Source organism: Arachis stenosperma, chromosome 5 (genome assembly GCF_014773155.1).
Source record: "Arachis stenosperma cultivar V10309 chromosome 5, arast.V10309.gnm1.PFL2, whole genome shotgun sequence".
NCBI classification, from domain to species: Eukaryota; Viridiplantae; Streptophyta; class Magnoliopsida; order Fabales; family Fabaceae; genus Arachis; species Arachis stenosperma.
The window spans coordinates 22679383-22751033 of record NC_080381.1 but is presented as its reverse complement, the minus strand read 5'-3'; the positions used below and the strand labels follow the sequence as shown (position 1 = coordinate 22751033).

General features: G+C 36.5%; 7 protein-coding genes and 1 non-coding gene across 8 annotated transcripts in view; 5 read left to right on the top strand and 3 right to left on the bottom strand.

Annotated features, from left to right (window-relative positions):
- LOC130980573 (protein FAR-RED IMPAIRED RESPONSE 1-like) overlaps positions 1-930 on the bottom strand; it is a 1081-nt gene extending 151 nt beyond the window's left edge. Inside the window, exons 1-3 of the mRNA XM_057904234.1 lie at positions 887-930; positions 376-703; positions 60-235 (exon numbers count right to left, since the gene is read on the bottom strand). Of these exons, the coding sequence (XP_057760217.1) occupies positions 60-235; positions 376-703; positions 887-930 (548 nt within the window). The remainder of the gene's footprint in view (positions 1-59; positions 236-375; positions 704-886) is intronic.
- A 24304-nt stretch (positions 931-25234) lies between these two features.
- Positions 25235-30961, top strand: LOC130982894 (tyrosyl-DNA phosphodiesterase 1). The gene is made up of 15 exons (XM_057907030.1): positions 25235-25594; positions 25668-25880; positions 26000-26212; positions 26387-26447; positions 26902-26978; positions 27072-27329; positions 27824-27913; positions 28045-28179; positions 28323-28472; positions 29029-29132; positions 29888-29941; positions 30072-30162; positions 30238-30318; positions 30389-30524; positions 30598-30961. Exons 1-15 carry the CDS (start codon positions 25382-25384, stop codon positions 30666-30668), a joined length of 1947 nt encoding a protein of 648 aa, XP_057763013.1. The 5' UTR covers positions 25235-25381; the 3' UTR covers positions 30669-30961.
- A 787-nt stretch (positions 30962-31748) lies between these two features.
- On the top strand, positions 31749-33140 carry LOC130980572 (protein MAIN-LIKE 1-like). The gene is made up of 2 exons (XM_057904233.1): positions 31749-31820; positions 32349-33140. Exons 1-2 carry the CDS (start codon positions 31749-31751, stop codon positions 33138-33140), a joined length of 864 nt encoding a protein of 287 aa, XP_057760216.1.
- LOC130980571 (uncharacterized) lies at positions 33141-34982 on the bottom strand. The gene has a single exon (XM_057904232.1). It carries the CDS (start codon positions 34980-34982, stop codon positions 33141-33143), a length of 1842 nt encoding a protein of 613 aa, XP_057760215.1.
- Positions 34983-36754: 1772 nt separating this feature from the next.
- On the top strand, positions 36755-38848 carry LOC130981791 (polyubiquitin). The gene is made up of 2 exons (XM_057905495.1): positions 36755-36971; positions 37515-38848. Exon 2 carries the CDS (start codon positions 37515-37517, stop codon positions 38658-38660), a length of 1146 nt encoding a protein of 381 aa, XP_057761478.1. The 5' UTR covers positions 36755-36971; the 3' UTR covers positions 38661-38848.
- A 469-nt stretch (positions 38849-39317) lies between these two features.
- LOC130981792 (probable xyloglucan endotransglucosylase/hydrolase protein 8) lies at positions 39318-40713 on the bottom strand. The gene is made up of 4 exons (XM_057905496.1): positions 40465-40713; positions 40285-40385; positions 40006-40208; positions 39318-39926 (listed from the first exon to the last, which is right to left on the bottom strand). Exons 1-4 carry the CDS (start codon positions 40646-40648, stop codon positions 39524-39526), a joined length of 891 nt encoding a protein of 296 aa, XP_057761479.1. The 5' UTR covers positions 40649-40713; the 3' UTR covers positions 39318-39523.
- A 3580-nt stretch (positions 40714-44293) lies between these two features.
- TRNAL-UAG (transfer RNA leucine (anticodon UAG)) lies at positions 44294-44373 on the top strand. Its single transcript has one exon. It is a non-coding gene; the product is annotated as a tRNA-Leu (tRNA).
- Positions 44374-45889: 1516 nt separating this feature from the next.
- LOC130981707 (thiamine thiazole synthase 2, chloroplastic-like) lies at positions 45890-47312 on the top strand. The gene is made up of 2 exons (XM_057905356.1): positions 45890-46855; positions 46968-47312. The coding sequence occupies exons 1-2, from the start codon at positions 45965-45967 to the stop codon at positions 47130-47132; spliced, it is 1056 nt and encodes a 351-aa protein (XP_057761339.1). The 5' UTR covers positions 45890-45964; the 3' UTR covers positions 47133-47312.
- Positions 47313-71651: the final 24339 nt, after the last annotated feature.

Sequence of the window (71651 nt, the reverse complement as noted above, 5' to 3'; positions counted from 1 at the left end):
AAACCCGATCATGACCATACGAAAAAAAATTAAAAACAACCGACATAACTATGTCATACCTGTTTGTACTGTATGTGCTATCAAAAGACACCACGTCTCCGTAATATTCATACGCTGTCTTGCACCTTGCATCCACCCATACTGCACTCCTAAACTTACACTCCTCATCCAAATTCACCACGTAAAGAAGTTTGGGTTGATGTCCTTCATTCACATGAAGTAGTTCATCATCTCCCTAACATTTGCATTCAAGTTGCTGGTTCAGAGTCTTGATGTTATATAGTTTCTTAAGTCCTTTTTTGAGAAGCCCAGGTTCAACGGCCCCCCAACCTCATTAGCCTATGCTAGGAATGTCTTGTTTGGTCGAATCACAACCTCATCATTATCCTCAATCACGCACTTTGCATGCACGGTCATCTCCCTATACTCATGGTAGTGTACTGCCTTTTTCGCTGAACATGGGTGTGAGTGCCTCAACTCAACCTTGAAGAAAATCCACTCTTGTTTTTCTCTATCAAACTTCACATATATCCTTACCTTGCACCCGACGGCTGAAATCGTGTTCTTCTGTGTTGGTGCTTTGACATGAGACCCGCGAAACCCGTCCCGATTATAGTGGATAGCTTGGTTAATGGCTTCCTTTGTGATCTTGTCACATGTTTCCGTCCTTATCTTAGTTGCAAATCCTATTTTCTTTACGTAGCTAACATAGAATTCATGACCCAGTTGCAATTGCGCAAACTACATTCTAACTCTTGGTATTTCATCTTTTTGAAGGCAACCGTAATCCGGTAACTACGTTTTCGGATTAAAAAAAATCAATGTCATTAATGGTCAAATCAAACATGTGGTTCATGACTACACAAAATTAAACTAGAGTCCAAACCTCGTAACCAAGATCCATATCTTCACTTCCAACTTCAGTAACATCCGACAGTTACATGGCCTATAATCACAAAATAAATGCAAAAATCCAAATAAAAAAAATAGATAAACCCTTAGTAAATGTTATGTACAAAACCCTCACTAAACAACACAAACAACGCGAGACAAATAGAAATCAACTCCATCATCCTACCCATTTTAGCTTGGAAGCAAATGCATGAATATCACCTAATGACAGTAATTGAATTAATTATTCCATTTTACCTATTATATAAGTATTTTATCTACTACAATTCTCTTTCATAATGACACTGTACATCACATAAATCAACATGCAGTAGATACAACTACCATGCACTTAGTTCAGTCCTCGATTTCAGAGCCCATGATCACTAGAGTTGATTCTTTTATTCATTCACTATCTATCATGTATAATCATATATATATGCCAAATCTAAACATGCAGGAAGCAAATTAAGTATCCCATGAATTGATAACTCTTGTCTATTTAATTTTCATTTTCAGAAATATTCTTAATAATAATACCATTAATTTTATTTTATATTCAATATACTACACTAATAAGGTTTCACCGGAGCTATGGGCATCATGCACAGGAACATGGGTGGTTACTTATTGAGTAGCAAGTTCTCCAATGTAGCCAACTCTTATGCTTATACATGCAAGTTAAATTTGATTATATCAATAAATATATTCATATAAGATAGTCCAAAAAAAGAACTAGTTTCATCCAACGTCAAATCTATGTGCCATGATTAATTAACACATGCAAATTCTTCATACATATAAGTATACCATGAATTTAAAACCAGCACAAATGTGGTTAAATCAGGAATGTTTATGTTACATCTAGGTAAGCAGTTAACATAAAATAAAACACTACATGCACTAAATATAAACATCTAAATCATATGAAAATAACCATCCACTATCAATATTTCAACGTACGTTGCTCACCTTATTAGATTGCTCACCCTCGACGACAAAATGGTTGGGGATGTTTTCATGTGAATTTGATTAATTGTTATTACCGACAGAAGATGGAACACGACACAGCGGTTCAACGAAACTGCACACCATTTACGAACTTCCGGAGGGTAATGGATGTATCAAAGGAAACACACTTGTGACCCCTTTATCTTGCCCCGTCGGTCTCGGGAGGAAGGCACATGCCGGCTGCGACAGAGTCGCTGCACGTCAGGGTTGTTGTAGTGCCGCGAGTACGACTCACACGATCGGAAGGTGCTACTGGGCGGTCACCTGTGCGGATGTCGGCGTCAGTTGAAACTCTCTCGATTGGCAGCTGGTGTCTGTTTTGGAGTGGCAGCAGTGATCTAGGGAGAGAGAGGGCGTACGGGAGGAAACCACGGAAGGAAAAAGGGATGCCGTTTTTGCGTGGGATTAGGTAACTGACGGAAAATTTTATTTCTTTTAATTCAAATTAAAAACTATTGAAAATTAATTATTTGATTTTAATTAGTTTTTAATTTCAATTTATTCTTTATTGAACAGATTGTACAATACATATATTGACTCCTCATACTTTTTCTATTAGTAATTATTTAATTAAATTGTAGTTGTCAGTACATCTAGATTCATTATCCCAGACAAGGTGAGATTTTTAAGTCACATGTTTAGAATATACACAGAAAAATTCTGTGGAGTCCATGATTTTGTGAGTTTATGGCCTTCCACATCAATCTGTGGGAAACTAAAGTCCAGTCTAAAAAAACACATGATTTCTTTGACGGATATTCTCTCAAGTTTAAGGAAGGAAAAACAACAATCACATTTGAACTAATTGATCCCATCAAAATTGGAGTTAAGCCTCAGAGTGGTCCCTGAAGTTACACTCGTGCTTCATAGTAGTCCCTAAACTTAATAATTACTCAAATTGGTCCCTGATGTTACACTCTGGGACCCAGTGTCATCCTTCCGGCACATTTCCTTCAGCTGGCGTGATCAGAAAGCTGATGTGGCTAAATTGGTGACTGGTGCACAAAAATCACACTCACACTATGTAATTTTATACAGCTAACCAGCAAGTGCACTAGGTCGTCCAAGTAATACCTTACGTGAGTAAGGGGCGAATCCCACGGAAATTGTTGGCTTGAAGCAAGCTATGGTTATCTTATTATTCTTAGTCAGGATACCAATTATAGTTATCCATTGACTTGCAAATAAACAAGAGAGCATGGATTAAATAATACTTATTATGCAGTAATGGAGAATATGTTGGAGTTTTGGAGATGCTTTATTCTCTGAATCTCTGCTTTCCCATTGTCTTCTTCTTCATGCACGCAAGGTTCCTCCAATGGCAAGCTGTATGTAGGGCGTCACCGTTGTCAATGGCTACTTCCCATCCTCTCAATGAAAATGGTCCAAATGCTCTGTCACAACACGGCTAATCATCTGTTGGTTCTCGATCATGTCGGAATAGAATCCAGTGATTCTTTTGCGTCTGTCACTACGCCCAACACTCGCGAGTTTGAAGCTCGTCACCGTCATTCAATCCCTGAATCCTACTCGGAATACCACAGACAAGGTTTAGACTTTTCGGATTCTCAAGAATGCTGCCAATGGATTCTAGCTTATACCACGAAGATTCTGATTAAGGAATCTAAGAGATACTCATTCAATCTAATGTAGAACGGAGGTGGTTATCAGGCACACGTTCATGGATTGAGAATAGTGATGAGTGTCACGGATCATCACCTTCTTCATATTGGAGTGCGAATGAACATCTTAGATAGAAACAAGCGTGTTTGAATAGAAAACATAAATAATTGCATTAATTCATCGAGACGCTGCAGAGCTCCTCAACCCCAACAATGGAGTTTAGAGACTCATGCCGTCAAAGAGTACAAAGTTCAGATCTAAAATGTCATGAGATATAAAATAAATATCTAAAAGTTGTTTAAATACTAAACTAGTAACCTAGGTTTACAGAAAATGAGTAAACTAAGATAGATGGTACAGAAATCCACTTCTGGGGCCCACTTGGTGTGTGCTGGGGCTGAGACTTGAGTTTCTCACGTGTCTGGGCTGTTTCTGGAGTTAAACATCAGGTTGTAACCTGTTTCTGGCGTTTAACTCCAACTTGCAACCTGTTTCTGGCGTCCAACGCCAGAATGCAACATGGAACTGGTGTTAAACGCCAGTTTACGTCGTTTATCTTCGCGCAAAGTATGAACTATTATATATTGCTGGAAATCCCTGGATGTCTACTTTCCAACCCAATTGAGAGTGCGCTAATTTGACTCTTGTAGCTCCAAAAAATCCATTCCGAGTGAAGGGAGGTCAGAATCCAACAACATTAGCAATCCTTTTTCAGCCTGAATCAGATTTTAACTCAGCTCCCTCGATTTCAGCCAGAAAATACTTAAAATCACAGAAAAACACACAAACTCATAGTAAAGTCTAGAAATATGAATTTTGCCTAAAAACTAATAAAAGTATACTAAAAACTAGCTAAAACATACTAAAATCTATATGAAATTACCCCCAAAAAGCGTATAAAATATCCGCTCATCACAATACCAAACTTAAACTGTTGTTTGTCCCCAAGCAACTAGATAAATAAAATAGGATAAAAATAAATCAAGAAGCAATAATGTCTCAGAGTTTTATGTGAAGCTCAGATTCTAATTAGATGAGCGGGACTAGTAGCTTTTTGTTTCCGAACAGTTTTGGCATCTCACTTTATCCTTTAAAATTTAGAATGATTGGCATCCATAGGAATTCAAAATTCAGATAGTATTATTGATTCTCCTAGATTAGTATGTTGATTCTTGAACACAGCTACTTTATGAGTCTTGGTCGTGGCCCTAAGCATTTTGTTTTCCAGTATTACCACCGGATACATAAATGCCACAGACACATAACTGGGTGAACCTTTTCAGATTGTGACTTAGCTTTGCTAAAGTCCCCAATTAGAGGTGTCTAGAGTTCTTAAGCACACTCTTTTGCCTTGGATCAAGACTTTAACCACTCAGTCTCAAGTTTTTCACTTGGACCTACATGCCACAAGCACATGGTTAGGGACAGCTTGATTTAGCCGCTTAGGCCTGGATTTATTTCCTTGGGCCCTCCTATCCATTGATGCTCAAAGCCTTGGATCCTTTTCACCCTTGCCTTTTAGTTTAAAGGGCTATTGGCTTTTTCTACCTCTTTTGCTTCTCTCTTCTCTTTTTTTTCACTGCTTTTTCTTGCTTCAAGAATCAATTTCATGATTTTTCATATCAGCAATAATATTTCTCTTGTTCATCATTCTTTTAGGAGCCAACAATTTTAACATTCATAAAATTCAATATCAAAAATATGCACTGTTCAAGCCTTCATTAAGAAGACAAAAAGTATTGCCACCATATATAAATAATTAGAATTTTCCTTATTAAGAACTCGAAAAAATATTGCCTCTTTATTCTAAAAACCTACTATTTTATTCATGTTTGATGATGATGAGAAAAATAAATTATAACTTAATTGGGGATAAAATCAAAATAGAAATACTAATTACTACTACTCTTATATAACTTCTAAGGTAACTTCCTAATAAGAACAATTATCACAGAGTTAAAGCTAAGATTAGGACTCAACAACCTTTATTTTAGGAAATAGATGTTTCTCTAGTCTGTGTGGTACTTGGTCCTTCAAGAGATAGCTTTTGACGCTTCAGTTCCTTCAAGTCACGCCTTTGCTCTTCTTGTTCCCCAAGCAGTTTGCAAAGCATGCTATTTTGATTTTTTTGTTCTTCTTTTAGTTGGTCCATAGCTTCTTGCAACTTGGTAACAGATGCTTCAAGACGCTCCTAGTATTCAATTTGAGGGATTTTCGGGAGGAATTCATGTGCTTTCCTCTTGATGGGGTCGTCCTACACTTGTTGTCCTTCCATTGACTTTTTGGTGATTGGTCGCTCAACTGAGATATACTCAGTTACTCCCAACTTCACTCCAGCATCTTTACATAGCATAGAGATTAAGCTTGGATAAGCCAATTTGGCATCTTTGGAGTTCTTGTTTGCAATTGTGTAAAGTTCACAAGAAATCAGCTGATAAACTTCCACTTCTTTTCCCAATATAATGCAATGGATCATTACTGCTCTTTTGATGATGACTTCAGAGCGGTTGCTAGTGGGCAGTATAGAACGCCCAATAAAGTCCAGCCAGCCTCTGGTGACTGGTTTGAGATCTTCTCTCTTGAGTTGATTTGGGACACCCTTTGTGCTGGTTGTCCACTTGGTTCCAGGGAGGCATACCGCATATGTCCTCTAGAATTTCGTTCAAGCCCTTATTTGTTCCCATCATTCTCCTATTAAAGGAGTCTGGGTCATCTTTCAGCTGAGGTAGCTTAAAGATCTCCCTGATTTTGTCAAGGTGAAGGTGAACAATCTTTCCTCTTACCAGAGTTCGATAGTCATAGAAGGCGGCTCCAGCTAATCTCTGCCTGTCTGTTTGCCACAGATTAGAGTAGAATTCCTGAACCATGTTCCTTCCCACCTTTGTTTCAGGATTAGCTAGGATTTTCCAGCTCCTGTTTCGAATTTGCTCTTGGATCTCCGGATATTCATCTTCTTTCAGATCGAATTTGACTTTCGGGATCACTGACCTTAGACCCATTATTTTATAGTAATGGTATGAATGTTCTTTGGTTAAGAACTTCCCTTGATTTCAAAGTGGTTTTAGAATATTCTCTTTCTTGCCTCTTGGAGTGGTTTGTTTTCCCTTAGGAGCCATGATCTTAGTGGGTATGGCTTAGTGATCACGGATAAACACACCAAACTTAGAGGTTTGCTTGTCCTCAAGCAAAAGAAAGGAAAGGAGAGGGATAGAAGGAGAGCCAAGTTCGAATTGTGGAGGAGAAGAGGGAGGCCGAACATGATTTAAGGGGAAGGGTGGGTGGGTTTTCGAAAATTTTGAAAAAGATAAGATAGAAGATATGATTTGTAAAAGATAAGTATGATGGGAAAAAGATGTAATTTTAAATTTGAAAAGTTATGAAAGATATTTGAAAAAGATAAATCTGAATTTTGAAAAGAAGATATGATGAGTTTAAAAAGATTTGAGAAGGATATAAAAAGATTTGAAAAGAATTCAAAAAGATAATTGAGTTTTGAAAAAGATTTGAAAAGATGTTGAAGAGGAATTAAGAAAAGTGTTTAGGATTAAAAAATTTTTGGAATTGAAGGTTGGAAGATGAGAGTTTGTAACATGTTTATGCAAGAAATCATGAATTGAAACATAAAAAATGGAAAAAATTTGAGTTGAAAACTAATTCACCTCCTCCCCACAATCCTGGCGTTAAACGCCAAAACGCTGCATGTTTTGAGCGTTTAACGCCCATTTGTAGCTTCTCCTGGGCGTTTAACGCCAGCTGTTGCTTCTGGCTGGCGTTAAACGCCAGAAACTCCTTTGTCACTGGGCATTTTTCTGAACGCCCAAGACGCTGTAAATCTGGCGTTAAACGCCCAGAAGATGCTTCTTTCTGGTGTTTAACACCCAGATGGCTATCTCTACTGGCGTTAAACGTCTAGTAGCTGCTCCTTTTGGGCGTTTAATGCCCAAAACAGCTCTTACGGGCTTTTTTGAACCAGTGAGCTTCTTTTTGCTGTTTTTATCCTCTGAATCCTTCTGTAACTCTGTGATCTCATGCAATTGCTATTTTACCTTGAAGATAATTGACATGAACCTGTAAAAATCAATTAATTAACAATTAAGCTTTGTTAATGGCTGGGTTGCCTCCCAGCAAGCGCTTCTTTATTGTCTTTAGCTGGACTATTACTGAGCTTTACTCAAGTCTCAGTTTTGAGCATCCTTGCTCAAAATTGCTCTCAAGATAATGTTTGACTCTTTGTCCATTAACAATGAACTTTTTGTTAGAATCATTATCATGAAGCTCTACGTAACCATATAGTGACACACCTGTAATCACATATGGTCCTTTCCACTGGGATTTCAATTTCCCGGGGAATAATCTGAGCCTAGAATTAAACAGCAGAACTTTCTGCCCTGGCTCAAAGACTCTAGATGACAGTTTCTTGTCATGCCATCTTTTTGCTTTCTCTTTGTAAATTTTTACATTTTCGAAAGCATTGAGTCTGAATTCCTCTAGCTCATTTAGCTGGAGCAATCATTTTTCTCCAGCTAACTTGGCATCAAGGTTTAGAAATCTGGTTGCCCAGTAGGCCTTATGTTCCAGTTCCACTGGCAAGTGATAGGCTTTTCCATACACAAGTTGGTATGGAGAGGTCCCTATAGGAGTCTTGAATGCTGTTCTGTATGCCCACAGAGCATCATCCAAACTTCTTGTCCAATCCTTTCTACGGTTAATCACAGTCCGTTCCAGGATTCTTTTAAATTCTCTATTAGAGACTTCAGCTTGCCCATTTATCTGTGGATGATATGGAGTGGCCATCCTGTGGCTAACTCCATATCGAACCAAAGTAGAGTAAAGCTGTTTATTGCAGAAATGAGTGCCTCTATCACTGATTAGTACTCTAGGGATACCAAATCTGCTGAAGATATGTTTTTGGAGGAATTTCAGTACTGTCTTAGTATCATTAGTGGGTGTTACAATAGCTTCCACCCATTTGGATACATAATCCACTGCCACCAGAATATAAGTGTTTGAGTATGATGGTGGGAAAGGCCCTATGAAGTCAATACCCCATACATCAAACAACTCAATCTCCAAGATCCCTTGTTGAGGCATGGCATAACTGTGAGGCAGATTGCCAGATCTTTGGCAACTGTCACAATTAAGTACAAACATTCGGGAGTCTTTGTAGAGAGTAGGCCAGTAGAAGCCACATTGGAGGACTCTTGTGGCTGTTTGCTCACTTCCAAAATGTCCTCCATACTGTGATCCATGGTAGTGCCAGAGGATCTTCTGTGCTTCTTCTTTAGGCACACATCTATAGATTACTCCGTCTGCACATCTCTTGAAGAGATATGGTTCATCCCAAAGATAGTACTTTGCATCCGTGATCAATTTCTTTGATTGCTGCCTACTATACTCTTTGGGTATGAATCTCACTGCCTTGTAGTTTGCAATGTCTGCAAACCATGGCACTTCCTGGATGGCAAAGAGTTGCTCATCTGGAAAGTTTTCAGAGATCTCAGTAAGAGGGAGGGACGCCCCTTCTACTGGTTCTATTCGGGACAGGTGATCTGCTACTTGGTTCTTTGTCCATTTTCTGTCTCTTATTTCTATATCAAACTCTTGCAGAAGCAACACCCATCTGATGAGTCTGGATTTTGAATCCTGCTTTGTGCGTAGATATTTAAGAGCAGCATGGTCAGTGTATACAATCACTTTTAATCCTACTAAATAAGATCTGAACTTGTCAATGGCGTAAACCACTGCAAGTAACTCTTTTTCTATGGTCGTGTAGTTCTTCTGTGTGTCATTTAAAACACGACTGGCATAGTAAATGACGTGCAGAAGCTTGTCATGCCTTTGTCCCAACACCGCACCAATGGCATGGTCACTGGCATCACACATTAGTTCAAATGGTAATGTCCAGTCTGGTACAGAGATGACTAGTGCTGTGACCAGCTTAGCTTTCAGAGTTTCAAACGCCTGCAGACACTCCTTATCAAAGATAAATGGTGTGTCAGCAGCTAGTAGATTACTCAGGGGTTTGGCGATTTTTGAAAAATCTTTTATAAACCTCCTATAGAATCCTACATGCCCCAGAAAGCTTCTGATTGCCTTAACATTGGCAGGTGGTGGTAATTTTTCAATTACCTCTACCTTAGCTTGATCCATCTCTAATCCTTTGTTCGAAATTTTGTGCCCAAGGATAATTCCTTCAGTAACCATAAAGTGACATTTTTCCCAGTTTAAAACCAGGTTAGTCTCTTGGCACCTATTTAGAACAAATGCTAGATGGTCAAGACAAGAGCTGAATGAGTCTCCAAATACTGAAAAGTCAACCATGAAAACTTCCAGAAAATTTTCCACCATACCAGAGAAAATAGAGAGCATGCACCTTTGAAAGGTTGCAGGTGCATTGCACAGACCAAATGGCATCCTTCTGTATGCAAATACTCCTGATGGACATGTGAATGTTGTTTTCTCTTTATCTTGGAGGTCTACTGCAATTTGATTATAACCTGAATATCCATCCAGAAAGCAGTAGTATTCATGACCTGCTAGTCTTTCTAGCATCTGGTCTATGAATGGTAAAGAAAAATGATCCTTTCTGGTAGCTGTATTGAGCCTTCTATAATCAATACACATACGCCACCCTGTAACTGTTCTTGTAGGAACCAGTTCATTTTTTTCATTATGAACCACTGTCATGCCACCTTTCTTAGGGACGACTTGGACAGGGCTTACCTAGGGGCTATCAGAAATAGGATAAATAATCCCAGCCTGTAGTAATTTAGTGACCTCCTTTTGCACCACCTCCTTCATGGTTGGATTCAGCCGCCTCTGTGGTTGAACCACTGGCTTAGCGTCACCCTTCAATAGGATCTTGTGCATGCATCTGGCTGGGCTAATGCCCTTAAGATCACTGATGGACCACCCAAGAGCCGTTTTGTGTGTCCTTAGCACTTGAATTAGTGCTTCCTCTTCCTGTGGCTTTAAGGTAGAGCTTATGATTACAGGAAAGGTATCACCTTCTCCCAGAAATGCATATTTCAGGGATGGTGGTAATGGTTTGAGCTCGGGTTTGGGAGGTTTCTCCTCTTCCTGAGGGATTTTCAGAGGTTCTATTATTCTCTCTGGTTCCTCCAAATCAGGCTGAGCATCTTTAAAGATATCCTCTAGCTTTGATTCGAGACTCTCAGTCATATTGATCTCTTTTATCAGAGAGTCAATAATATCAATGCTCATGCAGTCATTTGGGGTGTCTGAATGCTGCATAGCTTTGACAACATTCAACTTAAACTCGTCCTCATTGACTCTCAGGGTTACTTTCCCTTTTTGGACGTCAATGAGGGTTCGTCTAGTTGCTAGAAAAGGTCTTCCTAGAATGAGAGTTGCACTCCTGTGCTCCTCTATTTCCAGCACCACAAAGTCAGTGAAAAAGGCAAATGGCCCAACCTTGACAATCATGTCTTCAATCACGCCTGATGGGTATTTAATGGAGCCATAAGCAAGTTGGAGACATATCGGGGTTGGTTTGACTTCTTCATTCAAACCAAGTTTTCTGATAGTAGATGCAGGTATTAGGTTGATACTTGCCCCAAGATCACATAGAGCTTGCTTGGTACAAGTACCCTCTAATGTGCATGGTATCATAAAGCTTCTGGGATCTTTAAGCTTCTCAGGTAAGCTTTTCAGAATGACTGCACTACATTCTTCAGTGAGGAAAACTTTTTCAGTTTCCCTCCAATCCTTCTTATGACTTAAGATCTCTTTCATGAACTTAGCATAAGAGGGTATTTGCTCAAGTGCCTCTGCAAACGGGATCTTTATTTCAAAAGTCCTGAGATAGTCTGCAAAGCGGGCAAATTGCTTATCCTGTTCCGCTTGGCAGAGTTTCTGAGGATAAGGCATTTTGGCTTTGTATTCTTCAACCTTAGTTGCTGTAGGTTTACTGCCTACAAATGTGGTTTGAGAAGCCTTTTTAGAGGGGTTGCTATCAGCACTTGTACGTGTCTAATTCCCCACTGGCGTTTGAATGCCAGGGGTGGAAGCTGGAGTGGCGTTAGACGCCAACTCCTTACCTGTTTCTGGCGTCTGAACGCCAGAACTGAGCTTCCTTTGGGCGTTCAACGCCAATTCCCTGCCTGTTTCTGGCGTTTGAACGCCAGAACTGAGCATGGATTGGGTGTTTGACGCCAGCTCTCTACCCTTTTCTGGTGTTTGAGCGCCAGAATTATTCCTCTCTGGGCTCTTACTGTCTTTAGAGGGATTTTGGGTAGCAGTTTGTTCATTTCTTAGCTTCCTGCTGCCTTGAAGTGAGGTATTTAATATTTTTCCACTTCTTAATTGAACTGCTTGGCATTCTTCTGTTATTTGTTTTGATAACTGATGTTCTGTCTGCTTCAATTGCACTTCCATATTCATGTTAGCCATTCTTGTGTCTTGTAGTATCTCCTTGAATTCGGCTAACTATTTTGTCAAAAAATCTAATTGCTGATTGAATTCAGTAACTTGTTCTGTAGGACTGAGTTTAGCAGTTACTATTTTAGCCTCTTCTTTCATGGAAGGTTCACTACTTAGGTACAGATGCTGATTTCTGGCAACTGTATCAATGAGCTCTTGAGCTTCTTCAATTGTCTTTCTCATGTGTATAGATCCACCAGCTGAGTGGTCTAGAGAAATCTGAGCTCTTTCTATAAGCCCATAATAGAAGATGTCTAACTGCATCCACTCTGAAAACATTTCAGAGGAGCATTTTCTCTGTATCTCTCCCAGGAATCACAAAGGGATTCATTATCTCCTTGTTTAAAGCCTTGGATACTCAGCCTTAGCTGTGTCATCCGTTTTGGAGGGAAGTATTGATTCAGGAATTTTTCTGACAGTTGTTTCCATGTCTTTATGCTAGCCTTATGTTGGTTATTTAACCACCTCTTAGCTTGATCTTTTACAGCAAATGGAAACAGTAACAATCTGTAGACATCCTGATCTACTTTCTTATCATGTACTGTGTCAGCAATTTGTAAAAACTGTGCCAGAAACTTTGTAGGTTCTTCTTGTGGAAGACCGAAATACTGGCAACTTTGCTGCACCATGATAATGAGCTAAGGATTCAACTCAAAACTACTAACTCCGATGGAGGGTATACATATACTACTCACATATGAAGCAGTAGTGAGGTTAGCATATGACCCCAGAGTCCTTCTGGATTGTTCATTTCCACTTAGGTCCATGATGGAGAAAGGGAGACGACGTGGATTTATTTTATTTATTTTATTATATATAAAAAAATATTTTTGAAAAAAATAATAATAAAATAAAATAAAATAAAAACTACAATAAAAATAAAAATAAAAAATTTAAAAATATTTGAAAAAAAAGATTTTCGAAAAAAAAGAGGAGAGAGAAAGTGGTTAGGATATTTTTGAAAAAGATATGATTTGAAAAAATTTGACCAAGTCAATCCAAGGAATTCGAAAATTATGAGAAAGTAAAGGAAAAGATATTTTTTTTTTGAATTTTATTATGAAAGAGAAAAACACACAAAAGACACAAGGCTTAAAATTTTTAAATCCAATGCTCCTTGTTTTCGAAAATTTTGGAGGGAAAATACCAAGGAACACCAAACTTAAAAATTTTAAGATCAAAACACAAAGAAGACTCAAGAACACTTTGAAGACTCACAAGAAGAACAAGAACAAAAGAAAGAACACCAAACTTAACATTTTTAGAAAACCAAAATAAATTTTTGAAAATTAAAGAAAATTAACAAAAGAACACCAAACTTAAAGTTTGGCACAAGATTTAATCAAAGAAATTATTTTTGAAAAAGTTTTAAAAGGAAGATACCCAATTGCCAAGAACATAAGCCAACGCTCTAGCCAACTGAGCTATAAATTTAACGTGTTTTAATAAGGTATTTAATAAATAAGAATTTTTGAAAACTAAAAATTTGAAAATGCACAAGAAAAACAAGAAAAGACACAAAACAAGACAAACTCAAGATCAAACAAGAAAAATTGACAAGAACAATTTGAAGATCAAGGAAGAACAAAGAACATGCAATTCGAAAATTGAAAGACAAAGAAAAGCATGCAATTGACACCAAACTTAAAACATGACACAAAACTCACATAAAAACTAAAAATTAATAAAGAAAAATAATATTTTTGAAGAAATTTTTTTTTAAAAAAAAAAAGAATAATAAAAGATGCAATTCTAGTGACTCTAAACCAGAAAGATAAATTTTTCCTAATCTAAGCAACAAGATTCACCGTCAGTTGTTCAAACTCAAACAATCCCTGGCAACGGCGCCAAAAACTTGGTGCACAAAAATCACACTCACACTATGTAATTTCGCACAGCTAACCAGCAAGTGCACTAGGTCGTCCAAGTAATATCTTACATGAGTAAGGGTCGAATCCCATGGAGATTGTTGGCTTGAAGCAAGTTATGGTTATCTTATTATTCTTAGTCAGGATACCAATTATAGTTATCAATTGACTTGCAAATAAACAAGAGAGCATGGATTAAATAATACTTATTATGCAGTAACGGAGAATATGGTGGAGTTTTGGAGATGCTTTATTCTCTGAATCTCTGCTTTCCCCCTGTCTTCTTCTTCATGCACGCAAGGTTCCTCCTATGGCAAGCTGTATGTAGGGCGTCACTGTTATCAATGGCTACTTCCCATCCTCTCAGTGAAAATGGTCCAAATGCTCTGTCACAGCACGGCTAATCATCTGTCGGTTCTCGATCATATCGGAATAGAATCCAGTGATTCTTTTGTGTCTGTCACTACGCCCAACACTCACGAGTTTGAAGCTTGTCACAGTCATTCAATCCTTGAATCCTACTCGGTATACCATAGACAAGGTTTAGACTTTCCGAATTCTCAAGAATGCTGCCAATGGATTCTAGCTTATACCACGAATATTCTGATTAAGGAATCTAAGAGATACTCATTTAATCTAATGTAGAACGGAGGTGGTTGTCAGGCACACGTTCATGGATTGAGAATGGTGATGAGTGTCACGGATCATCACCTTCTTCATATTGGAGTGCAAATGAACATCTTAGATAGAAACAAGCGTGTTTGAATAGAAAACAAAAATAATTGCATTAATTCATCGAGACGCTGCAGAGCTCCTCACCCCCAACAATGGAGTTTAGAGACTCATGCCGTCAAAGAGTACAAAGTTCAGATCTAAAATGTCATGAGATACAAAATAAATCTCTAAAAGTTGTTTAAATACTAAACTAGTAACCTAGGTTTACAGAAAATGAGTTAACTAAGATAGATGGTGCAGAAATCCACTTCTGGGGCCCACTTGGTGTGTGCTGGGGCTGAGACTTGAGCTTCTCACGTGCCTGGGCTGTTTTTGGAGTTAAACGTCAGTTGTAACCTGTTTCTGGCGTTTGACTCCAACTTGCAACCTGTTTCTGGCGTCCAATGCCAGAATGCAACATGGAACTGGCGTTAAATGCCAGTTTACGTCATTTATCTTCACGCAAAGTATGAACTATTATATATTTCTGGAAAGCCTTGGATGTCTACTTTCCAACCCAATTGAGAGCGCGCCAATTAGACTCTTGTAACTCTAAAAAATCCATTCCAAGTACAGGGAGGTCAGAATCCAACAGCATCAGCAGTCCTTTTTCAGCCTGAATCAGATTTTAACTCAGCTCCCTCGATTTTAGCCAGAAAATACCTGAAGTCACAGAAAAATACACAAACTCATAGTAAAGTCTAGAAATATGAATTTTTCCTAAAAACTAATAAAATTATACTAAAAAATAGCTAAAACATACTAAAATCTATATGAAATTACCCCCAAAAGCGTATAAAATATCCGCTCATCAGTGACACCTGGGCAATGCTGAAACGACGTAATATCATTTGTGGCATGTAAATGCCCTAAAACGACGTCGTTTCAGTCCAAAGTTGGTTTTGAAGACTCCCTCATCAAACGTTAACATAACGCATTGTCTTCCCTCCCTCAAAATACAACAGAAACCCCTCCTCCCCTATACTCATCAATGGCGGTGGATGGATTGCTGTAACCGTTGTGATTTCTATGGAGTACGACTGCTATATAGGATCGGATATCGTCATCTGCCTCAAACGAAGACTGTATCGAAGGCTGGTTTCTCTGAAAAAGGTAAGGGAAAAAAGAAAAATATAATGTGATATAAGAAATACTCTATTTTTGTTAAGGTTGTTAGTTTAATCTCTTCAGCAGTTAGAAACAATTTTTTGGAGTGTAATCTGTGGGTATGCATGTTTGTGGTTCGCAATATTTAGCTAGGGTTTGATCGCAACTAGTTTTCTGAGTGGTTAGGCTAATGAAAGTGTTGACTGTATAAGGGGTGTTTGTCATGGTGAAAAGCTGTTTCTTTTATATTATGCGTTGCTGCATTTACAGTTAATGTGGTTTCCAAGTTGTTAATATGGTTGAAGATGATAAGGTTGATCATGAAACTTTGTTTTTAAATTGCAGATGGGAGATCCTTGGATTACCATCATATTTCACCATGGAGGGTGGTTATTCATCACAGAGCGTGATGGAAGTGTGAATTACAATGGTGGACAGATTTCTGAATTACCGAGACTTGACGTAGACACAGTGGATGTATTTTTTGTCCGAGACTACTATAAGACACTGGGGTATGAGAATGTTACTCACTGTTGGTGGCTGGTGCCTAATAGGCCATTGCAAAGTGGTCTTAGAGCTTTGACACATGACAAAGAGCTCATGGAGATATGTTATGTTGCTCAGACCAACAAGGGAATTGTCCATGTGTATTATGAACATAGGGTCTCTGAACCTGTGTTTAATGAGAAAACAGAAGTAGCATCATCCAAAGGCAAGGAGTTAATAGTGCTACCAGACCCTATTCCACATGCATACCCTCTCCCCCCCCCCATCAATGTCACAGCCAATACAATTTCCACTACATCACCATCAATTCCAACCTCAAAACTAATAAACACCACAATTCCTACTCCAACAACAATCCCTCTATATATGACTACTGGTAAAGGTATTTCAGGGTCAAAGCATAAGAGTCACATTACTGCATCTGCTGTTAGTTACTCCAAATCACTACCCAAAAAAATGGCAGCACCCACTGCTGCTGCTCCCACTGTTAAACCAATCCCACCACCCAAAACAATGGCCAAACCCACAGTTGCTACTAGTTCCAAGCCCAACCCACCACCAAAAAGAACGGGCCAGTCCACTGCTGCTCCTACAAGCAAGCCCAACCCCCCACCAAAGTCAACGGCCCAGCCCACTTCAAAACCTCTAACAAGATCAGCATCACAAAAATCAAAGAGGTCTGATATACCAAAGAAAGGCCCTCAAAAAGTAAAAAAATGCAGCATTACATGCTAGGAGACCTTTAACAAGATCAGCTGCAACTGGAACTTTTGGAAGAGCATCTGGTAAGGGAAAGGATCCTGAAACTGTGTTTGTTAGCTTGTCTAGTGAGAAAGAATCTTTAGACAGCCATGATAGTTATGACAGTGTAGAGGACGAACTGTATAGGCCTGCTGGTGATGATGTCTCTAGTGAGGAAGAAGCAGTGGTTGTGAAGAGATCAGTTGGAAAGAAGAGCGGTGTTAAAAATAGGACTACAACTGATAATGAAGAAGTTAATAAAAAGAGTTCAGTTATGCTTGAGGATGACGGTCTTGTGTGTGTAGATTCAGGGTCTGAAGATGATGAATTCTTCTTTGGCCCGATTCCTAAGGTTGGTGAAATGGGAGCATATTATGATGCTCAAGATGGAGCCTATGATGAATATGATGGTGGAGAGTCTTGGCACTCTGAGGAAATGAATACTCCACCGAACTCTGAGGATGAGTTAGAGGAGGTTGAGTCAGATGAGGTGTTTTCGGTATTTAGGGAAGGAGGAAGGTTTGGTGAGCTGAAACTAGAGGTTGGGATAAAATTTAATTCGAAGATGGAATTCAAGGAAGCTGTTCATGAGTACTGTATCCAAGAGGGAAGGCGGATCTGGTGGAAGAAGAATGACAGTTTAAGGATGAGGGCTGTGTGTAAGGTAGAGGACTGTGGCTGGGTAGTATATGCTTCCAGGGACAGTGAGGGTAACTACTGGCATATCAAGACATTTATGGACGATCACACTTGTCCTAGAGAGACTAAGAATATGCTAGCTAACAGGAAGTGGCTGGGTTGCAAACTGGTTAGAAAATTAAGAAAATATCCCAACCTTAGATATTGTGAAGCTGCCCAGTATTTTAAGAGCAAGTGTGACTTGGACCTCAACAAGTCTTCACTGACAAGGGCTCTAGGGGATGCTAGGGCCATAGTTTATGGAGATGCTGCTGCCCAGTATGGTATGGTTAGGGATTACGGGTTGACATTGCTGAAAACTAATCCTGGCTCCACTGTTAGTATTGGTGTTAGACCTCATCCCAATCCTGATGAAGATCCAACTTTTGATAGGATGTACATTTGCCTTGATGGGTGTAAAAGAGGGTTCAAGGCTGGCTATAGACCACTTATAGGGTTAGATGGAGCATTTCTAAAAACAAAACATGGTGGTCAAGTCCTCTCTGCAATTGGTCAAGACGCAAACAATCACATTTATGTGATTGCTTATGCAATAGTGTCCATCGAAAACACGGAGAATTGGCAATGGTTTCTGAAATTGCTGCACCAAGACTTGGGTGATTACAAACAACATGGTTGGTGTTTTATTTCAGACATGCAAAAGGTATTGTTCTTGTTTATTGCTAGATATCTTGAATAATGGTAGTGATTGTTAGATATACCTGCTGAGTTGTAAATAATAGTAGTATAAATTGAATAATAGGAGTGTGCAAGGTCTACGACTCAAGAGCGATTCGTCAAAGGGATGGAAAATTGGAAAAGCTAAATAAGGATGCTTGGACCTATCTATGCAAATGGCCAAAGAATTCATGGAGCAGGGCATTCTTCAACAGTGCACCTAAAATGGACAACATCTGCAATAATGCATGTGAGGTTTTCAACTTACGGATGAAAGAACCTAAAGCCAAGCCTATTATCACACTGTTAGAGGAGGTCAGGATGTATGCCATGAGATCTATAGCCAGAAACAAGGTGAAGTTGAGGAACAATGAGGGGATTCTACCTCCAATATAGAGAAGTAGGTTGGAAAAGATAAGAAAAGAATAAAAAAAATGGATTCCCATGTGGTCTGGTGATGCAGATTATGAAATATTTGAAGTTTATGAGTGGCCTACAAATATGGCTGTGGACTTAGGCAAGAGATCATGCACCTGTGGTTTTTGGCAACTAAGTGGTATGATTTTTTTATGCATATTTTTTAATTTTTTTATTTACCATTGGTAGTTGGAATTTTGTTTATGTATGGCTGTGATGAATTCATGTGTGCATAATTTTTTATTTTTTACTTTTTTTTTATTTTCCATTTCCTAGGGATGCCATGTGTGCATGCATGTGCCGCTTTGGCCAGGGCTGGTAGAAGGCCAGATGAATTCTGTCATATCTGGTTGACCATAGAAGCATACAATAACACATATGCCTTCCATATAAATCCAATTCCTGGCCAGGCACTGTGGGAGAAATCACCACATAATAGACCTTAAACACCAAAGTTCAAGAAGAAGCCAAGGCCAATTAAGAAGAAAAGAAGAAAGGATGCTGACGAGGAGCCAAGTAGAGGCAAGAAGCAGAAGACCTCAATGAAAAGAGTTCATAAAAAAGGACATTGTCGCTATTGTGGTGAATCAGGTCACACAAAGAGAAACTGTCATAAGAGGGCCGTTGACGAAGAAGCAGCTGCTGTCTGATGCTAATGGAGGTGAGGTCAACAATTCTGCTCCAACTGCTGCTGTTAATGGTGGTGATGCCCCAGCTGTGTCATAGGATCATGTAGAGATTCATCTTGATCTTAGTCAGCCTATTTTGTCAGAAACTGATGACTCGCAACAGGTTGGTAATATTACGTATCCATATATATACATGTATATTCCACTCTTTTAATTTTGGTTAGTCACATTAAATTTTTGGTGTTTCATACATAGGTGCAACCACCTCCTGTTCGGCCACCCAAAGTCCCAAACTACCTCCTAAGAGAAAGTTGTCCATACCCACTGCTACCACCCAACCAACCAGCACCCTATCTGCAAGCACTCCTTCTGCTCCATCTGCAAGCACTCTCCCCACAAGCAGTCAGCCTACAAGCACTGAAACAGCAAGGAATCTACCAGCAACCACAATGCAATTTATGCCTAATCCTGGATTCAAGCCACCCAGAACTAAGAATTACTGACTTAGTTTAGTATATTTAGGAACAGTATAGTGTCTTTATTTGTCTGTTTGGATGAAGTAATCTACTGTATATGCTTTCTTACTTACAATTCCAGTGTTGGAGATTGAAAACTTATGACACTTATGTTTTGAAAACTCTGATATATTTGGTGACTATTGTTTTGGCTTTATATTGTCTTATTTTGGGTGTAATCACTACAATATGAAATATGAATTATGACTTTCTTGAAGAGATCTATGTCAGATTTTTGGTTTTATTTTGTACTCTCATATGCAATTAAGATGCATTCCAAACACTGTCATTTCCATTTTATTGACAACAATTATATTTTAGATGAATAAATTGGTAGTTCATCTTGTTTTTCCAATTTCCAAAATATGCAAGCACACTAGTCTCAATCACTTAATTTTTATTTCTTTCAAATAAACTAACAGGTACAACTACAACAAGAACATGAATAAGTCATTTGTTTCTTCCCAGATACAATTGGCCAAATTGCCTATCTAACTTTAAGACAAGAACAGCTACTGTAACCAGCAGCATAAATAGAAATACCAAAACTCCACCCACTTTTAGAACCCTAACTTCAGACTCTAATCTTCCAAGTTTCCAAGCAAACTTCAGCTTCCATTCTTCATTGTCAATTGAAGGGCTTACTCTACCATCACATGTGATCACATCTTCTTCAAGAATTTTATCAATCCACAGAAATAAACCACACCACTTCTTGCCTACAGTCTGCACCAAGGTAAAAGAATCAACTAAATTTATATCTAAAATTACAGCAAACAACAACAACAACAACAACCGCTTACATTGTAATTTGGGCAACCCACGAACGGTCTCCCTGGATTAGAATCTGTCGTTGACCATCGCAACACTGGTCTCAAACCGCATCTACACCATTCTGGCAAACGCGAGTCCCTGTTTCTGTTCATTCTTCTCATAATGCTTCCAAACGATCGTGGGTTGTTCGAGCTCCCAGTAGCGTTGCTTGCGCTAGCCATTGCCGTTTGGGTATCAAGATGGTGAAGAGAAACCAACTGAAGAGACCACAAGAGAAGAGAAGGGCACTGGAGATTGATCTTCAGATTTGGGAATTAGGGATTTTAAACTTCGAATTAGGGACCGAATTGAGCCAATAAATTCGTTCATCCACCTCATCTAGCCGTTAGCGTTGCCTAGGTGTCACCAACTTAGCTACATCAGCTTTCCGATCACGCTAGCTGGAGGAAATGTGCCGGAAGGACAACATTGAGTCTCGGAGTGTAACTTCAGGTACTATTTTGAGTAATTATTTAAGTTTAGGAACTACTATGAAGCACGAGTGTAACTTCAGGGATCACTCTGAGACTTAGCTCATCAAAATTGATATTGACTTGACTTGTTCTATATGCTGGTAAGTTAATTCATTATTTGTTATTGGACGTATTGGAACTAAATTTTTGTGCTTTATTGACATTTCCAGTATCTGCATTCAAATTGCAGTCCCATTATTGTTATTTATTTCTAAATTATTGTTGCAATCGTACAAATAGATTTACTCAAATTAGGGATTGATTCAGAATTTTAAAGTAAAGACTTTAGCCAAGTTCATACATATTTCAATGTTAGATTATGAATTAAGGGAAAAAAAACATAGTAATATTTCAAAAACGGTGTCTCATTAATAAATTACCTAAAGAAATTTCAGATAACAATGTAAAAAAAAAATTGTAAAATCAACTTGTCATGGAAATTACTTAGTACATTACTTTTACGGTCATTGAAATTTGATAAGAAATAAAACACATTTTACTTTGGAAATAGTGCATTGCATTTTCTATGTATAAATAATAGGAGAATTGATATTGTAAAAGTTCATTTCTAAGTGAGAAAAAAGGATAGGAAGCATTTCAAGTGTATTGGGAGTACCGGTGCACCAATTGTTTTAACCGTTGATCTGAATTATAAAAAATATATATAATATATATTAATTGAAATCAACGGTTAAAACAACTGGTACACCGGTGCTCCCTGGAGCACTTGAAATGTTTCCAAAAGGATATAATATATGATGTTCATGAAGAATTTGGGGATTTGGATTTGGGTTTGGGGCAGCTTTATTAGATCCAAAAGATTTTTATTAGTGGGCCTACGAAATATATAAGTGGGCACCTCTATTCATATATCGAGTATCTTCATTCAAATTGCAGTCTTGCTAAATGAGTCTTGCATTCCATCCGCTCTATTTTGTTGTTGTTATTTATTTGTAGTTTTCATTGAGGAAGTTACTTACATAAAAATGTCAAAAACATTTTTTTAAATTATTTTTTAAAAATTAAAATTTTGACACATATAATCAATTAAATTATATTAATTTTATTAAAATTATACTGAACAAATTAGTTTAATAAAAAAATTAATAAATTAAATTTTAAACTGGTATAAATTAATATTTTTTATAAAAAGTTATTAAAATATCTCTATTATAAAACATAACTAAAATATTTCTATTATATATATATATATATATATATATATTAATTTTGAAAATTTTAAATTCTAACCCTATAACATAGAGAAGAAAAGGGCTAGAATTTAAGATTCTCAAAATTAATATATATATAATAAAAGTATTTTAGTCATTTTATATAATAGGGATATTGTAGTTATTTTTTATAAAAAATAATATTAATTTAGACAAATTCAAAATTTGATTCACTATTTTTCAGTCAAATTAATTTATCTGACCTAATTTTGACAAAAATAACATAATTTAACTAATTATATATGTTAAATTTTGATTATTACAAAATATCTTTAAAAAAAAGACGTTTTCTGTAACTTTATGGGAGCATCCCCTTTCACTAAAATATCGAAGATATTTACGAATACTAATAAAAAATGATATTTTTTTTTATTAATTCAGTTAATAAATTTATAATATAAAACAAAACAATGAAATCTGTATCATAAAAAAAATTTATTGTTTTTTTTTATTAACATCACAATCTAAATAGTAATTTATTTTTGAAGTATTCCTATCATATTTTTTAATTTTAGAACTTACTTTTCCTTTTTACTTAAGTATTAATAAAAACTCATTCTTCCTATTATGCATGAAGAAAAAATAAACATAAATTTAAATAGATATTTTATCAAAAAATTTAAAATACAAGTATTTAAAATAAAAATAAATATAAACTTAATATTATGTAATATTTAAATTTTTCAGATTTTTTATACAACTAAAGATTAATTTGAGTTCTTACTGTTTATTTTAATCAAAGAAAACACAGATATAAGCTTGACCATATTTACTTTATTTTTTATTTTATTTTTTTTGTCTATACTATCAACAAATTTAAAGAGCCATTGTAGTTAAGAGAATCAACATGAAAGAATATATATTACATGAACAAAAAAATAAAACATATATAAATTAGAATGCTTAAGACGTTTTTTTTTTATTTGATTGTTTGTATCTGATTAAAAAAATATGTTGACTTCATGCATTCAATGGTTGTTATTTTTTGACAAATTTATTAAGGGTTAAAAACTTTTTTTTTTATCAGTTTTTGTTTTTGAGTGAATGAAATGGTTGAAAAAATCTTTGGTATACATATAAATATTTGTTGTCTTAATTCTTGTAAAATTATATGCTGGCTTCTAAAAATCATTCGTTATGATAAATTTTATCACTATCACTTGATAGTTAGAAAAAAATGTAATTTTATGAATTATTATTATACATCTAATGTGATAGTTTTTTTATTATCTGAATATTAATATAATATATAATTTTATTTAAGATATTTTAGTTATATTTTAATATTTTTATTTAAAAATTTTGACAATAGATTTCGTGTAACTGCATATGTGATTACGCATTTACGCTAGTATATACGATGATGTGTTATTGATGAGGCTACATGCCATCTCTCTTTTCGGTGGTTTTGTTATGGCTTAGTTTGAATTAGTTTGTTTAATTTATTTTGGGAATGTTGTTTTGTTTTGATTTGGATGTTGTTGTGTTGTAGCTGCTCGCCTCACCCGCTAACTTTGTGAGTGTTGTAACCTTTTTTTTTTATAGAAGCAAACTTTCAATTAAGAAAATAGTTAAACGGCACTTACATATTACAGAAAACATATTAGATCTGAAACTAAATAAAAAATTAGATAAGTTTTATGTTGAATTATTGTCTGAGAGGTGGCGCAAAATTTGATTACAAAGAATCTTATACAAACAAAACAGAGACTCATTACGATATCTTTTGTTTCTAAATCTTCATAGTAAGTGCTACACCATAGAAACTCATCTTCTCTTCTTTCCAGAATCGGTCCAAAAACTTTCTGAAGTTGTAAACATTTCCATAAATGAAAGGCCTTCGTTGTATTTTCATCCCGAGCCTGCAAACTCATCAGTAACACATCCATAGAGGGACTAGAAACACCACAAAAAGGGAGAAAAACACTACAAATGGGTTATTTAATCTAGATCTGGATTTCAAATCTAGATCTCTTGAAACAGAAACCACACAAACAAACAGAAAGTAACAATCTAGATCTGGATCTCAGATCTAGATCTCTTGAAACAGAAAACACACAAACAAACAGAAAGTAACAACAAAGAAAAAGGGATGCAAAGAAAAGGAGAGAAGGTAGGTGATGAAAAGAGAAGGATAGAGAAGGATTCTGACCGGCGAAAAGAGAGAAAAAGTGTCTCGTGAGGGTGAGACCCTAGAAAGAAGAGAAAGGAAAAAGAAAAGGAGTAGTAGAGGAAAAGGGAGGGGGGGGGGGGAGGGGGAGGGAGGAGGGCCATCGCAACCCAGGCTGAGGTGGTGATGGCGGCCCTCAGATGACTTTACCTGTTTCCTGTTTTTCTTTTGCGCGAGAGAGAAAAAATTAGTGTTGTAACTTGAAACAATAAAAAAATTTATAAATTTTAATATTTGAATTTAAATTTGTGAATAATAACAATAAAATATAGATAAATTATTACGTACAATTATAAGATTTTGAATTTTATTATTATATAAATCTTCTCTTTGAATATAAATATTTAAATTTTTCATTGTATTTTACTTTTTTTAATAATTTTATTATATTTAATTAAATTTGATCACGGTTTAACAACAGTTGGATTACTAAATTAGTTATTCAATCGATTTATTAATTAATTTTATTTTTATAATCTTAAATTTTATATTTAAATATCTTATATAAAAATAATTTTTATTTAATAATTATATTTAAATATAATAATATAAAAATATTTATTTAATTATTTAATATATTAAAATATTTTTTAAATAATTTTTTTTAAAATAATATAAATTATATTTTTTTTTATTTTTTTATTTTTTTAATATTTTTATTTTTACTATTAAAATTGTCATGCTTAGAAATAAAAAATCCTAACAACTTAATGGCATTCAAACTTTTAAAGATGTTTTTTGATTACAACAAAGTGTTTTACAGGAACGACGCGGCGTTCTGGGTTGGGATCAACGACGGCCCTGCACTGCCACTACTAAGTCTATTGAGTGATTGAGGGTTTATCGGCCAAAAGCTGTTGCCAGCTTCGTTGATGTCTCTCTCTCACCCTAAGACTGAGGTTGGATACTTGGTTCCCCTGAATCATAATTTGGAGGAAAACCCTTCAGCTCCCAAGTTACCCATCTCCCATGGCACTAACCTCATTGGCCGCGCCAACATTCCTCTTCCTCTTCCCGACAAGAGGCTTAGCCGTAACCACATCACTTTAACTGCTTCTTCCGACGGATCTGCTCATCTGCTTGTGGTATTCCTTATTCCTACTAACTTTTCTTTCACGGATTCGTCATTTTTTGTTCATATTCGTGTTGCTGACGCAGGAGGGCACGAATCCAGTCGTTGTTAACTCCGGGAACAAAAGAAGGAAGCTCAATTCTCAGCAGAAAGCTGCCATTTCTGATGGTGATATACTTGAGCTCATTCCCGGACACCATCTTTTCAAATATGAAGTTTCGGGTGCCACCAAAACTGATAATACACCTTCAGCTGGCACTGGCACCACAAACAAGGAAGCTTCCCACAGCCTTTCGCAGGTTTTCACTACTTTCTTCATGATCATATAAGAATATTGATTTCCATTAACTAGTAATCGATCAGTTTTCTCTTTTTAGGGATGTTGAAATAATTCCTTTTATGTTGAGTGGATTTTCAGGATGGGAACGGGACTTGCAGTCAGGAGCAAAGAAGAAATGCAGCGGCACGCAAGCCTGGTCATTCTCAATCCGGTGAACACAGTAATGCAGAGGCTATTCGCAATTTCCATATCCCTTCTGAAAAAATACCTTCCACTTTTCGACTTTTGCGTGTGCAGCAGCTACCACCTTGGGCAAATACTTCTTGTGTTGCAATAGATGATGTTATTCAGGTAATAAAATAATGAATTGACTACTGCAGGGCAGTGTTGACACTCTCAATCACTGGTTCAAGAGTATTTGTGCATGAAAACACCTATATATTGAACCACAATTACATAATTATAGTTAGCTGGCAAAAAATTTGGAACTACTTATTGATAAATTTCAATGCTTTCCATTGATAGGGGGATATTCTAGTTGCCATCCTTTCCAACTACATGGTAGACCTTGACTGGTTGGTTCCGGGTGAGTTATTTGCGGGACCTCTTTTGTGTTTTCCTTGCCCTTTGTGTTGCCAATTTGCCTTGTTTGCAGTCTGACTTTCATTTGTTCTTGAAACTGCACTCCAAATTTAACACATTGAGAAGTTGGTCCTTTTTTGTCCAGTAATAACTGTATCATCACTTTTCTCCGTTGCATGAATATATATAATTCCATGCCTCTTTATAGTCTATAGCGTGTGTGGCACCAATGATTCAGCCATGGTATGCTCTGTCTCTTTTATACCTTTTGAAGGAAAACTATATTATTGTATTTTTCATATTAAGTTATTAACTTATGATAATCTCTTTATTATGCACCACTATTGGCTGGAGCAGAATTCCAAAATTTGTGAACGCATGAGTACGTTTTGAATGAAGTGATTTCACGTTAATCTCATTTTTGTAAGTTTCTCGCTTTCTATGTTTTCTCTGTGTAGCATGTCCTGCACTTTTGAAAGTCCCCCATGTGTTAGTTATTCATGGCGAGAGTGATGGGAGGGTTGATTATTTGAAGGTTTGTCTCAGATCTAAATTATATTACCCATTTGTAAGATGAATCTGTAAGAATGTTTAAATGAGATATTAACTTGGCTCTTCTGTGATTTAGAGAAGTAAACCTACCAACTGGATTCTGCACAAACCACCATTGCCAATTTCATTTGGGACACATCATTCAAAGGCCATGTTTCTTGTATATCCTCATGGGATAAGGGTGATTGTGCATACAGCGAACTTAATATATGTAGATTGGAATAATAAAACCCAAGGTTTGTGGATGCAAGATTTTCCATGGAAAGATCAAAACAGTCTAAGCAAGGGATCTGTATTTGAAAATGACCTGGTTGAATATCTCAGTATGCTGAAGGTACTTATTTATATTATACTGCTATTACTGAAAGATAGTCTCATCTGAAAAATTGTCCTGATCAATTGATGTAGTAGAATTGATACCTTTACTGAAAAATTAAAATTTCATAGCAATTAAAGAACCACTTGGTTGCTCCATGAAATTACTTGACATTTTGATAAAAATTTTATTTGATCATATTGTGTTCTACAAAAAATCCACGATGCCATTTTTACTTCATATTTTGGAAAAAAGAGAACAAAAAATTCTCTTTGATTTTGATTAATTATTATCATTTACTGTCTTCTAGAAATTTCACTGTAGCCATTGGAGTTTTTCAACTTAGCTTATTTGGAAAACTTGTTGCTTTTCAGACTACTTATATGGCTTATGGAAGTTAAATATTCACTATCAGAAAACATCGATGTTGTTAATGAATTTGGTATTGTCATGAGTGTTGTTTCTTTGATATCATCCATAATGTGCGTATCGCAATGTATTTGGTGTTGCAGTGGCCAGAATTCTCTGTTAAGCTTCCTTCCCTTGGAAACTTCAGTATATGTCCATCTTTCTTCAAGAAGTTTGATTATAGTGATGCAATGGTTTGTTTTCCATTCATTTTTCTTAAATTTATTTGATGTAACTTTAAAGGTTATTACTTAGTACTAATCATCTCATATCATAAAGTTGAATAGATAGTAAAGTACACTGATTTATGTTGGTACATTTTCAGGTTAGGTTAATTGCATCTGTACCTGGATATCATTCTGGTGCTGGCATGAAAAAGTGGGGACATATGAAACTGCGTTCTTTGCTCCAAGAGTGTACTTTTGACGATGATTTTAAAAAATCTCCACTCATTTATCAGGTACTATTAGGGTGTAGGCTGCATTAAATTCTATTTTCTTTCACTCAATCTAGCATATCTCATTTTGTTAGAGTTTGGAAAACTGCAGTATTAATATTCACATTTCAGAGTTTTCTTGATTTTCTTAACCTTATCTACTGCAGTTCTCCTCCCTTGGTTCTCTAGATGAGAAATGGATGGCTGAGTTGACATCATCAATGTCTGCTGGTTTATCAGAAGATAAAACACCTCTTGGTCTTGGGGAGCCTCAAATAATCTGGCCTACTGTAGAAGATGTCAGATGCTCTTTAGAGGTGCTGTAATTTTAAGGTTGAATCTATATTTTCTGAAATATAAATTTTCTTTTCATGGTGATTTGAAGGTTTTATTATAGAATGTTTGGTGGAACAGATAAACAGAGAATAATTGAGAAAATATATTTATTCAATGGAATTCTTGGTCAAGTGAATCAAGAGTCCAATTGACTAAGAGTCACACTGATTCTAGAGCGTGTTTTTTCCTCTCCCTTAAACTTCACTCTAAAATCCCAGACAGACTTTCGGAAGCCTAAACAACTGTTTCATCCGATTCCTAACTGCCTAAAACTGTCTGACTGAACCATCCAATTCTGACATAAACTATTGCTTTTTGTTTCTTAGAATAATCCGTATCATTTTATGTCTAAATCTGTCACCTCAGTAGGGGTATTTGTCATGTGACAAGTTGATTTGATTGGAAATATAGTCAAATTTTAATGCAGAGGGCTTTATTTTATTTTCAATTTTTAATGCGTGGATTTTAAGTTTGTCTCATAATTGAATCTTTAAGTGCTCTTTCCAGACAGCTTCATTGCCTTTTGTTTGTTCTCAGGGCTATGCTGCTGGAAATGCAATTCCAAGTCCTTTTAAAATTGTGGAGAAAGCATTTCTCAAAAAGTATTGGGCAAAATGGAAAGCAGACCATACTGGCCGAAGGTAAATATAATTTATCATACAACGCAATTTACACCCGGGCTAGTTGATATTGACTTTTCTTCTTCATTAAACTTTAGATCCTAAGCCATAGACAAGATAGGATTAGGAATGAGACACTAGAGGACGAGACGGAGTAACACTTATTGTGTAGAGATAGTGGATTCATGCTTTAAATGGTATGAACATAAGTAGAGAATACCCAAGGAGGTCCCACAATAAGAATAAGATCAACCAGAAGTGGTTCAATAGCTAGTGGTGGTCTGGTGGAGGAGACCTAGAAAAAACTATAGGGCCATGGCACTTTAATATAAACACCTGACTCATGATCAAACATTATACTGCCATTTAATCCTTGTAATCGACTCAACCTGGTGGAATGAAATTTTTGTTGTTTTTGTTGTATTAAAGCTCTTGTAGCCTTCTAATTTAATTGAAATGTTTACCTATTGATGTAACTTTCTCAGACTATAATAATTACTTTTGCAACCCTTGTAAAGAAAACCGTGATCAATTATATATGGAAAATTTTGCTTTACCCCTTGTGACATGATCTGTTTCCTTCTCAATAGAAAGTATTATTTAGAAATCCCCCTCCTCCCAAGCCTCTTGGCTCTAGTTTTTAAAGCCCCACATAGTGAAGTAGAAAAGTCCAACTTGTTGATTCTGACTATGCCTAACAATTTTTTATTCGAGAAGATGTACATTTGTGCCTCACAAATTATAATAGTTATTCTTGTGCTTTTTCTATGTTTCAGCCGTGCTATGCCCCATATAAAGACTTTCACTCGTTACAGTGGTCAGAATCTAGCGTAAGAGCTTCACAGGACCAACTCTATGCAGTTCAATTTCTCTGTTGTTTGTTTGAATACGTTGATGCTTATATCATTTACTGCAATGCTAAGTCGTGCTTACTTGTGAAACTCCCTTCTTCCCAAATAGTTGGTTCTTGTTGACTTCGGCAAATCTTAGCAAAGCTGCCTGGGGAACTCTTCAGAAGAATAACACTCAGTTCATGATTCGCTCATACGAGGTACGTATCCTTGTCATTTGTCAGACACAAGAAAGAATCCCGAATATTTGTATAATTGATCTCGTTTCATTTCAGTTGGGAGTGCTCTTTCTACCAACGATGCTTAAAAGGGGTGGTGGTGGATTTTCATGTACCAGTAATGTTACACAAACTGAGGTAGCTTATTTGATATGGTTTGGTGCTAGGAAGGGAAAAGAACTTCGATGCTGACATTTAAGAATTACAGGATAAATATGAAGTGAAGAAAGCAAAACTAGTTAGCCTAAGTGGGCTGAGAAGGGAGCAAACACACTCAACATCTCAACTGACCATTCCGTTACCTGTTCCTTACGAGCTCCCTCCCCAACCTTATTCCTCACAAGGTCAGTATTTCTCACATCACATGTTAAAAAGAAGTTGTTATGTATGTCTTCTAATTATTGTTCTCTCATGCAGATGTTCCCTGGTCCTGGGATCGGCGATATAGTAAGAAAGATGTATATGGCCAAGTTTGGCCACGCACGTGAGCTTGCTACTTGCTGTTGCTGCTCTGCTCTAAATGTACATAGTACCATTCACTTTCCTCCTTAGCACCATGCCAGCATTGAGTTATCTATGACAAAGGTCTCTCATTTTTCATTTTTTCTCTCTTTTCATTAGTAGTGTTTATTGTTCAATATCTATCACCTAAAAGAAAAAAGGGTTCAATACAATTTTAAATTGTAATTACTTGAAAGTGATCAAAGGTTAGATAACTAAGTACTAGAAAATTATGTGGGAACTTTATCGATGAGAGTTGCCAGGGGAATATTCTTAATGATTTATGATTTAGCTAAAATAACGCCTTAGCTCTTTCTCTCTTCGGGTTTCTCTCCCCGGGGGGTACAAAAGAATGAATATTTATCAAGTTTAATTTATTCGCATGGAGTCACTTACATAAAAATGCTTAAAACGTTTTTTTTTTTAAATATTATTTAATAATTAAAATTTAATTTATATAATCGATCAAACTGTGTTATTTTTGTTAAAATTAAAGTAAACAAATTGATTTGACCGAAAAATCAATAAATCAAATCTTGAATCGATCCAAATTAATATTCTTTTTTTTTATAAAAAATGGCTATAATATTCTTAGGGTAAAAAACTGAAATGAGCCAAGGAGACCTCAAAATTACCTAAATCAGCCAAATGAGAAATCAATACATGAATCAACCAGGACGAATTACTATATAATTCGAATCAATATGATTCGAATTTTATTTGCATGTAATTCGAATTGATATGATTCGAATTACTAGGAACGCCAAAATTTAATGAAGTTCGAAACAACTTGTTTCGAATTATAACTATAGAATTCGAATTAAGTTAATTCGAATTACTAGGAGAAGTGCATGATAGAGGAGTTCGAATCAATTGGATTCGAATTAGGTGAAAACGGACTTGCATAGTAATTCGAATCAACTTGATTCGAATTACAAGGGAATCGGCTATAAAAGGAGTTCGAGCCAAGTTCATTCGAATCACTTTCTCAATCTCCAACCCCACCAAATCCCAGAGAAAAAGACCAACGTTCAGTACGAGCTTGACCAGAGCGGCTGTATCTGTCGATGGGGGACGATCCGGGAAGGCTTTATCGTTTGGATGGAGTAGCTCATATCGCCGGTGTTATCAACGACGAGGTTAGTGGTTTATGAAAGCGGTTTATGATAACGGTATTTGTTAATGGTTTTTTATAATGGTTTATGTTACTGTTAGTGGTTTAGGATAGTGGTTTAGGAAAGTAGTGTAGGCTAGTGGTTTTTGTTGATGGTTTTTGTTAATGGTTTTTGTTAATGGTTTTGTTTTAGCGGTTTATTGTAAACGGTTTTTGGATAGTGGTTTAGGAAATTAGTGTAGGGTAGTGGTTTTTGTTAATGATTTTGTTTTAGCGATTTATTGTTAATGGTTTTTGTTAATAGTATTTGTTAATGGTTTATTGTTGATGGTTTTTGTTAATTGTTTTTGTGAATGGTTTTGTTTTAGCGGGTTATTGTTAATGGTTTTTGTTAATGGGTTTTCTTAACGGTTTATTGTTGATGGTTTTTGTTAATGGTTTTGTGTTAATGGTTTTGTTTTAGCGGTTTATTGTTAACGGTTTTTGTTAATGGTTTTCGTTATGTTAGTGGTTTGTGCACATGTTCTAATTATGCGGTTTATGTATTGGCCAGCCTCGTCGTTGCATATCCAGTGTTAGGCGGCAACAGGGGATGCGTCTTGATGAGAGGTATGTCCCGTACTTGCAGATGGCGGGACTTTACCATCTTGCGAGACTGAACGACAGATGGTTCCGACTAGACGAGCCCCTAGTCAGCGCATTCGTCGAGAGGTGGCGGCCTGAGACGCACACCTTCCACATGCCGTTCGGAGAGTGCACTATCACGCTTCAGGACGTCGCATACCAGCTGGGGTTGCCAGTCGACGGAGATTATGTTAGTGGTTGCCTTACGGACTTCCACCTTTACATTGAGGGTGGGAGACCTGCTTGGCAGTGGTTCCATGAGTTGCTCGGTGTTTTACCGCCGGAGAACCAGGTGCAGAAATTCGCAGTCAACTACACCTGGTTTCAGGAGACATTCGCGGAGTGTCCAGATGGGGCAGATGAGGAGACAGTTAGGCGATTTGCCCGGGCCTACATCATGATGTTATTGGGTACGCAGCTGTTTGCCGACAAGTCCGGCAATCGTATACACATCAGATGGCTACCATATGTTGCTCGGCTTGAGGAGATGGGTCGCTATAGTTGGGCGTCGGCGGCACTAGCATGGCTGTACAGGTGCATGTGCCGAGTCGCCAACAGACATGTGGTTAAGTTAGCTGGCCCGTTACAGTTATTACAGTCGTGGATCTTCTGGAGGTTTCCCACACTTAGACCATCTGGGTATGATGAGATCAGCTGGCCCCTTGCCTCGAGGTACCGTTATTGTTTTGTACTAGATATTCTTCTTGTTATTATTTTGTAATTATGCCCTATATTCTTCTGTTTTTTTGTACGCAGATGGTCTGGTTACAACCCTGGTATTAGCAAGAAGCCTCCGGGCATCTTTTCCCTTGAACGTCAAGGCAAAATTAGCTGCAACGTGTCGAATGCAGAACGCCCGGTACGCAGCAGGCGGTAGCCATCCCCCATCCGGATACTCGAGGGCTGCCTTTATGCCGTTATGCCTATCTGAAATAACTAACAGACCCGGCTGAGGTGTCACGTGCTCACGGAGGTGGGAAAGAAAGAAAGACCATGACTCAGCATTCTCACCCTCAACTAGTGCAAATGCCACGGGGAGGATGTTCGAGTTTCCGTCTTGTGCAATGGCGACTAGCAGTGTTCCCCCATACTTCCCATATAAATGGGTGCCATCAATACTCACCAAAGGCTTGCAATGACGGAATGCCTGGATACAAGGGGAGAAAGTCCAGAACAGCCTATGAAAATAAACCTGAGAATCGTCAACCTGTCCCCCAACTCGAACAGGGCAAGTCCTGAGGACGGCTACAGTGCCAGGCATCGTCAGCTGCACTCCTAAAACCCACCTAGGGAGCTCATTGTACGACTCGTCCCAGTCCCCATATATCACGGCAACGGCCTTCTGCTTCGCCATCCATACCCTCCTGTACGTAGGCCTGAACCCAAAGTGTGCGGCCGTGGCATTTTGGAGCACCTTGATGTTCACACCTGCATCAGCCCTAACCATCGGCATAACGAAGGTGGATATGACATGGTAGTCCAGACTCCTATGGTCGCTGGAGATGGAGCTGGCAAGACATGTATGCGGTCCGTTGTATCGCTTCACTTCCCAGATACCCTTCCGCTGTCGGAGACTCAACCGAATTAGCCATGTGCACCCATTCCCAAACTCAGAACACTTTCCCACATACCTGCGGTAGTCAGACTCAACGACCTTGTACTGGACCCCTCGGCGGATACTGTACGTCTTCACACTCAACAGCGCCTCATCTTTATCTTGAAATTGTTGGCCAACCTGGAACTCGTTCATACCGGCAGACCCCTCGGTATCTCTAGCACCAAATCCTGAGGCCTGCAGATCATTGTCCTCTTGCCGCATGGCATCCAGGTCCAATGAGGAAAAATGGGGTGGATACTGCTGTGTGCCAGAACTAGATCCACCTATAGCCCTTGTCGGAACAGTAGTTCCAACATCATCGCCGCTTTCATCAGCGATCATATCCGGCTCCACGTCATCGTCATCTAGATCATCAAACAAACCATCACCAACACCAGCCGGTGTGGGACAATGTACCTCGGTGGGAATATGTTCCCCGTACCGAACCTCGTCTCCAACATTGCCGCTCAGATCAACGGCAAACGAAGGGGACGCAACGGGCTGCATCGGTGGCTCATACACAGGAGCAGAGGATGAAGCAACAGCAGGTCTCGAGCTCGAGCCGGCAACCGCGGCTATAGTAGTGGCATTCCGGTTCGAACCACCCGAGCTAGATACCACATCAACCAACTTTGCCAACAACTCTGGTGTCCTTACCTCGGGAAATTGCCTACGAGAAAGAAACATAACCTGCAAGTCCTCGTCACTACCGATTGTGAAACAATCAAACTTCACGGTGTCATGGAGCACCGCTGTTGGAATGCGGTAGAAAAACTTCTTGACCCGTTTAACGCCTTCAACACCCAGCTTCTCCAGCACAGAGCTAACAAGTGCATCGTAGGTGGTTGTCGGCGTCACGATAATACATAGGGGATCCTTATCAGTGAACTTTACGCCGGACCGAGTTTTTCTCTTAATCGACCCTCTGTAATGTACCAGAACTAGGAAACTCTCCTCACTAGCCATCTCAGCTCTTTGTTGAGAGCAACATCAGTTCACAGCATATATATAGAGACCTGGCTCGCACTATATATATATAATTCGAATCTATATGTTTCGAATTATCTAATGTCACAACCTAACCTAGTAATTCGAATCAAGTTGATTCGAATTACTAAACAATGTGCTTTCATAGTAATTCGAATTAAGTAAATTCGAATTATTATGGTGTAATTCGAAACAAGTTGTTTCGAACTTCATTCAATTGTTGGCTTCCTAGTAATTCGAATCATATCAATTCGAATTACATTCAAATCAAATTCGAATCATATTGATTCGAATTATATAATAACTCGTCCTGGTTGATTCACGTATTGATTTTTCATTTGGCTGAATTAGGTAATTTTGAGCTCTCCTTGGCTCATTTGGGTTTTTTACCCATACTCTTATTATAAAACTGACTAAAATATTCTTATTATATATATTAATTTTAAAAATCTTAAATTCTAATTTAATGATGGCATAAAGAGAAGTGAAAAATTAGGATTTAGAGTTTTTAAAATATATAATAGAAATATTTTAAGTCATTTTTTATAATAGGAGTATTATAGTCATTTTTATAAAAAATATTATTTAAATTGGTTCAAAATTTAGTTTATCAATTTTTTCGATCAAATTGATTTATTTCGTCTAATTTTAATAAAAATAACACAGTTTGATTAATTATATAGATTAAATTTTAATTATTAAAAAAATATCTTTAAAAAATATGTTTAATTGTTTTTATATGAGTGGTTTCTATTCACATTATAAGTCAGTAAAAAATTGAACATTAAACTTACATTTCTGTTGACTTTGACAAGTCAATGCTAACTCGCATTACCAATTTGATAGTTGTGGGAGAAAATTTTCAATTTAATAGTACCTTTTAATTGTTGGTAAAATTTGAAATATTCTATTTTGATCGTTCAATTGAATTAAAAGTCTATAATTTATGCTAATGAATTATAATTCAAATGATATAGTTTTTTTATTTTTATTTAAGTATTTTTGGTTTGAGTTTTACTTTTAACTTTGAAAAAAAAATTTATAATCTACACATTTTTTTTACTCTAAATAATTTTTTTAAAGTTAATATAAGATGCTGAAATACCGCGAGTTATAATATAGTATTTCTCAATTTTTTCCTCCAAATTATTTTTTGGTGATAAACGACTTAAAAAAAAAAAGAAACAAAGTGGATTCACTCAATGTTCTTTCCAGTTGATTATCTGATCCGTTTCTTTCAAGTTAGATCATAATAAGATAATAGATAATAATGTGCAATTGTGGATAAGCTTGAAAACTAAATGCCGGTTTTGTGTTCCTGATTAATAATCCTGTAGAGAGATATGGAGAGTAGAGAGAGCAACACGCCAACATCTTTAATTTTATAAAAAGAATTATGCACCAAATGAAAAATAGAATCTTTCTTTGCAGCCTCAGCTGCCGATTAATGGACAGTGGATCCCACCGTGATAATAAAATCTATAAAAGCCCACTTGTCAATTTTTTTATTTTGATTTTTGATTTGGTGTACCCCTTTCTCAGCCCACTTGCCAATTACTACAACTTGTGTGGGCCCAAGTATTATGTTAAGGATCCACCTATAACAATAAGATAATAATAACATCTATTACCACAAAAAAAAGATAATAACACCGTGGCGGTCAATACGAGAGGAGCGTTTGCGTGGCTTGTTGTTTGTTTGTGATGGGGAGGTCTGAGGTGCCTTAACTCCAACCAACGCCTTCCAATTTCCAACCCTTCACGTCTGGCCAAACATTGCCGTGTCTATAGTGTCAATTGACACCTCAACCGTACACGTGTCACAAACTGATAAGGTAATCGGTCACCCTCTTTCTGTTGCGTGAATAAGGCGGACACCTCTTTATGCTATAAAGGAACGTCCAGACCCTATTGTTTTTTCACAATTCTCATTTTCATTCTCTCTCTGTTTGTCCGAAATCCTTCAAGGTACCTTCCTCCTCTTTCTCTTTGCTTTTGATTCTGGTTCCCTTTAGTTAGTAATGTGTAATTCAATAGACTCAACGAATGATGAACCAGTAAGTGGTGAGCCAAAACTTATCATACTGCAAGCATGGCTTTGCCATTCCTACCTTTAGTTACATCTGTAGGGTTTTGGCATTTCTTCTTAAGCGCCAATATGATCGGTTTTAGATTCGTTATATTATGTCTTTTGTTGCCTCGTTCCTCGGAAATTTTCTCTAGATCTGTTTATACTGCAATGATTTATGATATTTAATTGTTAAATCTGATCGGTTTTGATCACGCTTTTATACTGCAATTTTTAGTTGTTCTCTGAAAGATCGAAGGCCTTTGTTTCGGATCGTAAATTTTCTGAAAAAATCTGAGATCAATTGTACCAATTTTGGTTATAGGTTTTTTTTTTTTTTTTTATCCGTTGTTGATCCTGATTCATCTGTTTATGACGATGCGAATTTTAATGGATGTTTCCTTAACTAGTTTCTTATTTAATTGTTGTTAACGATGATGCAGATGCAAATCTTCGTGAAGACCCTCACTGGAAAGACCATCACTCTCGAGGTCGAGAGTTCCGACACCATCGATAACGTCAAGGCAAAAATTCAAGATAAGGAAGGTATCCCACCGGATCAGCAACGTCTGATCTTCGCCGGAAAGCAACTCGAGGACGGCCGCACCTTGGCCGACTACAACATCCAGAAGGAATCCACCCTCCACCTCGTTCTCCGTCTCCGTGGTGGTATGCAGATCTTCGTTAAGACCCTCACCGGCAAGACCATCACCCTCGAGGTTGAAAGCTCCGACACCATTGACAACGTCAAGGCTAAAATCCAGGATAAGGAGGGTATTCCACCGGACCAGCAGAGGTTGATCTTCGCCGGGAAGCAGCTTGAGGACGGCCGCACCTTGGCAGACTACAACATCCAGAAGGAGTCAACCCTTCATCTTGTACTCCGTCTACGTGGTGGCATGCAGATCTTTGTTAAGACCCTTACCGGAAAGACAATTACCCTTGAGGTGGAGAGCTCTGACACAATCGATAATGTCAAGGCCAAAATCCAAGACAAGGAGGGCATTCCCCCGGACCAGCAGAGATTGATCTTCGCCGGTAAGCAGCTCGAGGATGGCCGCACTCTTGCAGACTACAACATCCAAAAGGAGTCTACCCTCCATCTTGTCTTGCGTCTCCGTGGTGGTATGCAGATTTTCGTGAAGACCCTCACCGGGAAAACTATCACTCTTGAGGTGGAGAGCTCTGACACCATTGATAATGTCAAAGCTAAGATCCAAGACAAGGAAGGTATCCCCCCGGACCAGCAGAGGTTGATCTTTGCTGGAAAGCAGCTTGAAGATGGGCGCACCTTGGCCGACTACAATATCCAGAAGGAGTCCACCCTTCATCTTGTCCTCCGTCTTAGGGGAGGCATGCAGATTTTTGTTAAGACTTTGACTGGGAAGACCATTACCCTTGAGGTGGAGAGCTCCGACACCATTGACAATGTCAAAGCCAAGATTCAGGACAAGGAGGGGATCCCCCCGGACCAGCAGAGGTTGATCTTCGCCGGGAAGCAGTTGGAAGATGGAAGGACCCTTGCTGATTACAATATTCAGAAGGAGTCCACTCTTCACCTTGTGCTTCGTCTCCGTGGTGGATTTTAAGTGGATGAATTGCAATTTGTTGTTTCCTCAATATTATGTTTCTAAATTTCTGAACTTGTTGAATGCGTCTGGGTCCTTAGCCCTTTAAATAAATTTCGTTATTTATCTTTTGATTGTTATTAAAAAAATACTACTGTTTTTAATTGCACTCTGTGTTTTACCTTTATAAAAGTTGGTACCTTGGTTAATGCTGTGTTGATTCTATTATGTAGTTTGTGTTTGTATATTTGAATTGTGTCTCGAAAGGGCTTTTGTTGCTGTAGATTGTTGAATTATACTTGGTCATATGATGATATTAAATATGTATGGTTGATGGCTATGGATGTTTAAATTCATTCAGGATATTTTAGATAAGCCGAGCATCGGTTTGGTTGACGTCTCAGGGAAGACAAGGCCTATCGATTTTGGGAAAGGCATTGCCCATTGCTGTTCCCTGCTTTCTTTAAATTTTTGTCATACTACTTACATAAAACCATGTGAAGGCATGCTTCGATTGATTGCCAAGACAGTCGTAGTTTACCATTTCTCAATGCTCAATGATTGGGTTAGAGAATTGATGTTAAGAAAATAGGCGTTATGAATCAGTATTGCATATGCAAACAGTGCTCTGGTGCATGTTAGTTTCAGAGGTGAAAAAGCGGGTTCTAGTTTCCAGACTTGAGCAAATTAAATGGGTTGAAATTGTTTATTTAGCGACTAATCTTTATTTCTAACTATGGAGCCAGCTGATGAAAAGAGATTTAGCATTTTTCTTATTCAGCTATGATAACGAACTGAATGAATGAATATAATCTCTTAAATGCCGATGGCATACGAAGTGGGTGCACATACATTACGCGCAAAGAAAGGAAGTGTAAAAGGAATTAATCCCAGGGGCTCAAAGAACACTCTTCTGGAAGGGTTGGATAGCGTTCAGAATCGTTGCAGTAGTCATAGATGACGAGGTTCCTCCGAACCCAAGCATAATCCTTCTTCTGATCATCGGAGAGGTGCCAGGCAGAGTATTGATCCCACCAATTGTCGGTGGTGGTTGATACACATGCAGGATATGGATCTTTCCATTGGCAGCCGTCGACGCTGAAGTCCTTGTATGATGACACAAAGGGTGCTAGTTTCCAGTTCGTCTTCTCCAGTCCTCCTCTTGTGGCCCAGTCATCTGCGTTCCATATGCTCGAGAACAAGTACATGGGCTTCTCATTCGGGAAGAAATTGTTTTCCTTCCCATTGTTCTTGAACACCCTTATGGGCACTCTATCCACGAAAAACCTGTTTTGCAATTCGTTTTGAACCTCAGTGACCTCTTCTCAATTGAAATTTGTATTGTATACTCAAAGAATGAACTTACACAATTTGGTGGTTGTTCCAGAGAATCGAATAGGTGTGGTAGTCCTCAGTTGGATCGAACCAAAGCATGTGCCTCATCTCACGGCCTCCAGTTCCATTCTTGTATACATTTGTCTGAATCAAGAACGGCTGCCCTGTTCTGTTCCCCAAGAACTCAAAGTCCAGCTCATCTCTTTCTGGCCCTGCCCCGTTCTCCGAGCACATCTGCCACCAATCATATTATATCATACCATATAATAAATATAACACATTATCTATCCTCCTTTCATCATACACTTACATAGTAAGCTGTGACAACTCCAGCAGAGTCACCTGCCACCAATTTCAGCTTCATACTGAACCACCCGAATCTGTATCGCTGCTTTGTTTGAAATCCACATCCTACCAATTCAAACCCAATGCTTCAAAGTTACAATAATAATGAATAAAAGCATTGAATAATATTAGCATTTGGTATTACCTGTGTCTTTGTCAAGTGAGAGATACCAGATCTGCCCATCCTTGGAGGTACTAAAATGGTCTTCAGACCACATTATGCTGAAATTATCTTCAAAGGATCCTTTGGACACAGCTGCTTCAGCTATGACTACGAGAAGAAGGATCACGCCCAATGATGATGAAGCTTTTGCTTCCATTCTCACCATGTATTTTGGACGCACAAGAGAATGAATGGAGCTTAGGTTCGTGCTTGCTTGATCCCTCAAACCGAGATGGGGATGTTCATTTAATGATCAGAATATGAACATGATTTCGGCCACATCCAGTTGTATTATTATGTATTATGTATTATGTATTCTCAAGTGCTTTCCTATGTATTATGTATTATTATGTATTATGTATTATTATGTATTATGAAATGCAATTATAATGATTTCAAGTGCTTTTCTATTTGAGGTCTCATTCATTTTGTATCAAATATCAATATTGGTATTTTATACATATAAAATGGATTGGTTATAGTAATTTGTGAAATAACATAAAATTAGTGTGGGATATTAAATTTCATGATTTTTTGTTATAAAAAGGGGCATTTATAATTTTTAACCTCTTATGAATATTATACAAAAAATCACTCAATGTATTCTATATTTTGAAAAGATTAAATAGCGTGCAGTAAGAAATTATCTTAAAATTTTTAAAAAGATTTTATTGCTATTTTTCGATTTTAATTAATATACTTTTATATAAACATTGATATTTATTAAATTTATAATTTTTTTATATGAAAGTTGTGAAGCATTTTAGGTAATTGCTTTGTAAAAAAGATAATTTAAATTTAAATAATAATATTTGTTAAAATATATGTTTTTTCCTTTAAAAATTATCAATTAAATATGTATTATCTATCTTAAATTAGAAATCACTAAACAAAATTATTAAATAATCAGGTTGAATATTAATTAGTATATCTATATACTAAGTAAATTATTTTTTCTCACAAATATGTAATAATCTTTTTGTGGCTAATTTTTTTTTTATATAGAAATTATTGTTGTATTATTCTCGGTTATGAAAAAGTGATGTATTTTAATTTAATACAAAGATAATTACAAATAGGAGGATTCGATTTGTTGATTTAAAAATTAAAAAAAAAATTCACAAATTAGAGGATAAGTTTTTTAAAAGTCACAAAATCCAAAGATGGGTTTTGCATTTTAAACATTTAAAAAAAATTAAAATTTACAAATTCAACTTTTCGATTTGTGATATGTTATTAACAAACACTATTATAAAAAAACACTATTATAAATCTCTCTTTATACAAGTAAATAATTTATAAATATAATAAAATAGATTCTATAGATAACTCGCGCAAAGCGCGGGTTCTACACTAGTTATGTATTATGTATTATGTATTCTCATATGCTTCCTCACCTCTTTTTGGACCCAGGGCTCAATGTACCAAACTGCCCCTCCATGCATTTTCCTCACCCCTCCACTGCCCATACCGTTACCATGCCATATGTTAAAACTAGAACTTCTCTATCACTATAACATGTCCTCCTTTGGTAATTTGAAGAGAATTTATTTATAATTTAAAAACAACGTCTGAAACTGAAACCCTAATCTCCTAACAATTTATTTACCTTTTACCAACTTTATCCTTTGTATATGTTATTGTATTATTTATAAAGTTTTTGTTATTTCTATTTATATGAGGTCTATTTTCTATTATTTATTATTGTTATTTTTTCAAACTATTTGTTTGACATTATACACTTTTATAATTGTGATTTTTGTGTATTATATTTGTTATTATCTTTTTATAATATAATTTATTAATTTTATTAGGTAAAGTAAATTAAACAAAAAATTAACTGTAAATAATAATAATAGTAAAAAATTATAATATACTAAAAAACGAGTACCAAAAATACTAAAAATATATTATATAAAAAGATCATCAAGAACTTTTATATTTGTTTCAATCACTATAAAGTAAATATTTAATTTTTTTATTATTTTCAATATTCTCTTTTATAATTGTAATTTTTGTATACTATGTTTTAGTGTAATTTTTTATAATATAGATTATAATTCCATTAAAAAAGATAAATTAAATAAAAAATTAATCATAGATAATAATAAAATCATAAATGTTGAATTTTAAATTAATATTAAGAATAAGATTATTGATAGTACTATAATAAGAGTACGATGTAAAAAATATTAAAGTAACATTTAATACTTAGAAAATGTAGCATATTTGATTAAATATTCTTTTATATATATATATATAATTTATATTTTTTATTTTTATTTAAAAATATATTTTATCTATTTTTATATGTTATTTTTATTTTAGTAAATAAATATTAATTTTATTATAAAATTAACTAATAAAATGTATTTAAATATCTAAATTAAAATAACAGAATAATATAAAAAAAATTTTAAGTTGATGTCTATTTTAGTAATTTTTTATTTAAAAGTGATTTTGAATGGTATAAGCCAAACAATATTTATTTTATTATAATCTATTTTGATACAAAAATTAACAAACATAAATCACTTTAATACAAATTTATTTTTGATCAAAATCAAGTTTGCAAAATTAATTTTATGCAAACTTCCGTTTACAAACTGTAATCCAAACACACATTTAGTAACTGGAGATTGATAACCGACAAGGGCATATTGGTCAGTGGAAAATACAATAATGCAACCTGGAATAATAGCTAATTTAAAATGAATGTGGGACCAGTGGCCAGGCTGCATTGCAGTGGTTTTTCTAGGCTAGCAGGTGGGTCCTTTCATTACGAGGAAGAACGTGACCACACTTTCTTTGGTCTTCAACATGTTATATACTAATACTAAATACTAATAGCAAATTGGGTGCAGAGGGAAAATTAATTTATAAATGGATCACGCAAACACTAATGAAACGTGATGTCCTAAGTAAGTCTAAAGTTATTACTTGCAAACTTAACCTTGCTACTAGAATTAGAATACCCATTCTAACGTGTTGCAGTTAATAAGATATCATTTGAATTCTGAAACATCGTTTCAATGATCATCTAAGAACACTTCAAAATATAACTCTTGCATTCACAACTCACAAGTTAAATACAAATGAATTTTGTTTTTATCTAACATTATAAATTAAAGTCCCGCTCAATCTACTTTTGCGATATTTAAGCCTTGGTTAATAACAATATGCTTTATTGATAGGAGTCAAAAGCAAAAGAGATATTGCGTATCTATAATCGCTATTTGCTACTAACTTTAAATGGATATTGTTTCCTAAACCGGTGCATAATTAATCCATCAAACAACGGTTATTACGGGAAATTAAAGCAGTGAGAAACAAAACCTACTTTAGTTTATGATAATGATTATTGATCAACGAAAATAAGGATGACCAACATGCTACCAGCCTACACACCTGGTCCGATAAAAAAAAAATGCAGAAAATGGCATGGGGAATAAGCATTTGTTCAAAACGAGAGGATGCATGTGACAACATGCTGGGGTATCTTTCACAAACTAATAATAAAGCAGGATCTCTTGACGAGAATGCTTTCTATAAAAATTACTCGAGCATGTGTAAGCCTATAAGGTACTAGTCTCTGTAATGCAACTGTCAATTACCCAATACCCAGGCAATTACAATGTTTTCCTTTCATAGTGAGTTTGTATTAATTGTTTGATTTTGAATATGAGATTCCCGTGGAAAGGCTTTGTTATTCAAAGCGTGCAAATGAGAAGCAAGGACAAGAGTATTGCCAAGTGGGTTAAAAGGATAAAAGTTTTGATAAATGTTTTAAGTAGGAAACTTTATGTCATCTGATAGTTTGGCCGAGTGGTCTAAGGCGCCAGATTTAGGCTCTGGTCCAAAAGGGCGTGGGTTCAAATCCCACAGCTGTCATGAAATTTTAATAGTTGATGTCCATTTTAGTAATAATATTTATGGGCTATACCTTCACATGTTGGGCCAGGGTCTCCAAACAAAGAGTGGGAAAAAAAACCAAAATAAAAGAATATACCAAAAGGAGCTATAGAGTTCTTTAACCATTCAGCCAAAAATTAAAAAAAAAAAACAAAGGGGAAGCAGGGGGATTATGTGTGGAATATTCGAATTTTATAAATATAAGGAGCCTTACTAATTAGTTACTAAACTTAATTAAAATTATAATCAAATTCTTAAAAATGGAATGTTTCAAATAATAGAAAAGATAAATCGTATATTTTAAATAAGAGAAAAGATAGATGGTCCATTTATCATGTTAACACGTTTACTTTAAAAGTACGTTAACATGTTCATAAGTGTACCGTTAAACTTTTAAATTGCTCACTGTTCTATTAATAAGGTTATCTTAAATTGACTCTTAATAAAATTATCAAACCAATCAATCTATCTTCATTGAGTTCTTTCTAAATTTTATTTTAAATTTTTATGTACTCCAATTCTAAGTAAGAAATAAAATTTTTATATACTCTCGTACAATAAACAAAATTTCATAAATTTAAAATTTCAAAAATTATATTTAATTATTTCGTTTAAAAATCTGAAATATTGTTTATTGTATGAGAGTACATAAAAATTTATTTGTTGCATGAGAGTAAATAAAAAATTTAAAATATAATTTAAATAACCGTATTATTTTATTGGACAAAATTATCTCATTTACCATTTAAACGAAATAAAAAAAGATATTTATTTTGCTAAATATTTTTAAAATTATTTATTTTAATAATTCTTATATTTATTAAAATTAAAAATTCTACAAACAACAAAGTTTTTTAAAAATCAAGTATACAAAATAATTTTACACTCCACAAATAAAAAGAAAATCCGCAAGACAGGAAACATAATATCGAAATGAAAAACTCTAGGGAGCCAATGGCCTAAGCGTACAATGTGTACAATAGAGGTTTAAGAAGTATTAGAGATATGACCATTAGTGTTATATTGTCCTGTCAGGTTACGCTTTTGGGATGAGTGGTTTCAGATATGGTATTAGAGTTCTAGATTTGAAAGGTCAAGAGTTCGATCCAGTTTAATTTTTTATTGAGATGTTTATTATCCTTGGTATCGGATGGTTATTCTAGCTAGTATGGTGATGTTCATTTTATTCATGGACCAAAAATTTAGCCCATTGTACACATTGTACACTTAAGCCATTGGCTCCCTAGCACTACCCTATCTAAATTAAGAGTGATGAAATTTGATTTGAAAAACATATGAAAATATCTTAAAAAAGTAGAGAGGGAGAGCAGATACGGAAACATAGAAGCTTTCCAACCGTTCAAATTCTATCTTGATCACTCAAAAATCAAAAAGCATAGAGTGCTTGCTAGATTTTTCCATTCAGATATTTGATATTTCACTCATTCACTGACCCCACCGCCACTCCCATTTCTCCATATAAACCCCACCAGCTCCCAACACTCCTTCGTCTCAGTGTCCATCGTCATCTTCTTCTTACCACTATTCTTAATTAATTAATTCCCTTCCAATGGCAGCCATGGCCACCACCACCGCCCTCTCCTCAAACCTCATCAAGGCCTCCGCCTTCCACGGCACACCGGTCGCCACTTCCAGAGTCACTCCCATCAAATCCCAACAGCAGCACAGCCAAACAATCTCCATGTCCATGGCCACACCCCCTTACGACCTCCAATCCTTCAAGTTCCAACCCATCAAGGAGTCCATCGTCGCACGCGAGATGACCCGCCGCTACATGACAGACATGATCACGTACGCAGACACCGACGTCATCGTGGTTGGTGCCGGCTCCGCTGGCCTCTCCTGTGCGTACGAGCTCAGCAAGAACCCCTCCATCCGCGTCGCCATCATCGAGCAATCCGTCAGCCCCGGCGGTGGGGCATGGCTCGGCGGCCAGCTCTTCTCCGCCATGGTGGTTCGCAAGCCTGCCCACCGCTTCCTGGACGAGTTGGAGGTGGCATACGACGAGCAAGAGGACTACGTTGTCATAAAGCACGCGGCGCTGTTCACTTCCACCATCATGAGCAAGCTGCTGGCGAGGCCCAACGTGAAGCTGTTCAACGCCGTGGCGGCAGAGGATCTGATTGTGAAAGGAGGGAGAGTTGGTGGAGTTGTCACAAACTGGGCTCTGGTGTCGATGAACCATGACACACAGTCGTGCATGGACCCGAACGTGATGGAGGCAAAGGTTGTGGTGAGCTCGTGCGGGCACGACGGGCCTTTCGGCGCCACCGGGGTTAAGAGGCTGAAGAGCATCGGCATGATTGACAGCGTGCCCGGAATGAAGGCCCTTGACATGAACACCGCAGAGGATGCCATTGTTAGGCTCACCAGGGAGATTGTGCCTGGCATGATTGTCACCGGCATGGAAGTTGCTGAGATTGATGGTGCCCCCAGAATGGTAATTTCACTATTATTATTATTATTATTATTATTATTATTATTATTATTATTATTGCTTATTGAGAAATGAGAATGCATGCATGGAATATGAATATGAATTTCTTTTGCAGGGTCCAACATTCGGAGCAATGATGATATCAGGGCAGAAGGCAGCTCATTTGGCGTTGAAAGCATTGGGAAAGAGCAATGCCATCGATGGGACTTGTGGACTTGAAATTGAAGAACCCCAATTTGTTTTGGCCTCTGCTGATACTGAGGACATTGTTGATGCCTGAAGTTTTCTATTCAACTTAGGATTTTCTTTTTCTTTTCCTTTTTTTCTTCTGTTTTTCCTACCTACGATTTGCATTTGGGAATAAATAAAGTAAAATGTGAACGAAAAATATTAAGTGTGTGTTTGGATTACAGTTTGCAACCGAGAATTTGAATAAAATTGAAAAGTAAGTTTGTGTTAAGTGATTTATGTTTGGCAATATTTATATCAAAATGGATTATAGTAAAATAAATGTTGTTTGGATTACACTATTCAAAATCACTTTTAAATACAAAATTATTAAAATAGACATCAACTTAAATAATTTTTGTATATTATTTTAATTTAGATATTTGAATAGATTTTATTAATTAATTCTATAATAAAATTAATATTTATACACTAAAATAAAAATAATATATAAAAATTGACAAAATATACTTTTAATTAAAACTAACAAAATATAAATTTTAGAGAGTACTAACAATAATAAAAAAATTAAATATTTATCTTGGCAGTAATTGAAATAAATCAAAAAAATTTTTATGATATTTTTTATATAGTATATTTTTAGTACTTAGTACTCTTTTTTAGTATGTTATAATTTTTTATTATTATTATTTATAATTAATTTTTTGTTTAATTTATTTTTTTAATAGGATCAATATATTATATTATAAAAAAATAAAAATAATACAAAAAAATTATAATTATAAAAGTGTATAATATCAAATAAATAATTAATAAAAAAATAGTAAATAATAAAAAAAGATAATTCATATAAACAAAAATAATATAAATAATACAATAGTATGCATAAAGGATAAAATTGGTAAAAGATAAATAAAGATTGAATATTGATGGCTAAAAGCCCGTTGGTGAAACACAGAAGCTTAAAATTGTTACTTCTTAAAAACGTGGTGCGTTCATGAATAAAAAATTTGCCAAACCAAAAATTACAGCTTTCAAGATATCTAAACGTACTTCTTCTCTTTAAACGTGGTTGCCAAATACACCCTAAATCCGTTTCGTTTTTATCTCCGTAAGCTGAGATATGCATGTTACTAGCTAAGTAATAAGTATTATATAGTTAGAAATTATAGAACCTGTACATTAAAATTAGTTATTAATATAAAATAAATATTAAAATGTAAACATATAATAAAAATAAATTAAATTATATATATTTATATATAAATATTTTGATAGTTAATTTTATTATACGGATATAATTAGCGAACTGAAATACCTAAAATCAGTTATACCAAGAAAAGATTAAAATAAAGGTAAAATTTGAAATAGAGTTCACCTGATAAGGATGTAATTTTCTGACTCATCTTTATAAGGTAAATGTTATGATATCTATTATTTTATACTTAAGTAATTAAAAAAAATAAATAAATAATATTTAATAAATTTTATATAATTTATTTTTTATTTTAAATATTTTTTTATTTTAAAAGAGATTAACTAATTTAAGCAGCATAATAAAAATACTATAGAACTCACTTTAAAATAACTGAATTAAAGAATAATACGTGAGTCTGAAACTCTGAATGATGTGTAGGGCAATCTGATTCTAAATGCTAGATAATTTTTATTTTAATAAATGCTATGGTGTATAAAGAGTAGTGCTTCTTTACTACAAAAAAAATTAAAAATTAATATTTAATTTAAAAGATATAAAAATAATTTTTTTAAACAAATTAAAATTTATCACAAAAAATAAGTTAAACAAAAGTTAAATAATAATTGATAGGTACCATAGAATTGGCCTGCTACTTTTTCTTTGTTGAACTAGGCAACTATAATTTGAAGAGAAAGAGAACGGAACAACTTCCCATAAATTCGTCACTTTGCCGGTCAATACAACCTATGAATTAATTTAATTAGATATAGAATATGTAGTCAATACAACCAATGAACCAATTTAATTGGATATAGAATATGTACTGCACCCTACAAAATCAGAATCTACATCCTATATCTCGGCCACGTCAGCCACGTTAAAGAAGCAGGTAAGCAGGATAAACACGATAACAATAACTACCCAAAAATCTCGGCTCAAACCGAGATTTACTCCAATAAATCATTAAACGGATTTAACTCAAAAGTCTATAAAACGACAACTGTTGAAATCACCAAGGGCATCTAGACTACACACACACTAGCACTTCATTCCCAAACTCGTATATTGAAAAATATTCTTTACTAACTTGAGCGTCAGAGTCCTTTTTGCAGGTGCCCCGCTCGGTCCGTGTTCAAGCAAGGTGTTCCCTGTCGCAGACTCGGTTATCTCACCAGTAACACCTGGAGCCCGACGTATAGCACGGAAACGAGTATCCTTGCACGAATATCTGGCGCTCACCGTGGGGCCCAAAAGCCTCACCTTCTAGTTTTTTCGAGCTAACAATATTACATTGGCCTTGTGTTTTCTTTCCTTTCAGGAACTGAACCATGACGGACCATTCAGTAACTCCCTCGACCAATCCGACCAACGTTGATCTGTTAGCCGCGAATGCCGCCTTGCTCGCGGAAAACCAGCAAATGGCCGAACTGTTGGCGGCAATGCAGAATAATGACGAACAGAAGACCAACAAGAAAGCAAATACTGATCAGCATGAGGAGCGTCAGTCGGAATCAAACGTAAAGACGGAGGAAACCAACCCCAAAACAGCAAGACGATGGACTAATCCCTTTTCGGAAGAAATAATGAGCTTTAAAATACCTAAAAATTTTACACTTCTAATGACCCTAACGCCGTACAAAGGGATCGAAGATCCTAAAATCCATGTTACAAAATTTGAATCAATGATGTTTCTCAATAGTGACTCCGATCCCATCTTGTCCTGATCTTTTCCAACCTTCTTAGATGGAGCTGCTTTATTATGGTTTTCTAACTTACCTGCAGGATCTATATCAAGTTTTGAAGAGTTCGCCAAATTATTTATAAATCATTTCGCAGCATCCAAAATCTACGTGCGAGACTCAGATTATCTCAGCACGATCAAACAAGGACAACATGAAAGCTTAAAGGAGTACATGACGCGGTTCACAGAAGCAACTATGCAAATCTCCGATCTTAACCCCGAAGTGCAGTTGCACGCCATCAAAAGCGGACTCTGTCCCGGAAAATTCCAGGAAGCAATAGCAGTGGCAAAACCGAAAACGCTGGAGGAGTTCCGAAAAAAAGCCCAGGGCCAAATTGAAATTGAAGAGCTCAGGGAGGCCAGAAGAAGCGAAAGGCCGACCAAGAGAGAAGAGGAAAGGCCGCATCGACCTATAAGTAAAGACCCCAGAAAACCATTTAAACTAGCGCCAAAGTTTGACTCGTACACAAAATTTAACACAAAAAGGGAGGACATAATCAAGGAAACTCTGCACAACAAACTGATCAAACCACCTATCAGAGTAGGGTCATACCAAGATCAAAAGTATGTGGATAGAAGCAAGCACTGTGCTTTCCACCAAAAGTTCGGCGATACAATAGACGAGTGTGTGGTGGCAAAAGATTTGCTGGAAATATTGGCGAGACAAGAACTTTTAGACAAATATATCTCGTCAAGAAAGCAACGCGACACAAAAAGAGAAGTAGAAAGAGAAAGCAAGCAAAAACAAGTCATAACACCCCCATCTAAGGGGATAATAAATTAAATTTCAGGAGGCTTCGCTGGCGGCGGGAATACCACTTCAGAAAGGAAAAGAAGCTATCGAGCAATGATGACGATGGAAGGATCTCGTCCGGTACGACAAACGTCGGTTCCGACCTCCCGCATCGACTTCAGCGCGGCCGATTTCAAAACAACCTGTACGAACTTAGACGACTCTATCGTCATCTCAGTCCACATGGGAGAGTTAACAATAAAAAGGTCCTGCTCGATCCAGAAAGCAGCGCCGATGTCTTGTTCTACTCAACCTTCAAAAAGATGCACTTTAGCGACAACGCACTACAACCGTCACCCGGAGAATTGGTAGGGTTCTCCGGAAAAATGGTATCGGTATTAAGGTATATTTGGCTGAGAACAACAATTGGAGAATCTCCAAACAATAAAACACTAGACATTCAATTCCTAGTAATTGATTGCCCCAGCCCTTATAATATCATCCTAGGGCGTCCATCACTGAATGCCTTTGGAGCCATTGTTTCAACAATTCATCTTTGTGTGAAACTTTCTTTGCAGGATAATGTAGTGGGGACGGTATACGCCGACCACAAGGAGGCGAGACAATGCTACAACACAAGCCTCAAAGCAGTCAAGAAGGAAGAAACACCTCGGATACACGGTGTACAACTCGAAAAATATACCAACTTTGGCCGAACTGGACCCTAGAAGTGACGACAGTCGTCCCAAGCCAATGGACGACCTTGAAAAGGTACAATTAGGTCAGGGAGAACAATTCAATAACATAGGATCCGCGTTCATTATAGGACAGAAGGACGACATTATCACAATACTAAAGACAAACGCTGACATTTTTGCATGGACACCGGCAGACATGCCTGGTATCGACCCCAATTTTATCTGCCATAGGTTGGCAGTCAACCCCAATGCCTAACCTATACGACAAAAGAAAAAAAACTTGGGAGACGAAAGGAGAAAGGCAGCCGAGGCAAAACGAAAAAGCTCCTGGAAGCAGGATTTATTCGAGAACTACGATTTTCAGCATAGCTATCAAACGTCGTAATGGTGCGAAAAAGCTCAGGAAAGTGGCACATGTGTGTAGACTTTACCGACTTAAACAAAGCATTCTCCAAAGACGGTTACCCATTGCCCAACATAGACAGGCTGGTAGACAACACCTCAGATTTCCCAGTACTTAGCTTCATGGATGCCTACTCAGGTTATAATCAAATTCTCATGCAAAATAGCATTCATCACCGATCAAGGGAACTTCTGTTACAAGGTCATGCCCTTTGGGCTAAAAAATGCGGGGGCAACGTATCAATGGCTAATGAACAAAGTGTTCAAAGAACAGATCGGAAGAAACATTGAAATATACGTTGACGACATGGTAGTAAAGTCAACGTCAGAGGAATAGCACAAGCACGACCTAACCGAGGTATTCGAACAGCTCAGAAAACACAATATGAGATTGAACCCAGAAAAGTGCGCCTTTGGAGTACAAGGAGAAAATTCCTCGGTTTCCTATTAACCAACAGGGGGATAGAGGCAAACCCAGACACATGTCTCGCAGTAATCAACATGCAATCTCCTCGGAATAAGAAAGAAGTCCAACAGCTAACAGGTCGGTTAGCAGCTCTTTCCCGCTTTTTGCCAGTAGCCGCAGAAAAATCATATCACTTCTTTAACACCTTAAAAAAGTCGGATCAATTTATCTGGATAAAGGAATGTGAAGAAGCTTTCACAAAATTCAAAAATGCCTTAGGGTTGCCACCTATATTGAAAAAGCCAGAACAAGGTAAGCCATTACATCTATTCCTTTCAATTTCAACTAACACAATCAGTTCGGTACTTGTAACAGATAACGAAAAAGAACAACACCCAGTATACTTCGTAAGTGAAGTCCTACAGGGTGCTTAAACGAGATACCCAATGATAGAGAAATTAGCATTCGGACTAATTACCACAGCTTGGAGGCTACGACATTATTTTCAATGATGCTGAATTATAGTTCGGACCAATCAACCGCTTTGACAAATTCTAGCAAAACCTGACCTAGCAGGAAGACTCACAAAATGGTCGGTCGAACTCTCAGAATTTGACATTACTTATCAGTCCAGGGGATCCCCCAGGGCCCAAGCCCTGGCCAATTTTATCTCCGAATTCACCAATGAAGTAGAGGAAGCCAAGCCATGGGAATTATATGTAGATGGAGCATCCAATGACAACGGATGCGGAGTAGGAATACTACTAAAAGACAAAGCAGGGGTATTCGCTGAACAATCAATCAAATTTCTGTTCCAGGAAACAAACAACCAAGCCGAGTATGAGGCGTTGTTAGCAGGACTAAGACTCGCAAAAGAAATTCAAGTGCCGAGCTTGCAAGTATACTGTGATTCCTTACTCGTAGTACAACAGGTAACCGGTAACTTTCAAACCAAAGATCCCCTCTTAGAAAAATACTTACATATTACTAAAAACATGATAAGAAGTTTTCAAACATTTGAAATAACACATATACCCCGAGAACAAAATGGCAGGGTAGATATACTATCAAAGCTAGCAACATATGGAGATGATCAACACTCAGAAAATCTGGTACACCTCACACTAACGAAATCTAGCCTAGATATGCAGTATGTTTTATATGTGTCACAGGAAGGAGATTGGCGAACCCCCATAATACATTACCTAAAGACAGGAGTAGTGCCAGAAGGCGATTCGAGATCTTTCAAAAGGAAAGCAACCAATTACACCCTAATTGGAGATGATCTATACAAACGTGGTTTCTCCTGATCACTACTTAAATGCCTCACAGGAGATGGTGCAAGAGCAGCAGTCGACGAAGTCCATGAAGGTATCTGCGGACACCACATCGGAGGCAGAAGCCTGACAGCAAAAATCTTGCATGCAGGATACTACTGGCCGACCTTAAGGTTGGACTGCACGAACAAGGTTCGAAAATGCGAATCATATCAAGACGCCAGTTGGCCATTCCACAAGTGGGGCATGGACATTCTCGAACCATTCCCAATATCGCAAGGCCAGGTAAAGTTCCTTTTGGTAGCTATCGATTACTTCACAAAGTGGATAGAAGCACAACCACTTGCAAAAATCACCTCGGACAAGGTACAAAAGTTTATTTGAAAATTTATTATTTGTAGATATGGTTTACCAAGAGAAATTATTTTTGATAACGGCAGGCAATTTAGTGATAAAAAAATCACCTCGTTCTTAACTAACATGAATATTAGACACCATTTTTCCTCTGTCGAGCACCCACAGACCAATGGGCTCGCAGAGGCAGCTAATAAAGTGATTTTGCAGGCCCTTAAGAAAAAATTGACCGAGGCTAAAGGTCGCTGGGCCGAGCTTATACCAGAAAAACTGTGGAGTTATAACACAACTCCTCAAACCACGACAAAAGAAAGCCCTTTCCGACAAGGACCGAACACTTCAACGAGAGTGCCAATGAACAATCTTGGCGTGCCAAAATTAACGTCGTCGAGGAAGAACGCAATTACACAAAGCTAAGACAAAAGTCAATGCAACTAGCTATGAAGCGTCAGTACGACAAGAAAGTCAAACCAAGGATCCTTAAACAAGGAGACCTAGTGCTCAGACAACTAGAAGATACTCAGAAGCCACCAAGCCTTGGAAAATTAGCAACAACATGGGAAGGACCTTTTTGGATCACCAAAGTGATCGGGAAAGGTGCCTACTGCTTAGAGACATTGAACGGAATAGCCTTACCGAATACATGGAATATTTCCTCACTTAAGTACTACTATAGCTGATCATAATGTTGTAAGAAGCAGGATGACTAGGTACTCTTTTTCCTAGCCACGAGGTTTTTCCCTAAGGAGGGTTTACTCGGGTAGGTTTTAACGAGGCCGACCACCCTGCAAACCTCAAACATGAGGAACAATTCTATCTGAATAAAAGCATACATTTACTATACCATACAGTTATATTCTAAACATACTACGAACCAACAAGTATAAACGTTGGAATCATAAAGCATATCATAGCAAAGCCATTCCGAAACCATAGTTCGGACAATCAGTCATTAACGTCGGAACAAAAACCGACATAAGTTTTTTCAAAAAATAAAATACAGATCCAAACTACTTTCTAATAAGACATCAAACAGGCGGTGGAACATTCTCATCATGATCCTCGCCAGCCTCATCTTGAACCAACTCTCCATTAATAACTATCTTCGTCACATCAAGTTGACGAACATCAAACCCGGGAACAAACAGCGACACCTGAGAAACAGCTCGGCCGAACCCCGAGGTAAACATTTCTATACCTTGATCCTCCAGCTCATGAATACGGGCAGTCATCTCACCTTTTTTCTTGTCATTATCGCTTATCTCGGCCTGAAGAGGCCGAATTTGATCCTGAAGACGACCTACTTCCTACTCATTCTCCTTCAACTTTGCAGCAATATCAGTAACAGCATCTTCCTTCTTCTTCATTTTAGCCATGATGTCAATAATAACACCCTCCTTCTCTTTCACCAAACGCTCCAGAGCAACAAACTTATCAACATCAACAAGTTGCTCGGCTCCGAGCAATTCAGTGGTACAACCAACACACAGTAGACGAGCAGCAACAACCTGACAGGGTAATATTATACCCAATCAAAAAACAAAAAGAAAAGAGAAAAAGAGAGAGGATTAGGAAGAAAAAGAGACAGACGAAAATTACCTAAACATATTTACCTAAGGCTTCTACCCCGGTACGGCGGGTAAGCACCATGTCCCCAGGAAATTGGGAAGCCCTATCAGAGAGCTCGGCCAGAGGAAATTGATCACTCCACAAAAAATGAGCATTCGTCCCAGGAATGAAACCATGGAGTCTACGCTGACGATCAAAAACCGATGTTGAAACCTCGGCATGAGCCTTACCCCCTTCAGATAGCACCTCCAGCAAATTATCAGACTCGTCCCTTTTTCTTTTTGAAGAACCTGGTTGCGCAGTAGAGAAAACAACACCCTCCTCACCAGTCTTCGAAAACGCAGAGGTACTCACACCTTTCTCTTTTTTCTTATCAAGGAAAGACAGAAGCCTGGACGAAGTCAGATGCGGAACCTGTCCTCCTACAAACAAGCACAAACAACATCAATTGTCAAGCAATAAGCTAATACTAAAGATGCACACACACACACACACACACACACACACACACATATATTACCTATATAGGTCCTCAACCCCTCCCTATCATTCTCTTTTTCAAAATTCAACATCATTCTCTTTTTCAAAATTCAACATCTCAGAGATCGAAAGGCACTCTCCAGCAGCAAAAGTTTTTACCAAAAAGTCAATAACCAAATCCTCCTCCTCGGTCCTATAAGCCTTGAGAACTTGCATAGGCTCGGAACACCAATAAAGTGGATATCTCTCTATCAGCTCATCATCAAGATAAAAAGGGTATTCAGTCTCTATAGATCGAATTTTGACGAATAGAAATTTGAAATTTTTAAAAGAAGACTTGTAAAGAAGGAATATAGAATTACCAGAAAAGCTACTCAGACAAACCCATAAACCCTTTCGAACTCCCTTGGACTGAAACAGAAAAAAGAAAATCCCAAGAGAAGGAGAATATTCAAGAAAATCCATCAAACACTGATACGCCTTCAGAAACGCCCACGAATTCGGGTGTAGTTAGAAAGGGGCACAATTTAGCTAAGTCAAGACGTCGCATTCAAAAGAAGAAAAAGGAAACCTAACATACAACTCAGAGAAACAAGGAGAATACATATAGAAGTTTTCCCAATCTCCCCTGCGCTCACAAACCCTATCCTCACTCGAGCAGGGGAGAAGTTCGATAGCAACATTAGAACCATCCTTAGTCAATTTCATGGCACGAAGCTCTCGAAGAGAATCAGAACTACAGTACGAAGAAGCACGGGTCTTAACATCGTCATGTACCCAATGATAAAGATCATCTTTTTTAACCTCAACAATTTTTTGCTTTTCCTTTGACCTTTCCTTTTCCATTATAGACTAAATTACGACAAGATACAGAGAAAGAGTAGATGAAGAAGAAGAAAAATCTAACCTTTGAAAGTCATTTTCGGTCAAAATCAGAGTAAAAAAGAGTGGCTTTTTGAGACGTTTCCAAGAGAAAGAAACAGTAAAAGCCTATTACAACCACTAACTAAGTGGGAAAGCAAAAAGATGAACCGCTAAGGGACTAGGGGTCAAAAACGGTTCAGATGCAGTCATTAAGTGAAATAACTGCAGCACGTTTTCCTAAAAAATAGGGAAAAACACCTCTTTGAAGCCAATAATTAATCATTAAACTATCTTTTCAAAAATTACAGATTGCAAACCACGAGGCCTAACAAAACGCAGCGTTGAGCTTGAGGGTTGCCAAGACCGAGATATAGGTCGACTTAAGCTCAACTTGCTAAAATAAAAACCCATGCAAGTCAAGCTTGGGGGCTGTGTACTGCACCCTACAAAATCGGAACCTACACCCTATATCTCGGCTACGTCAGCCACGTTAAAGAAGCAGGTAAGCAGCGGATAAACACGATAACAATAACTATCCAAGAATCTCGGCTCAAACCGAGATTTACTCCAACAAATCATTAAACAGATTCAACCCAAAAGTCTATAAACGGCAACTGCTGAAATCACCAAGGGCATCTAGACTACACACACTAGCACTTCGTTCCCATATTCGTATATTGAAAAATATTCTTTACTAACTTGAGTGTCGGAGTCCTTTTTGCAGGTATTCCGCTCAGTCCGTGTTCAAGCAAAGTATTTCCCGTCGTAGATGCAGTTATCTCACCAATAACACCTAGAACCCGACGTATAGCACGGAGACGAATATCCTTGCACGAACAGAATATAAGTGGCGAGATGCAATAATTTTAGTAGAAAGTATTAGGGTAAATTACTATAGGGTCGCGCTATTGAATTGAAGCGCCCAAGGTAAGCACTAAATGTTCTGATCAAGAATTTATCCTTTAAAGTATAGCTCGTTATTATTCAAAAGGCTCCTTCTAAAAGATCCTTGGGTGAACTACGTACTCTTCAAAAGTTTCACTCGTGCTTTAGACCTGTAAAAAAGATTCCGATCAATTAATCAATCTTCGTAAATAGTTTTTAGCGTTTTTTTTTTTAAATGAATAGAATTAAATGCCTTTATCACCTTATTTGGTTTGTATTTTTATTTGTTACATAATGGTAACCGTTATGTACCTGTAAAATTCATGACATGCGTCGGTATTGTAGAAATGTTTGGGGTTGGTTATTTTGATAGGGTAAAGTGATTTGAATTTCAAAATTTGTTTCAAGATGTAGCATTATGCATTCGAACTATTTCAGTACGTATTATTATAGATTTTGACAAAAAAAATTTTATAAAATCAAACTACTTTTATAAAAAAATTATACAAAAAATCTTTATAAGTTAAATTATATGTAACAAATATTTAAATAAATAAAAATAAAAATATAAATTAAAAAGATAAATAGTAAAAATTTAAAATTAAATAAAAATATGTATATAATAATAAAATATTTATATAAATAATGTTATAAAATTATTTTTAATTATAAATTTAATATATTTCTTATAATTTTGTCGATATATTTGAATTATGTTATTTTATTAATTTTATTTTTTGTAGAATAAAAATCTAAAAAGAGATAGAGAACGAGAGAAAAAGATAAAGAAAAATGAGAGAATAAGTTTGTTAATTTTGGAGTAGAAAGATTTTATTATAATTATAATGAAAGAATACCGTATGAAATATTTTAGTTTATCAAATTAATAATAAAATATAAAATATATATAGAGTGAAAAGAATAGAGAGAAATAGAGAAAGGGAGAGAGGTAGATAAGACAATGGAGGAAGAAAATTTATTAATTTTGGAGGAAATATTTCATCTTAATTTTAACGAGAGAATGTCATGTGATATATTTTGACTGTTAAATTAGTAATATAATATAGCTATATTTTAATTTTAATTTTTAATATTTCAACTTCAATTTTAATTTTAATTTTAATTTAATTTTAATTGCAATTAAAAAAGATCATATTATATATTTTGATTGCTAAATTTATAATTACATTGATAATGATATATAAAAGAGATATAGTGGGTATAGGAATAAGAGAAATAGAGTAGGTAAAGGAATGAGAGAGATAGAGAAAGAGAGAGAGAAAGGAGGAGAGAACTCTTTAATTTTGGAGGAAAAATTTTGATTTCAATTGCAACGAGAAAGTGACATGTGACACATTTTGGTTGTAAAATTAGTAATATACTAATATTTTTACTCATAATAATATTACGAGAACATAAGTCTTTTAAAACTACGTCGGTCCTGACATTATAGATTATGCCACAAAAAATTTATAGTATTAAACTACTTTTATAAAAAGGTCATAATGGACAAAAGTCCTCGTCGGCTAAGAATACCAGGGTCCCTGTAGATAAAAATAAATAAATAATAAGTTTTTTAGTTATTATTTTCATATGAAGGACGTTAATTTTTTACTAATAATTAATTTTAGAGTAAAGTATATTTTTTGTCCCTAAAGTTTGATAAATGTTTTAAAAATATTTCTAAGTTTTATTTTATTTCAATTTTGTCCCAAAAGTTTTTGATTTGTATCAAATATACCCCTAACGGCTAATTTTTCAAAAACATTAAGACCGATTCAACAACAATTTCATAAGAACAACCACTTAACACAAGCAAATCAAGCATAATTTTCATGAATTATTGTTAGACTAGTCTTAAATTTTTTGAAAATTTAGCCGTCGATGGTATATTTGATGCAAATCGAAAACTTCTGGAACAAAATTGAAACAAAATAAAACTTAGAGGTATTTTTGAAACTTTTGCCAAACTTCAAGGATAAAAAATATACTTTACCCTTAATTTTAATATCCGTTATCTAAAATTTGAAAGAATTTAACGTGTATATTTTTATTTTTTATTAGATGTTAACACTACTATATTTTAGACATTTAGTAACATTTTTTTAACATTTATTAAAGTGTTAGTAATTATCATAAATTAAATATTAAGTAACATTTATTCATATATGTTAGTAAATGTATTTATTTTTTAAAAACTTCCTAAAAGTGTTACCTATTGTCAATTAAAAGTTCAAATAAACAAATCTTCGAGTAAATCCCCATAATAGTCCCTGAGATTCGGGTCGTTATCCAATGTGATCCCTGAGATCGCAATTGCACCATTGTAATCCTCCAGATATGGCTCTGGACAACACAATAGTCCCTAGACAGCTTTCCGGTGATGAGTCATCACCGACGATCTGATGTGTCACGAAGTTGCCACGTTAGAGAGCCAAAACATTGGCATTTTGGGTTGGCGCTCCAATTTGGTAAAAACGTCGTCGTTTGACCCAAAATAAAAATATGAAACGAGCTTGATAAAAAATACACCCTACCTTCACTTGTCTTCTCCACTTCCACCCTCTGTCTTCTTCTTTTCTTTTTCTTCTTTTCTTCTTCTTCTTCCTCCTCTCTTCATGAATGCCACTACCTTAGGGCTCCATTGGTGAGATTAAAATTCTTGCACTCAGAAGACATCAAAATTAGGTTTCACTTCATCGTTTGTTTCCTCCTGCATCAGAAATAAGAGGTTCTGCCGTTTGTAAAGGTAAATTTTTTTATTCTTTTTTTGCAATGCATGCTAATTTTTGTATATGTTTGTGTTGTGAGTGTGGTTGAAATTATGATTTTTTTTTGTTATTATGGTTCTAGGGTTTGATTAGATTGGGGTTTCATGAGATGCTTTGTTTGAAAATTATGCTCTGTTTCATGGTCATGAGTGTTCTGTTTGATAAAATTCTTATCTGTTGATGTCTGTTATATGAGTAAATACTGCAATGAATTGTAATGTAGACAATAATATAAATACTTCTGCTGCAGTTGTCCTATATAATATATAATTTGTCTAATTTAGTTCTTATGTATAATGATGAGAATTAAAAGATCTATTTTACTTAAGTCACTTTAATTTTATTAGAAGATTGGAAATAAACAGCAACATGTTATCACAAAAGTATACTATTTATTAAGTTTGTAGAAGATGTGATGTTATGGAACTTGAAACATACATGTTCAATTAAAAATTCCGTGTCTAGGAGTCAATATTGTATTTGTCTTGTACTAAATAAAGTGACTATATCCTGCAAATAATTATGTAAATAAGACAGAAAAATCTGTTTGTGTACATGTATTATTCTTTTTATTTTTTTTATTGAATAGTTAGTGTAAATAGGACAGAAAAATTTATTTGTGTTTATAGTGATTGTCAAGTAATGGGTTTTGAATTTTTTTTTTCAGATGGAAGAGATGTTGGATATTATGTTTCATCACGGGAGTGATTTCAAAGAAGATCAAGAAAGAAAAATGGTATATTATCCGGATAATAAAGCTTGTTTAGGTGACCTATAGATGTGGATACGTTAGATGTCTTCTATCTGAAGAACTACCATAAAAAGCTTGGTTGTGATGAGATAAAGTAATGCTGGTGGCAAGTTACTGGGAAAGGTTTAGAGAACGGACTAAGAAGCTTGAATAATGACAAGGAGATAAGAGAGATGGTGAAGTGTGCCAAGATCAATAACGGAGTTATTGATGTATATTTCGAGCATGGAGCATTACTGCCAAAGGTTTTGGAGGAAAATACACAACAGAAAAAGAATTCTCCAAGATTAACACAACCATTACCTCCAAACACCAAAGTTGCCTCAAACACTAAAGGTATACAACCACCGTAAACAGTTTCGAAAAATCAAAATCAGACCAAAAAATCCATTAACAAAGTCAGTGGAGCCAAGCCAAACAAACCCACTGGTAGCATCCAGCCCACAAAGCCCATCAAGACCACCCAAAATACCAAAACAGATAAAACCAACAAGTCCAAGCAGCCCAACAAAAATAGTATATCTAGGAGACCTTGTACAAGGTCTGCTGCCAGAGAATTTCAAAGCAACGTTTTAATAATGAGATTCCTTTCGAGGTGTCTTCTAACTCTTATGAGAGCGTAGAAGATAGCCTTTTTAAGCCAAATCTTGATGAAGACAGCTCTTCTAATTCAGATACTGGGGTGAAAAATGTCAATAGTGGGAGTAGGAGTAGGGTGAACAAAAATCAGAACGAGAAGATATTGAGAAATGTTGGTCTTCTAGCTAAAGGAAAGGAGAAGATTCTGGTCGAGGATGATGCATTTGTGCAAGAAGTTAGTGATGAAGAAGTGGATCTTGGTTTTATTGGTAGTTTTGCTGAAGGTGTAGAATATCATCTAGATCCTGGAGCTGACTCGTATTGTGCCAATTCATGGCACTCAAAGGAGATGAAGACTCCTCCAAATTCGGAAGATGAACTAGAAGAAGACATAGATTCTGATGACGCATGTCTAGTGTTTAGAGAGGGTGCAAGATTTGGTGAATTGCATCTTGAGGTGGGTATGAAATTTGGCACAAAGTGGGACTTTAGAGAAACTGTTAGAGAGTATATAATTCAAGAGGGTAGGCGCATACGCTTGGCGAAGAACGATAATATAAGGTGTAAAGCAGTTTGTAAGAATAAGGAGTGTCCTTGGGTGGTTTATGCATCAAGGGACCATGAGGACACTTGTTGGCAGATCAAAACCTTTAATGACGACCACACATGTTCCAAGAAAGATAGAAATAGGGCTGCTAATAGGAATTGGGTCTGAAGCAAGCTTGTGAAGAAGGTCAGAAAATATCCCAACTTCAGACACTGCGAAGCTACAACCTATTTCAGAACACATTTTGATTTGACACTAAACAAAAATTCAATCTTGAGGGCTTTGATGGATGCTAGAAGTGTACTGTATGGTAATGAAAAGGAACAATATAAGATGGTGAGGGACTATGACTTGACTTTGCTGAAAACCAATCCCAGTTCAACAGTGCAAATATGTACCAAACCCCAACCAAACGGAGAAATTATTTTTGAGAGAATGTATGTGTGCTTAAGTGGTTGTAAAAATGGGTTCAAAGCTGGCTGCCGTCCTTTGATTGGATTAGATGGAGCATTTCTGAAGACTCAATTTGGTGGACAAATTCTGTCAGCAGTTGGACAGGATGCGAACCATCATATCTACGTCATTGCGTGGGCAATTGTGGAGATAGAGAATAGGGAGAACTGGAAGTGGTTTCTTGAATTACTACATCTAGACTTGGGACACTACAAAGAAAATGGCTGGTGCTTTATATCCAATATGCAAAAGGTAACCATGCATATTCGACAAATATTAATCCTATTATTAGTTAACTGTTATTGTTATGCCAATTATGTTGTGAATGAATTAATACAACTTATTTGGCTGAAATGTTATTTTATCCTTTGTTAGTATGTATGCTATGTTAGTGCAGAAAGATTTCATTTAGTTTGCAAGTTATTTGACTGAATTGTTGAACTTATAACTTGATAGTATGTATGCTATATTAGTGCACAGAGATTTCATTAGTTTGTAAGTTATTTGCAAGTTATTTTACTGAATTGTTGAAGTTATAACTTGATAGTATGTATGCTATATTAGTGCATATAGGTTTCATCAGTTTACAAGTTATTTGACTGAAATGTTGATTGGCATGGCACCTATTATTGTTGTTAACATGTGATAGTTACTATCTGTGTTGTTTTACCATTGTACATAGTTACTATGGGCTATCGATTTAAACGTCAGGGACTATTATGTGTACTCGTGTTAAATGTGAAGGACTATTATGGGGAGGGTGAGTTTATGTTAGGGACTTGATAAACCACTATTTTATGGTTTATCTTATGCTCAATTGAGTGATTTTTATCAACTCTTTACTCACTTATTCATACAATTCGCATGTTTTACATTTTCCTTCTTGATTTTGTGCTATGATTGAAAACATGCTTCTTTGATCTTATATTTGCTTATTATTAATCCTCTCTTAATACCATTAGATGCCTTGATATGTGTGTTAAGTGTTTTCAGATATTATAGGGCAAGAATGGCTTGGAGGATGGAAAGGAGGCATGCAAAAGTGGAAGGAATACAAGAAGTTGGAGAAATTGCAAAGCTGTCAGCTTGACCCTCTCGCACTAAAACGACCATAATTTGAGCTACAGAGGTCCAAATGACGCAATTCCAGTTGCGTTGGAAAGCTAACGTTCGGGGCTTCGATTTAATATATAATATGTCATAGTGGCTCTGTCGCTAGGAAACGCGACCGCGTGCTCCATGCGTCCGCGTCGCAGTGACAAAAAACCAGCGTGACAGATTTCTTCTCCAGCGATTTCTGGGCTGTTTTCGACCCAGTTTTCGGCCCAGAAAACTCATATTAAAGGCTATAAAGTAGAGGGATTGCATCCATTCAGAGGAGGCACTCATAATTTCACTTTTCATGTTTTAGATTTAGTTTTGGAGAGATGTTCTCTCTCTTTCTCTCTTAGGATTAGGATTTAGGACTTCTCTTAGTTTTAGGAGCGACTCTCAATCACAGGTTCTTTATTTTTATTTATTTTTCTAATTTAATTTATGAAATCTTCCATGTTACAGATTACTCTTTTAAATTAATGTTATTTGAGGTATTTTCAGATCTATGATTTGTGTCTTTTATTTATATAAATAATTTAGATTTTTCTGTTACCCTTTTGTCTTGGTTGATTAATTGGTAACTCTTGAGTTATCAAACTCATTGTTGATTGAAAATTGGAATTCATCCACTTAACTTACCTTCATAGTTAGAGGTTAACAAAAAGGGAGAAAAATTCAATTCTCATCACAATTGATAAGGATAACTAGGATAGGACTTCCAATTCTTATACCTTGCCAAGAGATTTTATTAGTATTATTTTATTTTACTTGTCATATAACATATTCCCACCTTACTTCCAAAACCCCAATTTACAAACTCATAACCAATAATAAGAACATACTTCCCTGCAATTCCTTGAGAAGACGACCCGAGGTTTAAATACTTCGGTTATCAATTTATTTAGGGGTTTGTTACTTGTGACAACCAAAACGTTTGCACGAAGGGATTTCTGTCGGTTTAGAGACTATATCTACAACGCGACTATTTTTAATAATTCTTTACTGGCAAAAATCCTAACGTCAAAATGGCGCCGTTGCCGGGGAATTGCAAACGTGTGCCTTATTATTGGTTATTGTAAATATTTTTCAAAAAAATAAATTTCAGATTTTTATTTTAAAATTTTTATCTAAATATTTTTTCCAAAAATCATCTCTTTTTCAAAATATTTTCTTTTTGTTAGTTTTTGTTTTTATTTTCTCTCGCTACTATGAACTCTCACCTCTTTGGCTATGAGTCTGGTTACAATTATGTTGCAGGAAGAGGAGATTATAATGACAACAGGCATCACAGTTGGAACAATCAAAGATGGGAGGAGCCACAAGGATTTAATCAACCCTCATGGCAACAACCACCTCCAATGGACTATCAACAACCATTCTATGATGCATATCAAAATGATGGCTATGGTGAACGCTCTTTTGATTATCAACAACCACCACCATATGCCTATGAACCCCCTCCTCAACATGACTTTAGACCACCATACTCACAAGCCCCTTTCCACCATTCACCTCCATATGACCCTAACCCCTATCCACCATACCAACCACCTTATAAGCCAAATGAACCATACAAAGAACCACCACTTCAATATACACCATCTCCTTATCATTATCAAGATGAGCCACCTTCCTACCATGAACCCTTTCTCCCAATAAATGAACCCTCCTATCCACCCCAAACCTCCATAGAGAAAGCACTTGCCGATCTAAACTCTACTATACAAGCTTTCACTGCCCAAATTGGATTACCAAATCCCTTCAACAATCAACCCTCAAGCTTTAGTACACTTTCTTTTCAATCACAGAATAATCTATCCATCCCATCACCACCACCCATGGAAGAGCACCCACATCCATCAATCCAAGAGCAACATGATCCCACTGATACAATTGACATGGAACAAGAGAGAGAGGATCATCTTCGCGAATCCATACTTCATAAAGAGCTAGAGAAGGCACTAAGGGTGAAGGTAGTAGAGACCCTTGAAGTTGACATCGCGGTTGAAGAACGAGTGAAGGAAGACAACAAGGAGGATTTTGTGCTTGAAGGTGAAGAAATAGTTGAAAAGAAAATCATCGAGGATGAATACGATCTCATACTTAAATACCTGGATGAAGCAAGAAATCAATTACCTTCCCGACGTTCGGACATTCAAAGAACCCCCATGACTTCATGTGGGAAATCTACTGAAGAATGTAGTAGGAAGGAGAAATTGGGCACTCCGGTGGATAGTGAGCAGCACGATTTGATATTGGAACAAGTGGAGGAAGCTGAAATTATTGAAGAAGAAGAGGAGGTAGTGGTTGCAGACTTAGGAGATGCAGAACCTCCATAGAAAAATCAAGTCATAAAGCCTCCCTCCAAGGTATTTGAAATTGATGTTGAGGAGGGTGTACAACCCCCAAGGCATATCATAGTTGAAGACTTGGAAGAGGTTGATCAAGAGATGGAGATTCAAGAAGAAGAAGCACAACCTCCCATGCCCTTGGAAAGCAATGAAGGGGAGATTGAATTAGAAGAAAGCTACCAAGAGGAAGAGGTTGAAATTGAAGAAGCTTGCAAAGAGGTGGTAATTATCAGAGAAGAGCACAAGGGAGTGGAGCCTACAATTCCATTAAAAATACCTCCCCTCAAGTTGCCATCATCCTTCACAACATTCAAGTGGGTAAAATTCATATCCCTTAGCTTTCTAATTCCACTTGAATATGGGCTACTGGAGACGGATGGTCAACTTAGAGCTCTTTGTGACATTAAGAGTAAGCAGAAGATGGCCAGTGGTAAGAATTGTCCTGCAAGGTTCATTATGGTTGGAAGCTTTAAGTTTAAACGCAAAGGTTGGTATAGAGCTCAACTGAATGGGTCTAGGAAGCTGTTTGGTCGCTGCAGTGAGAATTCAGATCACCTTTCACCCGGCTGGAAAAATGCAGATCAAGACAAAAACGGGTGTAAAGGTAAGGTTTGGGATCCTGAAATCTGTTCTGACATTTGTCACCCCGGGAGCCTAAGAATCTGTTTGAAACTTCGTAAGGGCTTTACGTGCTTAGTCTGGGACCCCGGAGGTTACTGGAGATACAAACATTGGTGGGGATTCGTGGATCAGTACAAGCATAAACCACCATAACAGGGAGCTCACCAAATGTCCAACTTAAGGACTTTAACTAAAAGTGCTAGGTGGGAGACAACCCACCAAGGTATGATCGTTCCTTTTTCAGTTTTCATTTTAGTTTGTTTTGTTTGTATTTGAATTTTGATTGAACCTAGAATCATGCATACTTTCATAGCATTCATATTAAGCATTGCATTCTGCATACTGCATTATATATATATATATATATAAAAAGCACGCACGCGACGCGGCAGCGTCGCTGATGCGTCCGCGTCATTGGTGCATTAGGGAAGAAAATAAATCGAACAGAGAGTCACGCGAGAGCGTGGCTGGAGGCGTGCCTTTGGCACAAATCGCTCCATGCGACCGCGTCGCTCACCGACCGCGTCATGTGGGAACTTTGGTCTCCCATGCGACCGCGTCACCCACGCGGCCGCGTGCCTCAAATTCGACGTAAAAATGGTGTATGGCCGAAAGTTGTGCTGGAATTGGGCTGGACTCGTGCTAGATGCCCAAGCCCGCTCACGCGAACGCGTGCCCCACGCGGCCGCGTCGTCTTTCAATTATGGCCACCCACGCGATCGCGTCACCCACACGACCGCGTCACCCAAGATTTGGCAATTAATGATTTTAAACAGAGGGTTGTGCGAGCGCGAGGCTGCCCTCGTGCCAGTAGCATAAAACGGGTCACGCGAACGCGTGACCGACGCGACCACGTGACCGACGCGACCGCGTCAGTCAGTTTAAGCACAACTCGCGCGACCGCGTGCCCCACGCGGCCGCGTCGCTTGCGCCGCACAGCTTACATAATTTTGCCACTTATCTTATCTTTTCTTTTCCCAAATCCTATTTTTCCTTTTTCCTCATGCCTTTTTTTATTCTTCTCCTTTATTTTATGTTTTCTTCTTCCTTTCTCTTTCTTTTTACCTTCATTATACATGTTTTCTTTTTTTCTTTTAATTGGTGTTGGAAATTTAATTGGGTCATTGGATTGTTGCAAAATTGTTTGGCATTTATATATTTATTTTTTAAAAGGGTTGCTTGCATGTTCAATTTATTATTTTCACTAGATTATTTACCATGCATGCTATATGTTTGTGAAAAACGCCCGTATGGCATTGTGCACTGCTTTTCAGTATCTTTTATCCTACTACTCTAAATGCTTGCTTTTCACAAAACCCTTTTTATATTTTATTAATTAAATATAATTGTTATTGCAAACATGTTGCTAGTTTGAAAGACTTGGTAATCTAACTTAGACATTGAATGCTTGATCTATGCTACTCATGCCTTTGCCAGCATGCCAATAAACATCTTGCATTTAACTGTCATTACATGCACTTGCTATATTTCCATTGATGACTTTTCACATGTAGTCATGACCATGTGTAAACGTCATTCCTCTCTACTGTGCATTAATTACCACCTTTTCCGCTCTCTTCCTTGCTCTAACCCTTAGCCTTCAAAGTTACTTTCTTTGTCCCTTTTCAGGATGGCCACTGGGAAGAGTAAAGAGAAAGAATCTACAACGAGCATCGGCTGAGGAACTACAACACCGCCCACCTGTACATCTCAGCATGCACCGAGGACGGTGCAATCTTTAAGTGTGGGGAGGTCGATACCGATCTCCATGGGTTAGTTACCCTTTTCTTCTCAACACCAATTTTTGTTTTTCATTGTTGCATTTGCATGTTTGATTGCATGTCTGTTTTATTTGTGCATATTTTACCACTTGGTTGAAGTAATATTTTCTTTTTCAAGAAAACTTTTATAGTATTTCACTAATTTGAATAAAACTTTTTGAAAAACTTGTATGAAGAAATATTATTTTGGAATATGATTTAAAGCTTGAACACACAAAACCTGTGAGATTTTTGAGCCTAATTGATTGGTTGTATTCTATCAACCAATATTTTATTTTTGGTGTGTGTTTTTCTCTCTAAAATTGTGATCTTTGTCTTGCTTAATTCTATATTTTCATTATTTGATGTATGCATACACTTATATGATTGAGGCCTTTGTTTCACTAAGCTTACATACCCATATAGCCTTACCTTTCATTATCCTTTGCAAACCAATGTTGAGCCATTTTACCCCTTTGTTCTTTATTTTAGCACATCATTAACTCTAAGCGAAAAACAATAATGTCCTTAATTTGAATCCTTGGTTAGCTTAGACTAGTGAGAATGCTTATGAATTAAGTATGGGGAAAAGTGGGTTTGGAAACACTGGTTTGAGAATTGAGTATGTTAGAATTTTCTGAAAATGTGAAAGAAATGTTTAGGACATGTTCATGCATTCAATAAATTAATCATATGCATTAAAAAAATATAATAATAATAATATATAAATAATAAAAAAAATTGAAAAAAAAAAGAAGAGAGCAAAATAAGTGAAAGGGGACAAAATGCCCCAAAGTAAGTGGTGAAAGCAATGCATATGAGTTGTACTTGAAATTAGAATGCATGAATATGTGAAAAACATAGTTAATGGGAAGTCAGATCTTGTATCGTGATTATATGGATTGTCTTAAGTTAGGTGGGAAAAGTTTATGTTAATTAAGGATTCAGATTTTAGTCCACTTAGCCAAATACAATTCTACCTTGACCCTAACCCCATTACAACCTTTAAAAGACCTCTTGATTTATGTATTGGTGCATTAAATTTTTGTTGATTTTTAGATGAAGAGCAAGCTATAGAGAGCAAGATTAGTAGAGAATTGAGAGAATTGACCCTAGACACTTGAGAGTTAGAATGATATACACTACCAGTAAGGGTTCAATGCCTAATTCTATGTTCCCTGCTTTTATGAGCTATCTTCTTCTTGCAAGTTATTTGTATTGTATTTTGTGATTTGAATTAGTAAAATCCAGTTCATATTTATTCTTGAAAGATTTATTTACTTTTTCACCAAGTAGGTAGAAACATTTTTGCATTTAGTTGCATTCATATAGGTTGCATCTCATACATTCTATCATTCCTCTTCATCTCTTTATAGTTTCTCTTGAGCTTAGCATGAGGACATGCTATTGTTTAAGTGTGGGGAGGTTGATAAACCACTATTTTATGGTTTATCTTATGCTCAATTGAGTGGTTTTTATCAACTCTTTACTCACTTATTCATACAATTCGCATGTTTTACATTTTCCTTCTTGATTTTGTGCTATGATTGAAAATATGCTTCTTTGATCTTATATTTGCTTATTATTAATCCTCTCTTAATACCATTAGATGCCTTGATATGTGTGTTAAGTGTTTCAGATATTATAGGGCAGGAATGGCTTGGAGGATGGAAAGGAGGCATGCAAAAGTGGAAGGAATACAAGAAGTTGGAGAAACTGCAAAGCTGTCAGCCTGACCCTCTCGCACTAAAACGACCATAACTTGAGCTACAGAGGTCCAAATAACGCAGTTTCAGTTGCGTTGGAAAGCTAATGTCCGGGACTTCGAATTGATATATAATATGCTATAGTGGCTCTGTCGCTAGGCGATGCGACTGCGTGCTCCATGCGGCCACGTCGCAGTGACAAAAAATCAGCGTGGCAGATTTCTTCTCCAGCGATTTCTGGGTTGTTTTCGACCCAGTTTTCGGCCCAGAAAACTCAGATTAAAGGCTATAAAGTAGAGGGATTGCATCCATTCAGAGGAGGCACTCATAATTTCACTTTTCATGTTTTAGATTTAGTTTTGGAGAGAGGTTCTCTCTCTCTCTCTTAAGATTAGGATTTAGGACTTCTCTTAGTTTTAGGAGCGACTCTCAATCACAGGTTCTTTATTTTTATTTATTTTCCCAATTTAATTTATGAACTCTTCCATGTTACAGATTACTTTTTTAAATTAATGTTATTTGAGGTATTTTCAGATCTATAATTTGTGTCTTTTATTTATATAAATAATTTAGATTTTTCTGTTACCCTTTTGGCTTGGTTGATTAATTGGTAACTTTTGAGTTATCAAACTCATTGTTGATTGAAAATTGGAATTCATCCACTTAACTTACCTTCATAGTTAGAGGTTAACAAAGTGGGAGAAAAATCCAATTCTCATCACAATTGATAAGAATAACTAGGATAGGACTTCCAGTTCTTATACCTTGCCAAGAGATTTTATTAGTATTATTTTATTTTACTTGTCATATAACATATTCCCACCTTACTTCCAAAACCCCAATTTACAAACTCATAACCAATAATAAGAACATACTTCCCTGCAATTCCTTGAGAAGACGACCCGAGGTTTAAATACTTCGGTTATCAATTTATTTAGGGGTTTATTACTTGTGACAACCAAAACGTTTGCACGAAGGGATTTCTGTCGGTTTAGAGACTATATCTACAACGCGACTATTCTTAATAACTCTTTACTGGCAAAAATCCTAACGTCAGGACTGTTATGGTGATCGACCATGATTGGTAGGAACTAATGCACTATGTGTCATTAAATGACCATGACTGGCAGGGACTAATATCAGCAGTGCAAGTGGTGATGCCCAATGTGCACCATCGTTTTTGCGTCTGGCATTTATGAAGAAATTTTAACAAGAGTTGGAAGGATTTACAACTAAGGGGGCTTTGTGGAAATGTGCAAGGATAATGACTTATCAAGAGTTAAGGGATGGAATGGACAAGATAAAAAGACTGAATGAAGATGCATGGTCATATTTAGATAAATGGCAAAGAGATGCATGGGCTAGAAGC

Bases quoted from the DNA above. Each gene is read 5' to 3' on its own strand.
- LOC130982894 (XM_057907030.1), top strand. From the start codon at position 25,382: ATGTCTCTCTCTCACCCTAAGACTGAGGTTGGATACTTGGTTCCCCTG. The intron at 26,213-26,386 runs GTAATAAAATAA...TTCCATTGATAG, and splicing joins CAATAGATGATGTTATTCAG to GGGGATATTCTAGTTGCCAT. The intron at 26,979-27,071 runs GTTTGTCTCAGA...TCTGTGATTTAG, and splicing joins GGAGGGTTGATTATTTGAAG to AGAAGTAAACCTACCAACTG.
- LOC130981791 (XM_057905495.1), top strand. From the start codon at position 37,515: ATGCAAATCTTCGTGAAGACCCTCACTGGAAAGACCATCACTCTCGAG.
- LOC130981792 (XM_057905496.1), bottom strand. From the start codon at position 40,648: ATGGTGAGAATGGAAGCAAAAGCTTCATCATCATTGGGCGTGATCCTT. The intron at 40,386-40,464 runs GTAATACCAAAT...TTGAATTGGTAG, and splicing joins CTCACTTGACAAAGACACAG to GATGTGGATTTCAAACAAAG. The intron at 40,209-40,284 runs GTAAGTGTATGA...GATTGGTGGCAG, and splicing joins GAGTTGTCACAGCTTACTAT to ATGTGCTCGGAGAACGGGGC.
- LOC130980571 (XM_057904232.1), bottom strand. From the start codon at position 34,982: ATGGCTAGTGAGGAGAGTTTCCTAGTTCTGGTACATTACAGAGGGTCG.
- LOC130981707 (XM_057905356.1), top strand. From the start codon at position 45,965: ATGGCAGCCATGGCCACCACCACCGCCCTCTCCTCAAACCTCATCAAG. The intron at 46,856-46,967 runs GTAATTTCACTA...TTTCTTTTGCAG, and splicing joins TTGATGGTGCCCCCAGAATG to GGTCCAACATTCGGAGCAAT.
- LOC130980572 (XM_057904233.1), top strand. From the start codon at position 31,749: ATGGGGGACGATCCGGGAAGGCTTTATCGTTTGGATGGAGTAGCTCAT. The intron at 31,821-32,348 runs GTTAGTGGTTTA...TGTATTGGCCAG, and splicing joins CCGGTGTTATCAACGACGAG to CCTCGTCGTTGCATATCCAG.